This window comes from Pangasianodon hypophthalmus, chromosome 25, assembly GCF_027358585.1.
Source record: "Pangasianodon hypophthalmus isolate fPanHyp1 chromosome 25, fPanHyp1.pri, whole genome shotgun sequence".
NCBI classification, from domain to species: domain Eukaryota; kingdom Metazoa; phylum Chordata; class Actinopteri; order Siluriformes; family Pangasiidae; genus Pangasianodon; species Pangasianodon hypophthalmus.
The window spans coordinates 10,165,646-10,237,734 of record NC_069734.1 but is presented as its reverse complement, the minus strand read 5'-3'; the positions used below and the strand labels follow the sequence as shown (position 1 = coordinate 10,237,734).

Genomic DNA, 72,089 nt, shown 5'->3' with positions numbered 1-72,089 from the left:
ATGTTTTATTGGCGTAGATCTCTCCTCATGCTTTTTTCCCCCCTGTCTGATTCCAGATTTGCTTCAGCTTATGACACCACACGGTGATTAACTCTCGCCGCCTCTTTTGATCTGTAGAGAAAATGTCAGATAATTACACCCTTTTGAAATTTGCCAGAAAGTCTGAGGATGAGTAAATATTGAACTTCAGAGAAAATAAACACACACAGACAAACACACACACACACATACAAGCTCAAATCATCTGGGAGTCTTTGGCTATGTTATAAAAGCAGTCTGTAGTTGTGATTTATTTTACAGTATAGTATTCTAGCATGTAATATTTCAAAAATAGTTTGCTTGTGTGCATGTTGTTTACACAACCTCCATTTTGAATAAAATTGTTGCAGGTTCTTCTTTAGCACTGCACAACCCCTCAGACTCCCAGGACCCTTGCATTCCTCACTCTTACAAAAGGTAACTACATACCATTTTTTATTAGGTTCACTATAGTTACTGAATAATTCATAGTAGTTACTGAATAATATGCTTTCAGATGATTATTTAATCATAAGCCAGAAGTGTAATGGGTTAGCAGAGCTGCTTTTCATTTCAAACTGCACTGCGCTGACCTGTGGCATGGGTCATTTTAGAAATCTGTCAAGCACACACACACACAAACTGAGGATTTGCGCAGCAGAACATGAAGGCGCAAGGCGGAAAATGGCTTAATTATTCATGCAAGGCAGGTGCGTTGAAAGCTACTGCACTGTGATGATAAAACAGGGCTTATGGAGGGGTGCTAGTATTTGCCCGTGCATTATTAATGTACTTCACAACAACCTGTTAATGGCTGTGGTATGTCAAAGCCAGTCATCAGTGTGCTTGTAATTATATTTTCAGCCTGGTATTCAGAATCGCAGCATGCTATTTTAATTCTCCTTCCAAGTGAAAAATTTGCATTGTTGATTGATTATGTAATTTCTTGTTGCTGTAAGAATACCTGTTTGTTTTCTCATTCAACCCAGGTGTCCTCTGTTTGAAACTTTTTTTTGCTTTCACACCTGTTGAGTGGAGCGTTTCTTTCCATTGGGTGTCACTGTTGTCTCATCAGAATTCCCATCCAGCTCTTCACAAGCCTTCTGGTCCATGTGTTGCTATGACAAAGACCTTCAAATCAGCTGTGATGTATCATCTCCGTGAAGAAAAATAACAAAGTCTTGTCCAAACCTCTGCTCTCTGAGTTCACGTTAGCTTTGGTTATGCTGGACTGAACCTTATGACACAGAAACACGCCAAAGCACCATCTCTAGCCATGGATGATGTAGTCATAAAAATAGAAGAGTGCAGTGCTAGACTTTGATAATGGAGCCCTCTTGACATGCTGCCAAAATCTGCACAAAGCTTCACTCATATATGCCTTTCTGAGGCTAATCTGTGTCTAACATTGATGGATGGCTTTGATCACAGGCTCCAGTCCATTATGAGGCTGAGGAGGGAGGTTAATCTATTCATTATTATAGGTCACCCCCCACCCCCCCACCCTCACTGCCCGAACCTCCAACCTCTTTCCTCCATGCACAAGAATTATTATCAGAAGTATGCATACAGAAAACTAATGATAAATATATGCCACATACGGACTTGGCTTAAGGGTTCAGTTAATGGACAGGCAAAGACAGAAGGGATATGAATAACCAATGCATTCCTACTTTAATAACTGTAAAGCCTTACATTTAAATAGGTATCGAAAGGTATGAATATAAACAAGAATCCTAAAAATTATGTATCAGCAGTGTCTCTCTTAAATAAACAGTGAAAAAAACACTAAATACACCACATTCTTTAAAATGAACCATTCATAAATTCGATGTTTCAACTACAAGGATATATCTAAAGTCTTCAATTATGCTGCCTCTACGGCATGCATTTATTTAATCCATTAGCGCACACTCCTCTGTTGACCACGCATATCCTTGGGGGAGAATAAAAATGCTTCACAATACTAGCTCTCGTTTTCTTCTACGTTTTTTTTTTTCCTTTACAATTCACCTCGTCTAATCTGAGTCCTGAGCATATTGGCAGGGACATTTCAGAATAAATTGAGTGTGAAGATTGAAAGGAATTAATGTGTACTTGAATATGAGCAGAATACTCTCTGCTGTAGAGTGAAAAGGCTCGGTGACAAGGACAGGGCTTGTACGGTGATTTGTACATTAAAGGTTGACTTAGCAAAGTCAATAATTGCTCCCGACTCTAGGGACATCTCTGTCTCCAAGCAATCAACTGCCTTTGTTCGATAGAAAAGACCAGAAGACAATTTCCAAAACAAATAGTCTCCCAAAGGCCCTTTCTTGACCACCATCAAATTTCATAGAGTGTCGGGCATTAGCTGAAGTGATGCCCTATTTTCCTATTCAGGAGCCTTAGTTATGACTTAGCTGTCAAATCGACCAGAGAACTGACATGAGGGTATGTGAGCAGGTTACTGCTGTGGGTCTATGTAATAAGTTTTGAAGCCTGGGCAAGCAACATGTCTGCCTAAGTTCTTCGAAGCTCATTATTATAGCATAGTACCTGCATGTTATACATTATACATTATACATAATACATACCTACATATTATACAGTACTGACAATCAACTCTGGGATGATTGCCATTAGAGCAATGTTATATAATATGAATAAGTATAATGAATATTTAAAATATAGTTCATATAACGGATATATAAAATGAATAAAACATGTGATAAGTGATATGGGGCGGCACAGCGGTGAAGTGGGTTGCGTTGCTGCCTCACAGCTCTAGTTTGATTCTGAACTCTGGTTACTGCCTGTGTGGAGTTTTGCATGTTCTCCCCATGTACACTTAGACTTCTCCAAGGTTGTCCTGTTTAATTTCACCTCCCAAAAACATGCTGATAAGTGGATTGGCTATGCTAAATTGCCAATTCAAAGTGTGTGAATGTGTGTGTACGGTGCCCTGTGATGTACCGGCGTCCCATTCAGGCTGTATTCCTGCCTCGTGCCCAGACTCCGCATCCTGACCAGGATCATGCGCTTCCTGAAAAAATGAATGAAAGTATGTATGCATGAATAACGTTGGATATATAAAATAGATACTGTATAAAAAATATATTCCACATGACCGACAGTTGTAAGAAATAACACATAAAGTGTTAACACCCAAAGTGGATTATTTTTATTTAACAGCATGGCCCAATTTTTTTTTAAATTATTAATGAACAAAACTTTTTAACTGTTTATAGTTACATTTAAAATAATGAAACATCTGCAAAAAAAAAAAAGCGCTTGTTCCTGTTATCAGCTAAAAGCAGTTGTTCCCTCACCAGCTTCTCCTGTTCACTCTCTCTTGAAGTTAATGAGACTCAGCTTGTCATGTGGCTGAGAAACTTGAAAGCACAAACTCCTCTGTCCTGACTTTCATGTGTCAGGAAACTTACCGATTGTTACAAAGTGCTGACACTGGAGACTCCTTCCATAAATGCGACATTAACATAACAAATTAGATCATACTAACAAATATTATATCAATGATTAGATATTTTTCTAAACAACAACAACATCTTTTTTTAATCCAATTATTATTAACCTTAGATTATGTGGAGCCTCTGCCATACAAGTCACTGTACTGTAAATGAGTTGTTGCTATAGGAACAGCATTGTATTACAATGAGTGCATTAATATAAACATCATTAATGTTACAGCTGGAACTATTATCAGAGCTGCTGTTATAGACAATTAATTACTACCTTCTGATTCGAGAATTCAACTGCTCTGTGGAATAAAATTTATAAAACATGCAATGAGTGGCATTTTGAGCCTAAACATGTACAGACACATTATATTTTTTTTAACCATGTCTTTCAAACATATAGATTTTTTTTTTTTTTTAAATATGCAATTTCTGCAAATTTACCAGTTTCAAAATTATTAGCACCCCCACAATTAAGATTTGGTGACAAACAGCTCTGAATCTCTTTCTGTAATGTCTAACAAGGTTGGATACATACAAGGATCACAAATAGAAGGACACTGTGGCTTAGTGGTTAGCACTGTTGTCTCACACCTCCGAGTGAGTGTGTGTGTGATTGTGCCCTGGGATGGGTTGGCACCCTGTCCAGGGTGTCCCCTGCCTTGTGCACTGAGCTGCCTGGGATAGGCTCCACGCTGCCCCCCGACCCTGTGTAGGATAAGCGGTATGGAAAATGGATGGATGGATCACATATAGATATTTTGGACACTCCTCCATGCAGAACTATTCACGGTCTTTTATATTCTTAGGATTGTGCATGTGGACTTCCCTCTTCAATTCAGACCACAGGTTCAAATATGGAACCTGACTGCAAAACACAGATTTTGTGTATCTGCAACTCTGTGGTTTCTATTAGTCTCTAATTAATGTTATTTTTACTGATAAAAAAATGAAGTATTCTCTATAGCTGTTGCAGTGAAAAATTTCAATTATTGTATAATATCCAATTTCAGCCCATTCCTTTGAAAGGTGCCAATACTTCTATTTTTGACGGCATTGAAAACTAATGGAGGCATCTAGTACTAGTGTTTTGAGGTCGTATCACAGGTGATGAGCTACAGAGGCTTTCTGCTGATGGGCTTGTCACAAACGTTTAGCCATCAGTGCAGAAAGAACTTGGTTTCATCTTGTGAAATCAACACCCTGGACGGCTTCATGAATAAATACACATGCATAATGGGAAAACGAATCTCAAAGCAGTCCCCGTTCTCACACATCTTCAATCATATGCCGGTTAGGCTGCCAAATATCATGTCTTTGTATTTTAATATCAAGGAAATGTGTTTCTGTAGATTTTTCCCCCTTTTTTGTGCTCTTTTCATCTTGAGATTGCTGACAAAGGAAATCTACAGTATTGTTTGGATGGGAGATGAGATTCAATGGGATGAGTGATAAGGGACATTATGATCAGAGGTGTCAGAACTGAACAGGAAATTAGGCAGTGAAGCCTTTCAGATCTCTATCTTTGTCTTTCCCAAAATGATAGAACATTATCTGGGGGTAGGTAGGAGCTGGCGGGGGTGGGGTGGGGAGGGGGTGGGGGGGGTTGGGGGGGTACATGCTCAGCATTATTATGACACTCTATCTTAGAAAACAGCATAGCTATAGCATAGGAGCTGTAGCATGCGATATTTATTTAGAAATTAAATACCCAATTACATAAAGAATAAAACACAAAATGCTGTTACAAGAAAACAAAAATAATAACAGCACATCACAACGTGTTTTATTCCACTTATACCATAGCAATTTGCCAATGATTACATATTTTTGTCATGGTTTCCCCCTTCGCTGAATGGTTCTAGCTCTGTCTCCACCCCTGTACTGTCATTGGTTTTGATACCTGAGTGTGTTCACCTGTCCTGTGTTAGTCTTTGATTAATTTGTCAGTGTACTGTATATACTCTGTTGTGTCATGCGTTGTTGCAGAGTTTGTTGTTCAAAGTTTTCTGGGCTCCTGGTTTTGACCCTCGCCTGTCGCCCTTGCTCTTGAATATGGATTACGCTTATGATTAATGAGTTTTGAATCTGGCTATGGACAATAATTATGATTATTGGATGTGCCCTAATAAACCACATACAAAGTTTACGCATTGCATCCTGCCTCCCACAGCATGTGGCAATTTTTATTTTTACAGAACAACAATTCAAAACATTTATACAGATATAAAAATTATTGTTTATTATGAACTATAGTTAGATATGAACACTATAGCAGCTACATTTGGGTTCTTTGTATAGATAAAGCTTCTTATCTTCCTAAAAGGGTTTTCCTAGGCTAGAATGACAACCAAAGAACTCTAGATTTGACTTTTTTCCCACAAGTTATTCCCTCACGAGTCCCCAACCACTACCCCAAAACACACACACTAAAATGAAATTAATAAGGCAAAAAAAATAATAAAAGAAAATACAGCTTGCCATGTTACTGAGAAACCACAAAGTGAAAAGTCCTCAGTTTTGAAGACTTATAGAACAGCACTGTGGTATAACAGAGTTTAATTTTCATACTGTACTAAAATTTTAAGAAAAGATTCTTCTTCTTCAGATTATTCTTTCTCAGTCTGTAGGCTGTCAATTTTTCTTTTCTTATCGTGAATGTGGTATGCCTTTGGTCTACTCTGGCCATTTTTTTTTTATTTCCTCTCCGACTGTATTAGTGAAGAAAGCAATACAGCTCTTTGTTTCCGTGGTCATAAGCGGTGACCAAAAATTTCAAACACTGTAATATGAAATGTAAATGTGACATTCTCTGTTATTGAAAATACGCAGAAGGTTCATTGTTTGGTTCTTTCCAAAGTTCTTCTCTCCCATTGCAATGGTTCAACACAAGGGCACCCGCTCCACTTTTTCATTAGCTTCCTTTATTATGCATCGGGTTTGCCAGTTGACACGTTATTCCGTGTGTAATGAAATCACAAGACCTCTCATGATTAGTTTCCTCACACCCCTGGGGAAGTAGCAAAACAGGAAATACATTAATCTACATGCGTAAACACTGATGAAGTACCTCTCTTTACAAGTAGCAGAGCGCATTTCACACTGAGGTAATCTGAGCTCTAATCACCATTGGATGGCAAAAGCGTTTGTCTGCTTAGAATTCAGTGTGACTGCGGGGGTGCTTGTCAAGCTCCATCTCACCAAAATGCATACGGAAATAAATACACCGAGCTCTACTATTTCTTTGTGGATGCAACATTTCTTTTTCGCACTCTTCATAAGCATATATACCTCGCTTCAGGAAGCGTTACTGTACACAACTTTATCTCTGGGGTTGTGAGTAGAATATTAGTATGCGGAAATGATTGACAGGGAAAAGGTCTCACCATAGAGGTATCCTGGGTTATCCATCTTCAAATTACTGCCGTTAAGTTCAGATAATGTCATTTCACGTCTAATCAGCTAATGGAGCCCAAATCCATTTTTTTAGGAGTGTCTGTCTCTCTCTGTCTCACACAACACACAAACACAGACACAAATCACTCCTATTAACTTAATGGCAATATAGATAATTAATAATAAGATATAGTTTATAGCCACATCTCACCCAGCAAACCTGAAACAAAAATCTAGGCCAAATAGTGAAGCAGCAGAGATTCTTAGTGTTGCCCCAAAAACAAAACAAAAAAAAAACTATTTGTACATTGTATATCTTGGCAAGTGCATGTGTTTGCACTAAGGCATAAACCATGACAGGGTGTCTGAAATTGATTTTTTTCCTATAACACAACGATCCAAAGTGTTTTATTCCTCTCATACCTCAGTGCTTTGGCAGTGATTACATTTTGTAATTTATTAATGAACAACATGTCACACTTTAACCTTTTTTTTAAAGATACATTTAATGTTATAAATTGTCCATAAGACAAGCTAGTTCCTGTTATCACTTACACCGTATATCTGTTATATACAGTCATTCCCTCTCAGTCACCAGCCTCTCTTTTTCTCTCTCTTTCTTGAAATTAATGACACACACACACAAAAAAATCACAGTTTGTCATATTCTGGAAAGCTGAAAACTAGAAAATGCAAGCTCCTCTGTCCAAAAGACTTTCTCATGGTGGACAACTTACTGACCCCTACAAAGTGCTGACATTTTGTAAACAACTCCTTACAGAAAGCATGACCATATCAATGATGATGCATTTTTCTGTGTTAAATAACCAACACATTTGTACTCTGTTTATTATAAGTCTTATGTTATGTGCCATACAAGTCCCTGTGAATAAGCTGTTACTATAGAAACGATAACTCAGTATATGCACCTGTCATTTAAATTACAGCCAGCGCTAACGTCAGTACTGCTGTTATAGAAAATTAATCACCACCTGACCAAGATTTGAGAATTCAACAACGATAATAGTTATTTAGTGTCTGTTCCTTGTTTAGGAAACAGCAAACTGCTTCATGATTTAAATCAGATTACCTTCTGGAATCAAATGGAATATGATTATCTTCACTGTAGATCATTCCCAAAAGCACAAGATTCAGCCGATAGCACGTTGCACACTTTTTTAAAGTGTGCAGAACACAGTGACAGTTCTTGCCACAAGCCTGCAGAGCATAATTAACCTTATCAATGTTAACAAACATGAAGAGCCAAGAATAGGCTGGTGACTAAAGTGCTTAATAATAGCAGGAATGCAGGAGAATGCCAGCACAGGGAAGCTTTTGTCAGTCCAGATGCTTAATTCCCACTGGTTTTCCCCTCCTGTCAGATAGGGTTAGAAAATGAGAAAAATACATAACCAGTAAGCCTATTAAAATGATAGCTTTCATACACTTGTTTTCAAAATATCCTAAGATACACTTACTTTCCTCAGATTTCATGCTGTTTGATCAGATCAACCAGTGTGACTGGATATGACACAGTTTGGCTAAGGTTGCATTTGCATGTTCCACATGAACAGGAATATGACAGGAAGCTAATAAACAAAGCTAAAAGTCACTTTTGGCACCCAATTGTTCATGATGAAGCTGCTCCCTTCAGATAGCACTAATCATGCCCTTTAGGTGAAGATATCTTTTCCGGTATGTTCCTGCAGTTTGGCTGATTTGAATTGTAAATTGACAATCGCTGCTGCTTTGGGCAGCTCAAGTTTGAACTGTTTTGTAATTTCGGCTTCCTGTTTTGTAGGATATGTGAGACCATTTTCGGACATTTCAGCTCTGAACACTTCATCGAATGCCTGTGCTTTTTTTTTTTTGACATAAAATGCAATGCGTGTAGTTTTACTTGTGTATGCAAAGCATGCTAATACACCTTGTCAACAGTTTCCCAAAGATATCTACTGAGCTACAGGGATCTTTGACTAGGCCTTAACTAACATGCAGATCCAGCAACTCCAAACACAGGTAATACTTAGTGCAGTATCTATACAGAATTTAATAATATTCCGGTAAAAGGGCGTGTGTTTGGCACAGTGTGTGTTTTTTTCCCCTTCTCACTGCTTTAGCAATGGCTCAAATGTTCTGTCCTGAGGTGCCTCTGTGTCTGCTGGATTTGGTCCATGCATTTCTTTCATAGTCATCTCATTTAGCATAGCACGTGCCAAACACTTTTAGCTAATAGCTAAGCCCTGAAGAGGGTGTATTTCATAATCCACCTTATAAGTGAGCATATCTTTACAACAGTGCTTATCTCTTCTTATAACATTATAAATTATATATTTGACAAAAATGGATTCACAGGGACGAATGTGTAAAAATGAATTATTAAGACACAAGTGAACCGTTAAGATTAAGTTCTCTTATCTTATTCACCACTTTTGAGAGAGGGCTAAAAGAATTATACTTAGCAAGGATAATCTTCTTATAAAACCTGAAGAAAAGTGTCTCTGCTTCTGATCAAGACATTTTATTTGCTATAGGCAAACTGAATTTCATAATATCACTTTTAAGGCACTGCCGAAATGGGACAGCACATTATTTAAAGAGCGTTTAGTTGGATTAGCAGATATTCCTCCATGCCCTCCTTGCCTTTCTTGCTCCTCAAATTAAGTGTTAGGCCGTCTCCTTTTCTGCTAAGGCGACAAGATAATCAAATGCATAGCAGGTAAATTAGTGACCAAATGACCTTTCTCTGGCCCTGATAATTAGAGTGGCAGATAAGGAAAGTGAGAGAGCGTGCAAAGCTGAATAACATTACTATGCATGAAAATGGGCCACGTCACAACGGCCTGTGAAAGGTTCACTCCTGCCTGGAAATGACTAATCACGGCCCGGACTCCCTTCGCTTCTCTGTGGGCAATAAAGTTGACAGGAGTGGCCACAGGTTTGAGTGGTATCATACTGCCTCCAAAATTACTGACTCTGACAAGGATCCTGAAAGCTATTTGATATGCACGAGCAGACCTGAGCAATAACAGTGCTTTTTTTGTAGCTCCAACATTTCACAGTCTAAACCTCCCACTCCTTTTATAGAGAATATGAATCAGTAATGAATGGCCTCATATTGTAAAATACCATTCTCTCATATTTATGCAAATGAGGAGTAGCAAGTATCCTTATTTGCTAAGTTTGCTAGTTTATTACTTCATCTGCCTTCATATGTGCAGAATTTGTGGATAGTTTGTTGTTTGGAGAATGGAATCTAAATATTCTAGCAGAAATTAAAATCTGGATGTCACAAGTCTGTAGGAACGCAGGATAATTCGATCCAAAAGCAGGAAAAATAGATATGGATGCTTAAAATAGCATTACGCAAGCATCAGCTCATTACACTAGCGTTATATACCAAATTACTGTCAGTGTCAGTTATGTAATTAGGCTGTATCATGCACTCCTTAAAACAGCTCTATCTCTGCAATCATTTTAGTCTACTTTATAAGAGCATTCATGCCAAATCAGGATTTGCCTTCAGTGAATATTTATTTCACACTCCCTCACATGCATCCTGACAGCCCAGCAATTCACTGTTTATCAACTTAAAGTCACACCCCTAAGGTGAAAATCACATCTGACTCAAATTACCGAAAGCCTGACTGCGCGAGTCTTCAGCGCTTATTGATGCTGATGCTGAGCTGCTTTCAGCTTGAAAATAGGATGGGCTCTTTTCATGCAATCGCTATCAGAGCACGCTTTGCAGTTGTAAATTCTGTAGCTCGCTTGAAGAAATCTGCCTGTTGCAGTATTGATTCGACTTGTGTTTTAATTTAAAGCCTATTTGGCTCAGAACTAGATTGTGTTAAGGCTGTGGAGCATTACCAAGCTGAAAAAGCAGTTTCTGAAATGAAAAACATTAGTGTTGTTCATCCTTGAGGCACTGCACTTGTAGTCATTTTAATTCATTTCAATTTTGGAGTAATACAGTAAGCATCTGACTGATGTTGGCGTTCAAATGAATATAAAAGGATGCCATAATTAATTTAATGCTTGTCATTAAAAAAATGCATTGAATCTCTTTTTATGCGTGTTTGTTTTATCTTAAAATGGCACAAACCTCACTAGATACTTAGAAATGCCCTATAACATTTTTACAGCTCTATCTTAGCTACACTACCTTGCAAACTGTAAATCCCCTGGCCTGCTACAGATTAATGACTTGGCATAATAGACTACTGGATGCAAAGCCAGACCCCAAATGGATATTCTGCAATATGTTGTTATCACCCTGACAATGAATCAAGCTTTGTGTCATGTCAGATTACAACCCGAACACGCTGAATCTTTTTCTACATGTATCGTAGGCTAAAATGTTTTCATCCTATTAAGCGTCACTAGTAAAATCCTGAGAACAAGCTTGATCTGGATGAAACGCTCTGTGTGAAGCCTATAACCATCACAGCACTTCACAAGCATGACTGCAGATCTGACTCGAGTGCTTTCTAGTTTTGTTAACACGCCAAAAGCCGGGCCCACACACATACACACATCATGCTGGCACACACATGAACATGCATAGACACAAACACACACACACACTTGAGTGGATGCCAGCTCTTCAGCCACCCACCCATCTACTTTTACCCTAACATCTCGACTCCACTCTTGTTCTCAACTCCAGCCATATCTGATCTCTCTCTCTCTCTCTCTCTCTCTCTCTTTTACTCCTGATTCTTCTCTCTTCCTTGACTATTAGCCAGAAATCCTTTCACTCTTTAACATCACAGTTGTAATCCTTTTATATCCATTGCTGTGAGCGTAGCATTGCTCCTGAAGCTGTATATCATTTTTTTTGTGCGAGCGTGTGAGAGTGCGTTTGCTTTCTCTCAGTGAAGTTACATTGTACACCCTGCGAGCGAGATGAAAATTATGTTTCTATGGCAACAAGTGCAGAAATTTTTGGAGGTCAGAGACAAATACAAGGAGGACAGACATTAGGGTATTAAAAAAGAATGACAAAAAGGCAGGTTTGCTCATGAATAACACATGAGCCATTATGAAATCACTCAGTAGGTATTCTTTTAATTTGCTATAACTAATTTGAAATATCTAGTATATAAGCTAGAAGGCAGAAACATAGAAACAGCAGAGGGATTTCTGGTCATCTGTGGCTCCACGGAGAGATTTTCCTAACTGTAGTGTCTGGGATGATTGATGCCATGCTGTGCCTATAATCACACATTTTGCTATCAGACATATCTCTATCTCTGTATAAGTGTGTGTGCAGAGCAGTAGCTATTAGCCCCTCTCTGCTCAGCCTTATTCCTAGACCCAATGGAGGCTGCGCCAGCTACATCAATATCAATGCTGAGCAGTGGCAATAACAAAAGCTCTTTTGACACCGGCATTAGTCTTCCAAATCACCCGTCCTGCCCCTCAGCATAAGGGTGTAATGTTTGTGATTTCACGACAGCACAATTTAACACCCACAGTTCACACAAGGCCACCGCCCACAGGACCGAACACGGCCGAGCGACCATCCTGAGCCATTAACGCATCGAGAAAAGGAGTGAAAAATGAATTTGATTTAAAAAGAAATTAGGTACTCCACACAGGAAAAAAAAAAGAAAACAGCGAGTACAGGCCAGCACCTAATAATGACCTGATGTGATTGGAATACATTTTTTAAAGGTGGTACATAATTTATCTCATAGAAAAGCCAAAGCTGCTGTTAGAATCAGATTTTGTCTTGATGTCATTTTGAAGCAGTGTGTTTAAGAGGCAGGGAATTATCTGCCTAGTGTAATCTCACAGCTGCTGATTGCTACATATCAGCATTTGGAGGGAGCCTCCTACCTCCATCTGAGATGAATCAACATGTAACCATGAATCTCTCATCCTCTGCACGTCACACCAAATGCGCTGATTTGCGTTCAGTAACACCTGTTGTCGTCAGATCAGAGGCAGAGATAGCGCAGAACCTGACACACTGTTCGCTGTCATCCATTCTGCCGTAAATATGCAACACATGTAACACCCATGTCTAGTTACTGCAAAGTTCCTGGTTTGGGGTGCCATTTGTGTCCAACTGATATCACATTTACAAATATATATGTAAAGGTACAAGACACTTTAAACATAGGTAACACATCCTTCACAACAACCTATGTGCATGCTTCAAATAAATAACTTAAAATATTAATAAAACCTCTACAATGCTGAGAAAATAGCATTTTTGCTTGTCCTAGGCCCCTATAACTACACGTAACTTAAATATAATCATTAAAATAGTTCAACAAATTGTATTTTTGCATTAATGTGTGAAAATGAGATTCACTTAACCCTCTTGCCTGAACAAATTCACCCCTAGGAAATATTTAAAATATTCCACAAATCCCATGACTTCAACAGGAAGTTGCATAAAATAAATATCTTGAAGATCATGAGAAGAAGCAAAGTAAATACTTACTTTTCTTCTTACTTTATGTGCATTTGCTAAATCTGTGCTAAAAAAACTCAACCATGTGACTCATTTATGAGAAGAAATGCAGCATTGTCAGGAAAGAAACTTTGTAAAAAAACAAAACAAAACAATAAAGTCATCTGAAATGGGCTTACACACTTTTGAATGGTTCAATGAATGAATGGCTAAATGGCTCCCCAATTGTGAAATCACCCAGGAAATGTACAACTGTATCCTGTGTCCTGTATATTAAAGCTCTAATACCGCTGCTTTTACCACTTTAGATTACAAATTGAAATAGTTTCTTCCTATTGGGAGCCCAATAAAAAAAAAAATCAGCCATTGTAAAGGACAATGGATAAGGAGAATTCAACAGCACTGTGGTATAAAACGCTTTATCCAAAAATGTCTGCAATTGTTACCCCTTTAAGTCCCTGGACCTATCGGCAGGTCAGGACTGACATTCCTTATTTTCATTACTTTATACCTTTTGCTTTAATATTTACCATCATTTCTCGTCTACTGTACAGTATATCCATAGTTGTTGCTAAATAATATGCATCAAGATGTATAACTGAATAAGATTAAACTGTAAAGGATTAAAAAAGCATGAAGTCGATAAACATTTGTTGGCTTTCTCCATTTGTACAATAGCGGTCATTTAGATGTCAGTTTTCCGGTCAATATGTCTTTATGCAGTTGAGTGAAGCCAAGAATAACAGCTTATGGAAAGAAAAGAGAAGACATTTCACTGCCACTGTTGGCATGATAGGAAGGAGACCCATTTTTATTCTTGGCACTGCCCATGGACTATTTTAAGTAGGGCACTAAATACCATCATATGCTAAGTAGATATTTTACTTTTGTATATGTCTTGTGCTAATATAATAAATAAATTAGTAATACACTTAAAAATGCACTTTACATGAGTTCAGATTTTGCCATTTTGGCATTTATTTTTCCCAAATTACGTGAGACGCCACGCGCCCTGAGACGTGTATGGGTTCAATTTCCATGTCGGCTCTTTGCCTGGTCAGGATCTGTGTGTCCTCTCTGCCTGGCTTCATCACACTGGTAACAGGGTGGAGGGAGGCGGTTACTGTGATACCCCAGGGTTTGCTTTGCTCATCTCCGCTCACAATTGCTGTCCCTTCAGCATGTCACCTCACACCATTCTATTAAACTGTCACATCTTTCCAAATGACTTTCCTTCATCCTCTTTCCGTCCAGAAAGGAGCCTGAGCTGGAAACACGGTGGATTCAACATGCCAAGGGATTAGCACTATTGGGGTAGAAATGGGGTGAAGGCCCATTACTTTGTGAGGTAAAATAAGGGGATATGCAAATGGCCTGCACTTTGTGTTCCCTTTTTTGCATCACTTGCCGTGTTATAAATGGGCTCCTGCCAGCATTGTTTCAGCCTTTTATTAGAAACGCAGGGGCGTCCTTGTTGTAGCAGGTTGGAGTGCAGTCAAACCAGAGTGTAGAGCTTCAAAACAATGGAGGAGTGCTATCAGAAAGATGCCAGGGTGACGAGGCTGCAGGAATCCCATTCTTCCTTCTCTGCTTGTCCTTCAAGCCTAGCATAATTAGACCCTTTCATCTTAGTACTGGGTAATGCTCGTCACCCGCCTGAAAGCAGTTATTTTGAGAGGAACAATCAGATCATGGTCAGCTGTGTTGAACAAAAGGCATTGCTCATTCTTCAGCTTGCATTTTACACCTAGAGCTGTCACTCAAAATCCACCTCCGAGCAGGAACCTCATTGATAGTTATCACACTTGGAGATTATGGAAAAATAATCAACAATGAGGTAGTGTGATGGGGTCTGAAGTGAAACGGAGTTACTGTTACCACTCTTAAGCTGATTGTTTTCCAATAACAGCAGGTCATGAAGTGTTTTATTTCTCTTATACCACAGCAATTTATTTTATTTATTTCATTTTTTTAGTTGTTAATGAACATTTTAACTGTTTATAGTTACATTTAATGTTATGAAATGTATGCATGACAAGTTAGTTCCTGTTATCACTTACATTACAGCAATAAACAGTCGTTCTCTTACAATCCTCTCTTCTCTATTGACATCAACAGAATCATTAGTTAAACTGTGTTTAAGGTTCCTCATTTATTATGCAGAAGGTGAGGTCTATCATTGGCATGCCACCAACCAGCAGGGGTCACTATGGCATAGGGTACATAGGGCAGGAAAAGAGCGTGTCATGTGGTGTGTCCTGAGAACAAAGACATGCACATGAAGATTTTATGTCAGTAGAAGGTGATAGCGTTAAACACATTTCAGCTGATATGCACCATCCCGGCCTGAGTCCATTTCACCTGGAGACTAAAGCAGTCCAATTGCTGAATGGGTAATTTATTATAACATGGCTGGTTTGCTAACTGATAAAAAGTATGGAATTCCATTTATGGATGTCATTACCATGCTAAATGTGCGGACTAATCTGAAATAGACCATTGACTACTCACATAAAATACCTTATTACACATTTCGGCAGGAGGCCCGCAAGAATGTAAGCCACTGCAATATAATTTATATGCACTCTCAAGGCAAGGTTATTATAACTTTAAAAAACTTAAAAAGTGAAATAATAAAGAGCTTTCTTAGTTATTGCACCCTGGTGGGCATCCAATTTGTATTTATTTGTAGTGTATTATAATTTTCTGCTTCTGCTCTATATAGTCATTTTGTTGATCATTGAGATTAATTTTAGATACCTGTGTCAAAAATTCTTTCTTAAAAAAAGAAAAAAAAACCACATTCATGTAGTAATGATCTAAAAACATTTTAACGCAAATACATTTCTGAACTTTTGGAGTTTCTTCTCTAGGGGATTGTGGCATGAATGTATTAATATATCTTAAATAACAGACACGCTAAATGTCTTGTGGCTATATTTATAAATAACCCCAAAGACTATTTCCTCATGGGGATTTCCCCTGATCGTGTCTTTCCCCTCAGAGATTTCATCTTTTCCGGATAATGAAAATTCTCCGTTTTCCCTGTGCATTCCATGTGCACGGCATCGGAGGAGTGTATTCACAGAGACAGCCAAATAGTCAATTTGCCTGTGAGCTCAAATCACACAGTAATGTCATTTTATAGAGTTCAGGTCTCTTTTTGATGCTTTAAAGGCCTCCATTGAAATATTAAAGACTTTTCCTGCGGGTGTAACAGCCGTGGCTGTGCCCTGTATACCAAAGGTTCAGATGATTGTGTTAGAAATATTTTTTTTTTCCAGCTTGAATGCTGAGAGTGTAAAGTATAAACTAAATTCCTTTGCTGAAATATGATTTGTATTGATGACAATAGGTGACCTGGATTTTCTGCTGACACTGATAAACTAAACTAAAAAAAAAACAAAAAAAAAAACAAAAACGGAAGCCTCTTCTACTAGGCTTCAACTCTGAGATTATTCTATGATGGTGCTTTACCTATTTAATGTTGACATTAAGAGGAATCTTTATGCTCACAGAGATACAACATTTTCAAACTATCTTAAAACAAACAATAATGTTTGATTTTACAAAATTTATTTTGTCCAGTAATAGAGAGTCCATGAAAAGAGGATTGGGGGAAAAAAATCACACAAAACTAATGCATGTTGTATCTGCATTCCCTGTCAGACTGGAGCAGTAAATGAATTGAACTTATGCTGTGTTATTCATAACGTGATTATGAATCACCCAGCACCTTCTGAACACCGTCTTCGCTCGTTCATTTATTCTGATAGTACACAGTTCCTATAACCAGGGAGTGATGAGAATGCAGAAATTCAGAATTGGGGTATCCATTTCAAATGACAATATGGGATGCTCTGCAGGACACTTTAATTTCTCCCTTGCCTCTGAAAGCCAGTGGAGAGAGAAAATGATTAACATGCTTTTCTCAGCCAGTACTTTTGCACTCAGCTGCTGCACTTTTGTTCTTAGCTGTTGTATGGATGAACATTTCTTTAAATTTTTTCCCAATTTTCTCCTCCAATTTGGTCTTGCCAATTCCCACCCATTAGCTAACTCTCCCCTATCACATGATATCTACTAACCAGGGATGGTGGGGCAAACACGTGCTTCCTTATGGAGGAACATTTCCTTTTTATGGAGGATGAGCGGTCACACATGTACTGACGGATGTCATGTTCAGCTAGCCATCACACCTCTAATGATACTTGCCTCTAGATAATACTTCTAATGATGCTTTATGAGCTGAGGATAATAAACAAATGGAAGCTTGCATAGATGAAGCAAAAGTCTTGACAAAATTTGAAAATTATAAATATTTAAATGAATTTAAGATTTTTTAAATATTTGTTATGCGATAGCCTTTTGTTTAACTTTTTTAAACAAGTTTCTATAAAACCTGGTGCACTATGTTAGATCACATCCATCGGATGTATCATTGAGGATAAGACTCAATGAAAGTCTAATCTTTTCTACAAAGGAATTCACATAGTCAGTTCAGTTAGTTTAAATTTAAATAGTGACCTAGATATAGTGCAGAAGATATTGAACTTCCTTGTTTAAAATTGTTTCAAAATTCTAAAATCTCATGTTTATTTCCTGTCTTCCAAGCCCAGATATTCAATGTGGTCTCCCCACTGTATCTGAATAAATATATTGTGTATTATGACTGGATTTCTAAGAAATTATGAAGCTTCTAACTTCTGGTTCTTTTATAATCGCTTTGAACTTAGGGATTCTAGAGCCAGAAAAGTCCCATTGCTAATCTTTTTTTTTTTTTTTTTTTTTTTTTTTAAAAAAGAATTCACTGAGAGAAGAAAGACCGAAAGAATAAAAGAGCAGTTTTCAAATTTAATTGATGCCTTGAAATAGCAGATGATTCACTGCAAGCGCTAGTTATTAAGAGATTGAAAGTGCATAAATAAACAGCCGTTTATTTGTACATGCTGCTCCTGGCTCTCCTGGGCCTCATCATTCACATAAAATATTATAGACGTCACATTAATATTCCTTTTTAATAACGTTTTTCTCTTTCGCATTTCCTTCAAATGAAAATCAAAGAATCAGTGACATCTCTTGACATGTCAAGCATGACAGGCAGTGTGTGGCTCAGCAGGCTACCCACTGATTTCCCCTGTGTTGATGGTACTTTCTCTAACTCCATATGTCCAACAAGCTGCCTGCTTAACAAAGCCTCAGTAACTTGGCTATCTATGAGGATGTTTCTACATCAATGGCAGAAGCTTCAGAGAGGGGGTAGAGGCACCTGCTCAAAGGTGCAAAGGTGCTGCTGTGATTGAAATGCCTCTTTATCTATATAGAAGATGCCAGTTCTGAGCATTTTTATCATCCTGAATGCTTTGAAAGAGACTCTATCTAGGGCTTCATTTGGATGTCTAAACCAAACCACTGAAAGATTTACCCTTTACCATGTGTATGATAATTACAGCCAGTTTCACAGATAACAAACCATGCATTTCTACAATTTAATGCTCACAGAATGATATGGTACAGTCATTTGAACAGCATAAGTTGCATTATTTAACATTTCACCAACATTCACTTGAGCTGGTAGGAGTAATAGGCTCATAGTATTTTATTTTTTTATTTATTTATTTATTTATTTATTTATTTATGTATTTATTTATTTATTTTGTAATTTAGCACTATCTCTGGGATTTAAGTACACATAGCTGAACCTTAACTACAAATTACATGCAAGGCTTTCATCTTATAGGCTTTTGTTCAGGATCATGGTGGTTGTAGTTAACTAAGCTAGCTAATGTTCCGATCCAATCTTCTGGAAACTCATACACCCAATCACTGCATTGAGGAGGGTGGAGAATTTTGCTGGTTTGTTCCATGTATGTTAATCTGGTGTTAATCTGGCCATTAGAATCGAGTGTTTGTTTCAGTTCCTCCACTAGAATATTCTAAAATAATCCAGCATTTGGATCCATTTTGTTGCAGCAACATCACAAGATAGAACACAAAGCCATATGAAATTCTCAAATAAGAGGAGAGGCCTGAAGCACACAACTGAAAGAAAATGCACAAGTACTTTATTTATTCGTTTATGTTTTCAAGTTAAATGTGTGGTATAATTTGGTCCAATAAATACTTATGAAAGGCTAAAATTACATACCAATGACAGTTGGAAGATTACATACCTGGGGGGCCATTTGTGTCCCACTGATATTAAATTTTTTTAAACACTGTATGTATGTAAAGTAAAGGTATGAGAGCTTTAAAAAAATATGTAAGGTATCCTTCTCGACAATCTATTTGCATGTTTCTGATAAATAACAGCACTTAGAAAACAGCATTTTTTGCCAATCCCAGGCCACTATTAAGTCACTTTATTAAAATAATTTTTAAAAATGCTAGTTTTTGCATTAATGTGTGAATCCATTTAACATCTCGTGCATGAAACATCCTTTCCCATGACTTATCCCTAAAAATGTAACAAAATTTTAGTGTGTCATAACATTCAGTCATCACTGTTACCAGAAAACATTCATGTCTATGAAATATTTTGAAAAGATAATAAAATCATTATCATTAATAATGGATGCTAGTTAACCACAAATTTGTGTATTTGCTTATTCTATGCTACCACAATAGTGTTATTCATTTAAGAGCAAAATGTAATCATTATCAGCAATGAAAACCTGAGATAATGAGATATGCCTCAGATAAGTTAACACATTTTTGAACGGTTAAGTGCATGTCTTCGTACAGTTTATTCACATACAGTATACAGTATATGGACCTCATTTAAAAGGCTGTAAAATTACATACCAATGACAGTTGTCATTTCATATCAATATCTAATTTCTTATATAAACACAGTACCAGTGTTTATGTAAGACATTTGATATCGATATGAAAATCCTTTAAATTCAGAAAAAAACCTATTTGTGTACTACTCGTACTATTGAGTGTGTGTAAATTCTAACACACACTAAGTAATGTAAACCTCGACTTGATCGACTTCAAATCATATAAGATTACTGCACTTTTATATATGGAATATACTGTTGAGTTTAAATGAATTATTTTTATGTTTACAGCATTTAGCAGATGCCCTTATCCAGAGCGACTTATAGAAGTGCTTTGCAGTCTCTATCAAAAACACATCCTCATGCTAGTTCACTAAGTCAGGGACTAAGAGTACCATCAAGAACAATTTGTGAAAACCAGTCATTGTATATTAATTAAAAGATATAAAAAATAAAGAAAGCAAGCCAACACAAACCTTTAAATTAAGACAAATAAATCTTCATTCAATTATGGCAAAAGTAATAAAGTATAACGTATAAACGGATGACAGGCTGGTCTGTATGCCATAAACAAATGCCTCAGCTAAAGGAAGATTTAGTGCTCACTTATTATTACTAACATTATATACATGTATTCTAATAGTTTTATTGCTGTAGAAGTGAGTCAAAATAACTTCCACTTTTGTCTTTCAGCTTTGCACTTTACAGGTGATCAACATACACACACAAGTAAGAAGAAAATCAGTGTTTCTGAAACTTTTGTAAATCCTATTGAAATTTTTAGTTTCGCAAACATTTACACACACCCTTACTAAAAGAATAAATGAGGCCCAGCGGTGAAACATTAATGAAAAACCTCAAGTTTCGATGTGATGTGTCTTCCTGACAGCTTCACCTAGTCTGGACCTTCTCCTCTGACCCCTCCAATCAACAAGGCCTTTCCACCCACAGAACTGCCTCTCATTGGATGTTTCTTGTTTTTCGCACCATTCTGTGTAAACACTACAGATTGTTGTTTGTGACAACAAACCGTCCCATCAGGTACCAACAACCAATCACTGGTTCACCCAATGTCCTGTTTTTGATGTGAATATTAAGTGAAGTTTGATGTGAATATTATATGAAGCTCTTGACCTGTATCTGTGTGATTTTTTGCATTGTGATGCTGCCACATATTGGCTGATTGGATAATTGCATTAATGAGCAGATGTTCCTATTAAAGTGGCTGGTGGGTGTATTTTATTATGAAAATTTGTATTTTAAACACATACACAGTAAAACTGTTTTGTTTGATGTATTGAAATATTGTAATAATAATAAGAAATACTGCATACATTAAGTGTCATACTTAAAATATAATGCATAATAAATTAGATCAAATAAATCCATTAAATATATCAATGAAATATTGCAGTTGTTGTGAAAAATTAACTGGAAAATTATAATAGAGGAAATTAACTTCAAATTAATTTCAGTCTTTGCAGAAGTTCTTTTTATGGCAGAAAAATAAGCACACACTTGATTATGATGATGATGATGATGATTATCATTTACATTTTTTAATTTAATTTTTCTAAAAATAAGAGTAAAATTAACCTGTAGCTGGGCCATAATGAACCAATTTTGGATAATTAAAGCACACCAGCATGCTGAGTTCTACAAGTAACCCAACAATGTGTGCTCAAATTAACCCAGTGTGTGTCCTGTTGTATAGTGACCCAGTGCTGGGTAAAAAAAGGCTCAAATTACATTTAACTGAGCCATTTTAATGCAGAGAGAGACATAGGTCTATACACTGATATAACTGATATAACTGGCCATAACATTAAAACCACTTGCCTAATATTGCGTAGGTCCCCCTTGTGCCACCAAAACAGCTCTGACCCATTGAAGCATTCAGGACTCATACAGCTCTGACCTATTGAGGACTCCACAAGACCTCTGAAGGTGTGTTGTGGAATCTGGCACCAAGATGTTAGCAGCAGACCCTTTAAGTTCTGTAAGTTATAAGGTGGTTCTTGCATGGATTGGATTTGTTTGTCCAGCACATCCCACAGATGCTCGATCGGACTGAGACCTGGGGAATTTGGAGACCAAGTCAACAGCTTGAACTCTGAACAATTTCTGCAGTGTGCATTATCCTGTTGAAAGAGGCCACTGCCATTAGGGAATACTGTTGCCATGAAGGGGTGTACTTGGTCTGCAACAATGTTTAGGTAGGTGGTACGTGTCAATGTAACATAAACATGAATGCCAGGACCCAAGGTTTCTGAGCAGAACATTTCCTCCGCCAGCTTGCCTTCTTCCCATAGTGCATCCTGGTGCCATCTCTTCCCCAGGTATGTGACGCACATGCACCCGGCAGTCCACATGATGTAAAAGAAAAAATGATTCATCAGACCAAGCCACCTTTTTCCATTTCTCCATGGTCCAGTTCTGATGCTCCTGTGCCATTGTAAGCCCTTTCGGGAGTGGACAGGGGTCAGCATGGGCACTCTGACCGCTCTGTGGCTACGCAGCCCTATACGCAAGCTGCGATGCACTGTGTGTCCTGACACCTTTCTATCATAGCCAGCATTAACAATTTGTGCTACAGCAGCTCTTCTGTGGGATCAGATCAGATCAAGCACATGACCCTGTCACTGGTTCACCGGTTGTCCTTCCTTGGACCACTTTTGGTAAGTACTAACCACTGCATACAGGGAACACCCCACAAGACCTGCTGTTTTGGAGATGCTCTGACCCAGTCATCTCGCCATCCCAAATTGGCCCTTGTCAAAGTGGCTCAGAATCTTATGCTTGCCCATTTTTCCTGCTTCCATCACATCAACTTCAAGAACTGACTGTTCACTTGCTGCTTAATATATCCCACCCCTTGATAGGTGCCATTGTTACGAGATAATCAATGTTATTCACATCACCTGGTTTTAATGTTATGGCTGATCGGTGTATATTGTGCTTGAGAGACCATGTTAAATGTGTAAACACATTCTAACACTGGTTAGAATCTCTTTTTTCCCCCCAATAAGCCTGTTTTCTAGAGATGTATCAAAATGGTGTAATGAGACCTTTGAGGGAGGCAGAGCTTTCCCATTATCCCATGCTGCATCTGAGACACTGCATACCTCTAATGATCTACCAGCCCTCATTCCCCTCGATTTAATCATCAGAGTTCCACTACAGAAGGAAAAAAGCCAGCTTAAGCGATTGAGTGAGGCATAGCAGCCATGCCCAGGCTTTAAAGCTTTAAAGATTTGATAAGTGCGCTTCCCCCATTTAGAAATGCTGCTGCACCCTAATTTGTCAACACGCTCAGGTCGTATTTTGCTCAAGCTAGGAAGCTGAAACAAAACGAATTACCAGCGTTTGGAATCTCAGGAATTACCATACAATTGGTAATAAAAAATCTAATTTACCTATTGTTATTATCAGGAATTAAATCCATTTCATTTGCATGCTTCTGTTAAACTGTTGTATTGCACGGGAGCTGTGCATGTCATGAAACAGCAATCTGATTCAGTACAGGTGGCTAGGTTTCAAGGATTAATTTTACTGTGTGTGTGTGTGTGTGTGTGCCTATTCCCTGCTGTTAATCGCTGTATATACAGGTGGAGAGCTGGAGCAATTGATCTTCTCACTGTATGATAGAAATGTGAGTGAGTCATGAGTTTAAAGAAAATTGTGTTACTTATCCACCTATAGCCGTAGACCCTCTATAACCCACTGTGCTATTGTTTAAGGCTCTGGGCTGCTTATCAGAATGTCATGGATTCAAGCCTTGGCATAGTCAAGCTGCTGAAACTGGACTCTTGACCAAGGCTCTCATCCCTCTCTGCTCCAGGGGTGCTGTATTATGGCTGACCCTACACGCTGACCCCAGTTTCCTAACGAGCTAGGACATATGAAGAAAAGAATTTCACTGTACTGTACTTGTATATGTGACAATAGAGGTTTTTTCTTCCTCTTATCTAGTAAGGTCTCCTATCTTTTATTGATTTTTGTGCGGATTCTGTTTTGTTTCCCATTGTTTTTGCTTCCTAGTTATTCCATTGCTGTTATTGGATTTAATATTATTATTATCGGCTTGCTCAAATCATTCACTATATTCTTCAACTATACACTGCTATATGTACGCTGCTAGAACATCAAGTACCTGGATTCCTGTAGGATAGTGACATCTGAAGAGGTAAGCAGTCTCCCATATAGTTACTTTTACCTAAGTTACTTTTACCTAAGTAATATATTTCGTTTGTCTATTCTTTCTGATATATCATTTTATTGCTGAATTCCAAATAGCATTTTATGGGGCATATAATGCACTGAGTAGGTTCTAACATGCAAGTATTCTATTCTATTCTATTCTATTCTATTCTATTCTATTCTATTCTATTCTATTCTATGTATTTGAGGTTTTTTTTATTCTTACATGAAGATGTCAAAGATGGTTGATGTCTGTGTAAATATACAGTACGTGAATATGAAACAAATCCTTTTTTTTCAGAACTAACTAAATAATTAATACTCAAATTAAATTAAAACTCAGTTTTAAAGCAACTGGGTACTCCTAGCCTATCATAATGCCGTTACATGAGTTTTTATCTCAATTTATTTTCTTTGATTTTTTAAAAATTTCAATCAAGTTCTCACTGCTCAGGATCTCTGTGCTCAAGATCTCACTGCTTGCTCAGAAATGGAAATGAATCCTGTGTAACTAGTAATAACATGCTACTTGAATAGTTTAATTACCAGATATTCTCTCATCCTTACTCATATTGTTATGTGGATGACTTTTTTTTATGATTTATTTTTTTTTAAGTAATTGAGTAAGATTTTGCTCTACCCATATTTTGCAGTAAATAGAAGCCACACATTACCTCATTAATGAACAGTGTGAGAACAATTTACAATTTATATTATTATATATTATAATATAAAACATAAAATACTATTACAATATAATAATATTTAATATATAATAAAATTACTATTATAATAAAAACCTTCCAATATATGCCCTAAACCTTTTCTCTTAATTTGTAGTGTAGCATTCATGCTTTTCCAAAATTACTAACATTTTTACAGCAACTTCAGACAACATTGCTCCTTTTTCTCTTTAAAACTGGCAGTGACTGATGAGTGCGTTCAGTGCTTTATAAGGGTTTTTGTACATCATTTGGGTATGAATGGGTCACTGCATCCTATTGAATTTCCCAGTTTGAATACATTACGTGCACACAAATTGACTAGTGCATTGTGGTAGTACTCTGCCAGCTTTGAGTCCTAGTGCCCTGTGGATGGAGGCGGGGTCATCCTGGAAGAGACCACTCCCATCATAATAGAAAAGTTTCATCATAGTATAAACTTTGTATTGATTTGCAGTGATGCATCCATATAAGGGCCACTGGAATCTCCTATGCCATTTGTGAAGCTTTGGTCCAATTTAAAGCCTGTTTCCTTGGTTTCCTTAACCAAGTCATAAAACACACTGATCGCTGTGGATTGAATTTTTCGGCTGACACATTGAGAGAGATAATGGCTACACCATGGGAAACAAATTAAGAGCAAAATGTTTAGGGGAGACGTTTAGTCATTTTTGTAAAGTAAAAAAATGTTAGGATTTGGTTCCAGATAGTCCTGGAATCCATATTTGATCTTATGCCACAGTGCTGGTGAATTCTGAAATCTGATTGGTCAGAAGGTTTTGATTAATTTTCTAGAGCAGCACCTCTGACAGTAGTGCCAGATATAACTAAAATCCCAGTTTTATATTAATGTGCTTTTTCAGATATGTTTCTGTTTCTATAGTAACCACTCATTCAGAGGGACTTTTATGACAGATGCGCTGTGTAATCCATTAATGAATGGATTCAAATGTGTTGTTATTTATGGTTCATACCACTATCTTCAAGACAGTGAAAAAAAGAGAGGTTGGTCAAGGTGTGGTTGTTTTATAACTGTTTATAACCACCCTGTCATTGATTGTTTTGCTATAACAGCATGCCTTGTCATGTTTTATTCCTGACCTAACACATGGTTTATGATTTGACACTCATCCGTGGTTTCTCTAGTTACTAGTTCATTCTTTTTGAGGTGATCATAGTTTTCCATTTCTTAGTAACTAGTTTTGCTCGCTTTTGTGTTCACATTTTCTCACCATGTTTTCAATATTGTCTGATTCTAACAGCAGCTTGTCTTTCTGGTCCATGATAAATTTGACCGTGATTTCTGGATAAGCCAGAATAACGGCTGCACTTACAAGCGTCTCTGGCTCTCATTACATGACCTTAAACCTATTCTATTGTGCAAGCCTTCTTGCTCTCTACCAAACAGGAAATATAACTGACATTTTTTCTGTTGAGCTTGGCAATGTTATTTGTATTACACAGTAGGAAGCACTCTGATTATCCCACTTTTTGGCAGGTGTTGGGAGATTTTTTTTGATGAGACCTCAGTAAGAGGTGTTTGCTGGATCCAATGCATAATTCACTTATTATCATTGCCGATTGGTGTCTGTCCACTGGGAACATGAACATTTCAGCATGCAATATTTAGTAATAGAAAGGCCCGGCCCATGTGTCTTATTTAAAAGCTACCTTGTGAAGCTGTTCAAATTGCTCTCAATTTTACCAAATTGTTCATGCTGTTTCGAAGTGCTATTTGGTTTAAAAGGCTGCAATAAATGGACATTGTCTGAACAAAAATGTAACATGTAGATGGCTCCATTGTACTATATTCTCTATTCCTCTGGGTCCTATATTATTCTACTATATTTGCAACAAAATATTTAATACTGGAAGCATAATTGTATGATTAGGCAATCTGCACCACTGTGGATGTAAGGATGGCTTAGATATTTCAGGAGTTCAGTATTATCAGTGATTCATCATGACGCTCAACATAAATCTAAATACCAGAAGCAGGTGCCAGTGTCTTGGTGCCGCTGAAAATGTGTGCTTTGTTGTTTTTACAGAGATTAATGACATGCAGTGTGTGATATCCTCCGCAATCTGTTAGCTCGCATACTGCATGGACAAGCACAGGTGACAAATGCTGCAGATGCAGCCCTCCATTACTCACTCCCATATCACATATCCATCTCTTGTAGCATGGACTCTCACCCGGAGAAATGTCAGCGTGACAGCACCCTCATTGTATTCGTGTCCGACACGTCCCTTTGAACTGAGCCAGAGTGCTAAGGTGGACCTGTCCCACACGTCTTGGGCTCAAATTGGATTTTTCCCATCCCCCAACTTCTGTCCTATTATAGCTATGTGGGTTGTCAGACATTAGGATTGCAGGCAAAATGATGTCTGTGCCACAGTAGGTCTTTCTGCTTGTCATCTGTGATATGAACTTATTGTGAAATTGGATGCTAATTTGGTGTCGTTGCTAGAACCGCCCTGTTTCTTATCAGCCACTGTTTCTGCTCGGCTCCTCAAAGGCTGTTGTGCTAGGCTACGGGCTTGTGGAGTATTTGATGTGGCATATTATTTCAGTCCCTTATTTGCAAAGCTCTTATGCAAAATGCATTTTAAAAGGATGAATGCATAAATAAGTGACAATAAATGAAAACAGAATTACCATGCCAAACCATCACAATGCTCACTCAGTTTTTTGTATAAACCAATTAAAATTCAAAGCACCATCATTATGTTTTTGTTGCAGTGATGAGCTCTGAAAATATGTTACAATGCTGGATTGGTGGGAAGGTGACTTTATAATTACATCAGATGCTCTAAACAAACATCTATGCTTAAAATGATGCAGTCATTACAAAATATACTTAATATGAATTTGTGCAAATGAATTTCAGTTCTAGTTTTAGACACTTAGGCTGAAAGTGACCTTCTGGATGTGGAGATTGGCTTCATGTATCTCAGAGGAAGAATATGCTAGCCTTCATTCCCCCTGGCAGTTAGCTGTCATGTGATGGAGAGAGTTAACTAGTGGGTTTGAATTAGCAGAAAATGGGGGAAAAAATTACATGCTTTCATTATATGGTCACCAATACCCAAAGTGTGCACCACAGAGCCACGATTTTATCAACAGAAACAATTTTCATGGCGACAAGCATCAGCTGGATTGAGATTTTTCTCAATATTTCTTTCTTTCAATATTGTTAGAACAGGAAAAGACTCTAATGCAAATGACTGACACTATATTGTAAAAAATGACTCTGTAAATATATGGTATCTTAATAGCACTTGAAAGGCAATGAATATTTATAGCTCTTTACTCTAATGTCTGTTTGGCAAGTTATACTGTAGTTTTGAAACAAGTGCATAGTTGTATTTGTACAGGACTACATACTGGTAAGAGTAGGTCCCTGGAGGACTAGTGGTTAGGCCTCGGCGCTCTCACCACCATGGCCCGGGTTCGAATCCTGGCCAAGGAACCGACTCCAGCCACTGGGGCTGCAATGACAGTGCACTCCCAGTGCCGGTCACAAGCCCAGATAAAACTGGGGAGGGCTGTGTTAGGAAGGGCATCCGATGTAAAAACTGTGCCAAATCAAATATGCGGACCAATGATCCACTGTGGCGACCCCTAACGGCAGCAGCTGCAAGAAGAAGAAGAAGAAGAAAAACAACAACATACTGGTTAGAGTATTAGCCTAAAAATGATTGCTGTAGTTTTATACTTTTATTACTACTAATTATTTATTTAATTGTTATTGAAAAATATACATCTTAAATTTGAAATTTTGAGTAATTTTGAAAATTTGAGTAATTATTCAATTACTTTATTTAACTGTTATTGAAAAATATACATCTTAAATTTGAAAGAGCCAAAAAAAAAAAAAACATCTAAAAATGTATCTAAAAAAATGTGTACAACAAAGAAATCATTTCATTTCAGTAGCTTTCCAAGTAATGGAAAGTAATTTCCTAATTTTGCTAGCTAAGTATTAGAATGTTTTAATTCAGCAGGGGCTGAAACACTATATAAATATAGCATAACTCATTAGCAGTTAGAAGAGCTAGTCTTAGATTGGAAGTTCTTTATAATTGTATATGGAATTTATATTTATATACCTACAGTTGTTAGAAGCATTATCTATTTACACCAACGGGCTAATAGTTAGCTAGACTAGAGAACATTAGCTGTATTGCTAGACTAATGGTTCTCCTGTATTAGTTCTGGTTTAAACTTATTGCACACACCTTGGTTCACTGACATTCACTGTTTTTGTCATCTAGTTTTCAATAATTAATTATACAGTAAAGATACAGAAATGTTACAGTAGCTAGACAGTAAGGTACATTACATTTGATAGACATGATGATAGACATGCTGACGAAGGCTTATGGTTGGAGTCTGTTTCTTATTAGTTTCTAAATAGTCAAGCTAATGCCTATGTATTTCTGAACTTAATTTCTGATCAGTACAAATTTTTAAAAAGTTTTTACTTCAAGTTAAATGGTTTCCGTAAGCAAATTTTAAGCTTCATTTTTAGCTTAGGAGAAGCAGCAAGGACAAGCCTATCTGGGAATTTTAAGAAAAGCCTCCTAGTAGAGAAGCACGTGAAAAGCTTCATCAGGAATACTGTAAGTAATTTAAAATATAAAATAGTTTTGATGTGTTAAAATCTATAATAGCTAGAGCATGTTTCTTTGCTACTGCGTGATTCAATATGTGTTATTTCATAGTGTTAATGCCACTATTATTATTCTAAAAATAGTAAAAAAAAAAAAAAGGTAAAGATTAAGAAAACCCTTCTATGAGCGTATGTGTCCAAACTTTTGACTGATAGTGAACTTTGATACAATATAATCTCCCAGCAGTAGTAACTATTTTCCCAGAATGCCATATAGGCTGCTGCAGAAAACTGTAAAACTATTAGACAGGTTTATATACAGTTGTTTACTGAAATAATTTACAATGCAGTAAATTCTGGACACCAGTCCTATGATGCAGGATATCTGATGTGCTCTAGAATCTCTACTCTCACAACTTTCACAACCAGTGGTTAATTATTTTTTTTAGCTGTGTTTGGTGGGAGAAAAATGGTTTAGTGTTTTCATCTTGTTCTGAGTTTTATTGAATTGTGTTGTACTGATGGGTGTGGCTGAGTTATTAATGTGTCTAATGATCAATGAAAACTACAATAGTGACTGGTTCAAATTACATTGTGATTAAAAAAATAAATAAATAACTAAAGCATAACTAAATGCAGAATTGTAGTGTGAGGTTTTCTACATTACAGGCAGAAAAAATGATGTAATTTCCATGGGTGTGATTAAATTATGGGTAGTGGATTTTACAATGTTCATCAGCAAATTTGTAGCAGCGGTCTGAATATGAGAGAAGACTTTTGTTGACTACTACATTTGAAAATTTTATGATCATTTATTTGAAAGAACACAGCGTGGGCGTGCTGCAAAAATGTTTTGATGGAAAAATTTCAATAGAGGCAATTATACTTTATGTCATTACATTCAGCAACATTAATTTTTAACTACAGCATGCTATGTATTTCTGACTCTTCTTCGTCCATAATTATCTCTCTACTCTTGTACGCAGCTAGTACTCAGTATAGTAGCACTATTCAGACCTTTTTCTTTAAATTCCTGGTATAACTTTGATTTTAATGAATGACTGACTCATTATATTATTTGGTGCAGGAAGTGGTACATGCTGTGCAATTTAATAAAAAAAAAAGAGTTTTGCAGGCATGGCCATGATGCATATAACTCTGAATATGTTGCATGGTAATTTCCTAACAATGATGACAAAGCAAGCACAAGAAAAATGTTGTGTTCACTGACTTTACAAATAGATATAATGCAAAGACTTCTTCTATATTATACAGAGCAGGTGTTTCTACTCTACAGATGGCAAACACCCACCTGTTTCTCTTTCCTTGGCAAGAATAATAAAAGAAAAACTCTGTGAGCATACCAATTTAGGTGCCAGCTCATCATCAGGAACTAAAAACCACCTCTCACTGTGTGGCATTAACTCAAAGGAACATCGTTGCATCACCCTCATTTCAGCTAGCTGCCCTGAAGTTCCAGAGCAAATTTGTTGCAAAATTATTTGCATCAATCCTACCCGACTGCTAGGTAGCCGATCCGTTCACGGGGGGATTCACACACACAAACTGAACTGTGGCTTGATGCGGTTGTTTGCCATCTGTGACAGGGGAAAAGTAATTAAAATGTGATTAGAGTAGTGAAACAAACAAGGACACAAAGGTCTGTGCAGAATGTGCAGCTGGAAAATAGCAGAACTGCCAAATCAAACATCGGCAGAGAGAGAGAGAACCACGGTGCTCAAATGGCATCCGTAGAATAAATACAAAAGCTCTCTTGGCCCAGCTCATAGGAAAGCAGCTATGGCCATATGCAGCACCAGGATGCTTAGTTCAAATTGGGTGATCTGACTTGGCAGGAGAGGAGATTCAAATGGAAGGAGCTTTGTGAACTGAGTTGAGGGAGGATGAATAGCACATTGGATCTGCATGAACACATTTAATGAGAAGTGCAAAGGCCTCTCTCGGTATGGACAACTTGACAGTCTGTGTGGTGAAAACAGCATACAAGTGGATGTCCTGTTCAAACTCCAATCTTGACATAGGAACCAGGAATGTGGACATTTTGCAGTATTTCTTAAATCTCTACAGCATAAGTTTGTTTCTGGATGAGCTTAATGGCTTCCCTTGAGGACTGAGTAGTGCTGTTGTTTTCGGGGGTTGATTTTAACACACGTGTCCCTGAGGGTTTTCAGTAAATTAGCAAGCGGAGAAAGGACAACTCTGGAGGATATCTAGCCAGGAAGGTCTGAAGGATATTACATAAGTGGGTCTAGATATAATAGTACTAATACTGTTGCAAGCTGACACCCTCATCCTGAAACGACGGATTCACGTATGGCCAAGAGGATAAATATATTTTAGTTCTGGTTCATTTCCCCAAATGGCTTAAAAGCCTTAAGATCTTCAAAAATGCTTCATAAAAGTATTCCAAGTGGTTCTCTTTCTACCGTCTTGATGATCATTTCAGTGCTTTGACGCTTTTATGCATAATGCAGCTCGATATGACTCTTCATTTCCATGAATAGGGGCGGTACTGGCAATTACTTCAATTTGTACCCAAACTGGTAAACCTGAAAGGAAAGTTGAATGTTTAGTAGAATATTTTTATTGGGAGTTCTTGAGAACACTATAGTATCAAAACTGAACAAACTGCTCTCATCGTACTTTTTCAGACGGCTGAGTGAGGAATGCTAATTGCTCTGAACGCCCCCTTGGAGTAATGGGACTTGTAATTACAGTTTAGCAGCAGACAGACTCCTCATGTTCGCTGTTAATTATTCTTTGCCAAAGATGAAGAGACTTAAGATAAGCATTACAATCACAGCTGCCATTTGCAGGGGGATGCGACGACTTCAGAGTGCACGGAACATCAGTTCCCCAAAATGGCTACCCCCTGGGTGGAAGAGCAATCTCTGTGGATGTTTCAGGGTGACCCCTGCCTTCAAAGCACAAACACCCGAGCAGACGAACTCGGCATGGGGCCTGCACAAATTAGCCATATCAAATTGCGGTCGCAAATTGCCAGCCACTTACTCAAAGGCAGGATAAGCAGGTCTTTGATTTCACACAACCACAATGCTAAAAGCTGTTTTTTTGTTGTTTTGGAGCTGATTTTTTTGGACTGGTTAAATTGCAAAATATGCATGTTTATGTGGGAAGTAAATAATCATTTAAAACTGGGGCAACTAGAGCTATCAGGTTATAAGATGAGATAGTTAGAAAGGAAAAATCTTTTGACTAAGCAGCCCCTTACAGATGTATGCAAATGAAGAAAGATGAAGTAAATGGAATATATGAATACTGATCTCGACTTTGAGATGCACATTTATTTTTACATTGATAACCAAATGCATTTATTTGATGTTGGTAACCAGCAGTGCAGGCTGCACTTGGCAGGCTTCTTCTCTCTCAGAGGAGGATGAGGATTAATTAATTTGACACCTAAATGCTTCAGCTGGGAGTGAAGTGTACGCACTTACTGGCAGCATCGGCTCGCTGTATTTCATCTTCCCCGATGCCAAAACGTAATGTACAATCATAACTGGAAGCTGTTTGGAAAATAAATACGTTACCAAAACAATGAGATTCTATCCTAACTGATCCTTCTCATTTCCATTCGTTTCAGTGACGGATAGATAGATAGATAGATAACGCTACTTCTAAATGTGATGGGTGCCAGTGCCAGCTTGTGCCAACTGCTGATTACATTCATTATATCTGGTGAGTGTGAGAGCTGGGATAGGCAGACAATCTGATGGCACATGCCTGCAATCCCACACCTCCTCTCGGTGCCTGGTGTGGCTAATGGCATTGTCCAGGCAAAATTAATTAACTGATGTACTTCCGTCTGTCAGCGCCCCCGCACAATTAATCACACAGGGAATGAGACAATGTGGGGTGCCTATAAATTCTATTCACAAGTGTCGGGTTTCACCGAGACTTCAGCTTAAGCCCTATGGATTAGATGTCAAGCATCTCATAACTCAACAGGAGGTGCTGTAAAATCAAGTCCATCTTAAGCCAAGACGTGTCTGCTCATGTCTAGAGGTCACTCGTCTCTCAGTTCGCTTTGGTGCAGTGGGGTGCCAAAATGAACGATGAGGCTATGTATGTGCGAGAAGAACATTTTTCCTCCATCTAGGTGAAATAAAGCCTTGTGATGACTTGTTTTTGTCATCGAAAGAGAAGCTGACTCATGGAATTGATGATGTAGTTGAAGCCGTACCAATTCTTTATTACACACAAGGACTACAGCTATTCTTCCCATATATTTCCACTAACACACCTGTATTGACTCGTACTCTTTACTCAACAGATGCATTAGCTGTATGTAATAAAAGCAGGCCACATATGTCAAGTTTATAATTAATTGATGCACTTTGATGCCCTTCCCAAAGCCATTTCCGACTTGTCAAGGTCTTCTGGGGGTTTTAATTCACTCTAGCTGCCATTTTTCAAGACATGCAGGCTAAATTAAGCCCACACGGACAATCAGGGAACAGATGCTGAATTGCTTGTATGCGTGGGATTAACTGCTTTCTGGAATTACTGCTGAATCACATAGTCATGAGTCATGTTGCTATTTGCTTCATAAGGCATATAATGTGTATCTCTTTGTGAACTCTCTCTTGCTCTGATTACACCAGTTAATTGGTTTAAATGAATCATTGAATCAGCATGAACGATGAATAAATCTAATCAATCAGTCATGATTATACATCAGCGATTATACATCTTGTTTTGGATAGAATATTTTTGTAAGATATCAGAGCAAAATTTGGGCACCGTGATTTTACATACGTAGCTTTGCATAATAGGCAAACTGATCTCATGAGAAGTTTGTACAAGGGCAATTGCAGTTAATATAAATTTTATATATATGACTTTGTATAATTAAGTTGCAAGAAAATGTAGTAACGCTAACCCCACCCCTAAAGCTAATGTTACCCTTCATATCTTTTAATATAACTTGAATTATGTAAATTGTTAAGAATTTGGAAGTGTGAGACCATCCAGGAAGGATGAAACCTAACGCATGTTTTTTCCACTTTTTTCAAATACAGGGCAGCGTAACACACTCTGAGAAAAGCACTATCTGCCCTCTTCTGTATACATGAACTCACAGAGGCCTGTGATTAGCTTGTGTCACTGTGATTCACAGGGGAGTGAGAGTATGTCATCCATCCCACCCAGAGACCATAGGATGAATGGTTTTCTGGCATTTCTACAGTACATTGCTTTGATATATTAACATAGGCTATGAGGCTATGAGGCTATGCGTTTCTTACCAAGTTCATCTACAAAACTATCCAGCAGTAATAAGCCAAATAATTGAGTATTTGCACTGTTACTGCAATATTATATCACATTTAATGTCATCCTTTCAAAAAATGTTGAGTAAATACTATGACGTAGAGAAAACCATACATTTCTTAAAAAAATATATAATGTTCCACTTCAGTGTAAGAAATAAATGAATGACTTTGGGTTTTTACATGTAGTGCTCCAGCACTGATCATCCCTTCGGGGATTCCCTGGGAGTTTATACAAAATATTATTGTGTCTCTGGAGGAGTTTATTACAGGCAGTGTACAGTTCAAGGTGGGGTGAGTTAAGCACCCAGCCCTGCTCAGATGAGCTAATATACAAGATTCACAGCAGCTACAGCCTTTTTTTTTAAAGCTGAAAGTTGTGTGCAGTTTGTACATATTCATATCTAAACATTATATGAAACTATACAAGACATTTATCTTACTGAATACCAAAAAGTCAGACATAGTTTAATAAACATTTTCTCTCAACGTCGACACAAAAATTTTCCCAAGATTAATAATTCAAAGACCCAACACTTAAAAAAACATTTTATTTACATTTACAGCATGTACTGTATGAACTACAATCTCTGGTATTAATAAATGTGTTTTTTTTTTTATTATGGTTAACCCTCAAATAAGCGTATCCCAATAATATCATTGACTGATCCGCATATGTAATGTTGGATTTAGAGATGTTGCTGTTAATGCTTAAACAGTCTGTGTAGAAATCTTCTTCTGGAGAAGCACATATTCTCTCACTCAAAAAGAGATAAAATACCAGGATTCTTCACTTCAATTCATCATAGAAATCTAAAATGAGTTACCAATAACAAACAAATCACAACAAGAAAACAGAACAAAAAAGAATTCTGCTTAATGCCATAGATACACGGTGAGAGTCACGTATGCCAGGGTGGTTTCGACTCAGTAGTTGACACTGCTGTTCATGTAAGCACTGGAGCAGATTGAGAAAAGTCATTTTTGTCACTCAAGAACACACAGTCACTCTTTTTAATGGCCAAAGTATAGTTCTTTTCTGTACACACTGACTGTAAGTCCTATTTGGGTTTATCTGGAAAAAAGATTTGACTGGAAGATAAGCAATGGGTTCTCTTTTGTTTCCACATATCAACATATATGAATTCTTATAAGCCCTGCAAAGAATTTAGACTCCAATGGAACTAAGAATAAAAGCCATGAACAAACAGGTACAGTATATACTGTAAATAAGTATAGGACTCAATATATAGTACACATGAGAAATTCAGGAAATCTTTATCTCTTTTCTGCCTCTCGATCTCATTTCTGAATCTTTATGTTTTTTTTCTGAAGCTTTTCTGAACAGCTGATACACCAGTGGCAGTAAATGGTTTAAAACAAAATGTCAAATATTTAATACAAAACAGTACTAATAAAATAAAATCAAGAATAAAAATCTTTTTTTACCCTCATCTGTTATTGGCCTGCTTACATGTTTGTTATGGTAAACTCTTGAAAACCTTAGAAAAACTGTTTTATTGTTGGATTGATGTTTTTATTGTTAAATCAATGATTTAACATTTAAATTTCCTGAAAATCCTCAAAAGCTCAAGCTGGCAAACTGAAGACTTTCTCTTTAATCTCTAAATCAGCATTCTTAGTCGCATTTTGAAGTTACTTAATGTGTATGACAATGAGGTGGATATTTATCATTTCAGCATTACATTGAGACTAACATCTCATTTTCACAATTGTAAAAGTTTTAAAATAGTGAAACCAAATTTTTAAACATACAAACGCTCACATTATCACTCTATTCAATCATTCAGGCAAAAGGAAAAGATGATGAGCAGCAGAGCATATGAATAAGATAGTGCTTGATAATTGAAAGTGCTGTTAATTGGATGGTAATTAATATTTTTAAATGATAGTTATTACACTGCACACACACACACATACACATCAAACACAAACCACAATAAAATCCTTCCTTATGCCGTGTAACAGCACTAATAATATAGCGTAAGATCCTTACCAGCACTGGGCAGTAACCCAATATTCTACCTGCAAGGTAAGGAGTTTCCACAGAAATGGAAATGAGCTACATGCAAGATTAAACAAAGAATTGTGCTTTCCCTTGCAAAGTATGACACTGCTGTTTATCATGGCAGCTAAACTTTTTTGTGAGTCAGTGTTTAAATGTGGGGGGGATTCCTTTGTCAGTTGATCTGACCTCTCACAGGATTCATAACAACTTGACCAACTTGATTTATAACAATTTGACCAAGGGCAAATGAGGAAAAGCAAGTTTAGGATGAGATGTAGTGGTTAAAGGCTTCAATCTGATTTCCAAATGAGGGTCATTAAATGGATTTGAATGTTAAAGCCTTACCTGTACGCCCTCTGAAAGGGCAGTATTTAATGCACATAATTACACATCTTTATACCTTTGTCCAGTTATTACACTCATATGTCGTATGCTCAGGGAATTCAGTACCTCAGAAATGAACAGAGACCATCATCTGCATCACATTATCTAGACCATTATATTGAAGGCTTTTCTTTTTTGCTGCTGCACAATATATGATCATATTGTGGGAAATAGAAACAATTGATTTTCTTCTCTGAATTTTCTGCATCCATCAGATAGGTTTATCACATCTACTTACACTATATTATTTACAGTCTTAAGTCCTTAGTGGCCATCTTTTGCACTCATTTCACTAAAATGTGAAAAGATGAAGTGAAATGCTGCAGCATGCCCACAGATACAACAAATATGTCATTATTATGAATGTAATACCTCGTGGTTTGTTCACAGGAGGCTGCCAAAAGCATGTCATTTTACCTTGAATTCACAAGTGCGTTGTTTTTCAGCAGACCACTCATCCATTAAATCCCAAATTCAAACGAAAATTAGGAGGAGGAAAATGATATGAACTCTTTTTTTTTGATTCAGCCACTAGACATATCATTAAATAAATAATCTTTGCTTGTAAACACATTTGTTGAAATAATACATACATCCTCAGTGACATGTCTTCATCCCCATCTTCATCATCATGACATGTCTACCACCAAAGCCAATAATACTGTCAGTAAAGATCAACTTTTCCTGTTCAAAGTGAGGAAATTCAAATTTGTGTCTCTTGCACGTTATCTTTTGAGCTGGCTTGGATTAGTAAAGGTTCATGCACAGAGCTATGCAGCGAGCCGAGCGTCGAGGCGTGGTTGTAAGCGCTCTTGTATGAGTTGTAGTGGTTGTAGTGCTCGTGCTCCAGTGGAGGAAGAGTGAGGTGGCTCTCCATCGCAGGAACCCCTGACAGTTCGTCATCTACACTGATGATCTCGACTGTGCGAGTCGGCCCATTGTGATCTTGCTGGTGGTGCTGCTTTCTCATCTTGTAGAATATGATGAGCATGACGGCAGCCATGAGTGTAATGGCCACGAAGCAGCCGATGATGATCTTGGTGGTCTTCATTACCTCCTCCAAACCATTGAGAGCTCCCTCATTGTCTACGTCCGTCACAGGAATGGTATAGGCTTTCTCTGTGGATATTGGGGTCGCTCTTGTAGTAGATGATGCCACCCAGCCAAAGGAAGGCTGCTCAGGGGTCCTAATCAGCCCATCAATTGGGGACTCGATGGTCTCAACAGTGACAGTGGTGAAGTAACTGAAACCACTGTTGTCTATGGAGGTCACATTGAGGACTGCAGAAGCTGAAATGTTTCCCAGCATGTTGCTGACCATGCAGGTGTAGTTCCCCGTGTCGTGCATTGTAACACTGGTGAAGTTCAGTGTTCCATCATTTTGCACCATCACACGTGCCTGGGATACCCCATGTGTCATAATGGAGCCATTTGGTGTTAGCCAACTGACTGAGGTCAGAGAATTTGTCCGACATTTGAGCTCCACTGCTATTCCCTCAGTAACATTGAGGTCTGCAGGAGGCTCAACAATGACAGGGGCATAACACTGAAAGTAGCTCTGGTCCAGCTCACCAATGTAGCGCCCCTTGAGGCTTGGAGGAGAGTTACAGCGAGCACAGCAGCTGGTGTTAGTTGGTACGGTTTCCCTTAGCCACCAGCTTAACCACAGAATGTCACAGTTGCAATTCCATGGATTGTGGTGTAGGTGTACTCTCTGCAAATGGCGCAAAGGAGTGAAAAGGTCATGGGGCACAAATGTGAGGTTATTATGAGCCAGGTTCAGCTCACTTAATGACTGAAGGTCATCAAAAGAGTTCCTTTCAATGGTTTGGATCTGGGAATGCATCATCCACAGCTTCTGGAGGTGGATAAGACCCTTGAACGAACCAGGCTGGATCACCGTCAGCTGGTTCCCTGACATCTCAAGCTCGTCCAAGCGAACTAAGGGCCTAATGTTGGGGACCTCCTTGAGGTTACACATTCCCATATTCAGGTAGCGCAAGTTGCTCAAGCCCTCAAATGCTCCATCTGAGATATAGGAGAGACGCTTGAGCTCCCCCAAGTCCAGCCGCCTTAAGGATGGTAAACGGTTGAAAGCATAGGCTGGTATGCTCTCAATTGGGTTATTCCTAAGCCATAGCTCTTTGAGCTTAGAGAGATATTCAAAAGCTCCATTTGGGATGGTTGTGAGGCGATTGTCAAAGAGCTCCAGGGTGTTAAGGCTGGTTAGCCCATTGAAGGCGCCAATCTCAATGCTGCGGATATGATTTTTGCTAAGTTGGAGGATCTCTAAATGCCGTAGATGCTTGAAACTGTCCACTTTGATGACCTGGATAAGATTGTCCTGAAGATTCAGGTAGCGGGTGTTGGTGGAGATGCCATCAGGGACTTCCCTGAGTCCTCTACGTGTGCAGATGACCTTGCTAAATTGGTTGCTGCAGGAACACACAGAGGGACACGTCTGGGCCCTTACTAATCCTGCCACTGCAAGCAACTGCAGAGCCAAAAGCAGGAGGAATAAGGGGTCGAACCAAGCCCCTTTCCATCTAGGACCTCTCATCATCTGGTGCTGATGGTAAGAGGTCATCTTGTTCAACATTCATAATTTATCGTCTGCTGGTTCCATCTCCCCAAATGAAGCAGCCTGAAAGAGAGGAAAATAGTTACTTTTTAGTGATGCTGTGATTGAGGTTGTGATGATTTGCTATCTTTTGAAACAGTATAGTCCACTGATAATTAGTACCCCCCCTGGGACAACCCTTAGAATGCCACAACAGTGGGTTTCCCTTTAGATAAAGGGTTCCATATTATATTATATATTTATGAACCCTTGAGGAATATTTTTTCAAAGAGTGCATCCTATGTTATGATTATGGACCTAATATGTAATGTACTATAAGGACTTCCTAGTACTCAAAAATAAAGAGAATCATAGTCCACATTCACAGATGCTTAACTAAATTACATATTTAAATATGACACTTTAGATCTTGTATGTGTAATTCTTCAATCTGTGTATGTGCAATGTGAAGTATTTAGTAAGATGACCTCCAAAATGATTATTATACATCTTTATTACATTATTACATCTTCTCCAGTACATGAGACACACACACACACACACACACACACACACACACATATATATGTATATATATATATATATATATATATATATATATATATATATATATATATATATATATATATACACACTATTTTAGCCAATGGAAAAGTATTTGAATACAGTCTTTCAGTCTGCAAGGAAAAATAATCAACATACGGAAATGTTGAAACAACAGACTGCCAGATAGATGGAAGAAGCATACAGGCCCCTGAGGACTGTGATCCACTTCTGGCTTTCTCTATACAGGATGCTACTGGCCTAAAGCACCATTCAAACCTACTAGAAATATGCCAGTAGTGGAGTACAGAAAAAATTAATTTCTATGAGTGTTCTCGTGAAAAAATCTGATTATTACCTGTCATGTTTATAAGTATGTGCTAACATCACTCAAAATTATATTGATAGAGTGTGTTTGAGTGTGTATATGAGAGAGAACAAGAGACAGAGACAAACAGACAGGAGGAAAATGAGAGCGAGCTGGATGAAAACATTATGAGATCTGGCACATCGGTCAGTAACCCAAACTCGCTTGGCGGAGTTAAACATAACCTCTGTGCGAGTAGAGTGTGCTGTTAATTACAGGTTTAAATCAAATACCAAAAAATGTTGTTATTTGCACCGCATGCCACAATTCACTGAATTTACACCTATTAAATCAAGTGGGCTCTCTCATTATTGCAACATTTCAACATGAAGATAAACCAAACTTGTGACAACGTTTATTACATTCATGCCTGTTTTAATATAACAAATATTATTAGAAACAGGTTTAGTCAATTTAGGTTAGAGGCTTCGTCATGCTTTCTTCCAGCTGCAATGGAGAAACACACTCAGGGCAGATGTGTATATCATCTCAGGAACTGCAAAAATGCGTAAATGTGATTGAATTAACTGTGTGGAGACATAGATGATTAATGTCTGCATTCAGCAGCGAGTGTTAGTTAGCAGCAGCATAATTGACACAGCACTGTGAGATGATGAGAGGTCTTCCAGGGGACATACTCTTAATGGGATGCACGATGTAATCAGGCCACATCCTAGCAGGAGCTCACGTATTTAAACCAAAAATAACCAATGAATATCGGAGAGAACTTCAATGTTCTCAGACGTATTGACTGACTGCGAAATCAGAGCCCATATCCAAAAACAATTATTCCATCAAAAATTAAATATCTGTATTCAATTCTCACATTTGTTATATACTGAAAACAAAACTGGACTAATAGTCCATAAATAGAGATTAGTGCACACCAAGTTCCCGACAACCCACACAAGCCTAATATAGACTGTGTGAGACATCTCCTGCTGTTCATACTTATATGTATCTCAAGGAAATCTAACAAATATTGATCTAAGAAACACCACTGCATTGCTTATGTAACGTAACAACTAGTTTTAAAAGAACTAGATCACATTTTTATGTGGTATACCAACACCAGGGCTTTCAACTATGTGGCATGTATATAAATGCAATTTTAATTTTGAGAACAATATAATAATTATTCATGTAAAATCACAAGCAGCGTTTATTCCAGCTGTCAGCCTTTGTCATGTATTACATAGCAATGCAACCATTATCCATTATAAACACCATTCAACACCATTATAACATAATTTAGAATATTGCATATTTAAGCTCATTTTTTTTCATTTCTCAGTTGGTTCATAGTACAGGTGATAAAAACAAAACATCTCCCCACAGCTTCATCAACATTTGCAGGAAAAAAAAAGTAATTAAAGGAAGAGAGGTGAATGCCAGTTCGAGCTGATAAGAAATTAAGCAGGGCCTGGAGTATTTTGAAGCAATAAAACCAACCTTCTAATCAAATGCTTTTGATATATACAAAGCTTTTGATCCATAAAATATAAATTATATATTCATTATATAATTTCATGCATATTTCAATAAAAGAAATTTGGGAATGGTACAACATAATGGTTGCATACAACCATTATTCATGTTTATATAAATATAAATATGATAAATAATAAGATACATGTATTTAATACATTATTATTATTATTAGTAGTAGTAGGAGTAGTAGTAGTAGTATTACTGTTATTATTATTTATAATACATAATTTTTAAAGATATATTATTTTTCTGTGCACTGAACAAGGCATGCCATCATGCCATGTCTCTCTCCAAGGACCTGCTGTCTGCTTCCGAAGTCAGACTGGTTCATTCATTCATTCAATTACCCAAGAATGTCTGACAGTAAAAAGCCCTATTGATCTGCAAGAGTGGCTGCAGAGGACAGCATCTCTGATAGAACGACTATAACACTATATCAATCATCCACCACATTTTACTTCACAATCGATGCCTGACATGGTCTTTCCAATGCACTCTTGGACATTAGAAAAAGTGTCATTTTGATTGGAAGGAAAAAGTCCACAAGAGGATGGTGGCAGAAACCTTTATCGTATGAACCTTTGGATTGCTATTAAATGTCAATTGTCTTTTCAGGCATTATATAGTTAATTTGTAGAACTATTAATGCCTTCACAAATTATTCTTATGGTTAAGTGAGACCACCTCCATTGCAAAAATATATCCACTGATATTTATGTTGCGTTTAATATTCGCTATCACACTTTTTATTTTCTATCATATTTTCTGCCATGGTTTAATTTCTGGTAATTTGATGCTCCATTCTTGAGCAACTTGGAATTAAACAGGTGATTTTCTTTTTCACTGGTTTCTGTAGAGGACAAAAAGACCAATTTGCAACCACTACATGCAATATATTTACAAATTAATAAGTCATTGAATTCAAGGTCATACTGTAACTAATGTCACACTCTGTGAATATATTACTCGAAATGTCGAGAACAATTAGCCTTCAATGACAATCTTATATCTAACTGATTGATTGATTGATTGATTGATTGATTACTGGAGACAGTGATTTAATGTCAAATAATCTACTTCTCACAATAATGTATTATTTTGTGGTCATTTATTTATCCTCCTTTCATGCAAACGCTTCAAAAATCAGGTGTTCAGACGCACAGCACATAATCTCATAAGCTGAACTATTACCTCAACTAAATCAGTCAGTCACAATTTTGGAAGGCACTCAGCTTTGTTTGCCCTACAACTATAAAAGGACAAACACCACACAAAAGCAAGTTCTCAGGAGACATTGTTTTTTTGGATGGAACCGATGGCTTACACAGAGGTTTGGCTGACAGGCTGACTGCCAAGGTCTTTACTGAAAGTGGGAGAGTGTGCAGCAGTCAAAAGAGACGCTTTACAAGTTCTCAATAGAATTTACAAAGACTGAAATGTAAGTGTAAGTGCATTCGGTTTGCCTTGAGTAGAAGATACGTTAATAAGCGTAAAAGATAGATTTGTACTGAATCATATACCTATGTACACATGAATAACCATTATAGTCACTGTTTCAAGTGTTTAGCCTGATTCCCTTTCCTAATGTGTCATTATCCAAAATAAGCTTTTATCCCAATGAAAGGAATTTGTGAATGGTGTTTAATTACATTTGTTTCGAATCTAGTTTGATGGTCAGGTCAATCCATTCTATCCAATTTAATTTAAATAGAGAATTATGCACCAAATACAAGGATGAACATTACATAACCCTGCCATTCAACGCTGAGGACTGAGGACCTCTTTGCAGATGTGCTGAAACATGTAAAAATCAATACTTTACTTGCCTTTCAGAAGAGCTCTTCAAGCTGTTTATTTAGAGAAAATAGGTACAACTCTTGGAAGTAATGCACATTCCCAATCCTCTGGAGCCCTGATCTTGCACGTCCACAGTAGGACTACTGCGCCGCAGACTAGTTCAGCACGAAGCCCAATCCCTCTGAGCCCGGAGCCAGGTATAATCCGTATAATCATCAGATTGTGCTAAACTAACTTGTGCTACCTCCATTATCATAATGACACATAAATAATCAGACAAAATGGCCACAATCAGGCTTTTTTCCCCTTGCAGGCTTTGGTCGTGTCAGGTGGCGTGGGTGGATTAGTCTGCGGGGAACGCCAGTCACACGCTCCTAATGTTCCTGCTGATTACCTCCTAATGCCTGGTCTTCTCAACATGCTGGAGCCATACAGAGCTCCGCAGAGCCTCAGGTGAGCGTGTAACCCAAACGCAGGACACACTCATTATGGTAGGTGTCAACACAAATGGGAGACAGTCCCAATCCATGGGCTCACAGGAATATGGCTGGGATTTGATAACAGCAGGAATATGAATATGAAGCACAAATAGATCACCTTGGTCAGTTGAATCTGTTGCTTTTTTTGTAAATAGATTACGATGGCCCGTGAGTGCAAAACACATTAACCAACCAAAAAAGCGACAGCAAATTCAGAAGCACATCAACAGAACTAAAGGCACAAACAAAAGGTCGTTATTGAACATCACATACTCATTGCTGATTGGCAATAGTGTGCATCAGTCTGAAAGGGCATGCATATGATGTAATTTTAGATATGCTGCCAATGTCATTAAAATAAGCATGTGAACGCTGAAAACGTGTCTAAAGGAACCTGCGTTATTCAGAAAAAAGAATTGCTCTTTAATATAACAACATAAGCAACTGTGCATTAAATTATTTCGCGAGACTAACGAGATAACAGACTGAAAAGCTTCCTTATAATAAACATATGCCGTATCCAATCAGCCACTAGCATGTGATGTTAGATAAGGACCTGCCCTTTTCCCTTCTGAGTTAATATTGTATAATAACGTAACGTTTTTCCTGAATTCGCTGTTGTGTTTTTGGTTTTGTTGTTGCGTTTTCTGATTTGCTTTTGAGATTTTGGTTTGTTTTGCACTTGGACCGCTGTACTGGATTCCAGATTTTCTTTCTCTGGTTCCCGAATCACTCTGATAACTGAATGCACCATTTTAAAATTAGCCAGCATGCCCTTCACAACACAAGCTTACAAATTAGCATGTTAGACACAATTAGGTAAAAAAGAGTGCTTTAATAATCCAATATTTCTGCTCATCATGTTATACTTGACCAAGTGTAAGATTTATTATTTACTGTTAGCTGCAGCTACCAAGATAATAATACTTAATATTTATTTGTGCTAGTATCCACTGTAATTTAGCTCTTAATCATATTCTGACTGCATGTTTATTGAATCTCTGTCTCAACTTCATTAGCTCAGCTTCTGTGCTTATTCCATCGCAGAGTGGCTTTCGGCATGGAAATAAAACACAAAGCTTGTACATCTTTATAATGAATTGATTCTTTAGTTTATTAAATTAAGCAAATAAAGTTAGTAGCGCTCACAGAACCTACAGCTAATGAATACAGTCGACTATGTTTAACAATCAGAACAGGCCAAAAAAGCCAAGCTTTCAGAACACAATTTATTACATTACACGCATGTATTTTATGACACCACGAAATACACAAGACCCCAGTACTGATTGGGTGCGACCATTTAGTTGGCATACTCCAGTTCAAGCAAAACAAATGATCTTTGATGAAATCTTTTATGCACAGTGAATAAATCATCAGAAGGACTTGCTGAGTGGCAGGTTTACAGACTGAGAATGGCTTTAGATATAGACATCAGTCACTGAGTCATGACACTGTGCAACATGCAGAGATCTTCTGCAGGAGCTGCTCAGTCAAGCGCGGGTGTAGGATGTGGAGCAAGCAGCTGTGCCACTGCATTCACCATGTGCCTGACTCAGACTCAGGCACACACCGCTGGGAGAAATACAGGAGCTATGCATGAGGGTAATTTATTGCCCATGGGCTGGTGTGCCCCCATGTTTTGGAACTGTGTGAAACCCTTGTTAGTGAAAATACTGGTTCACTTTTAAACTGTCAGGATCAGTGCCAAAACTGCAGCCCACAGCACTGCAGGTGAGGATAAAAAGTGGATTAGTGAGCAATCAATCACGGTCTCGCCTCTCTGTCCTGTACATCCCGAGCTGCAGCTGTAATGCCATTGGGAACAAAATTAAACGTGTGCATGTATGGCAATATGAAGCTGGTAAACACAGCCGCTGAAAGCCTCGCTCCTACAAATTAATGTCGGCCCTGTAGACGTGCATTGGAATTTCCATCAGGTTATTCTGAGCACAGAGTTGAGCACAAGACCCCATCAGATTTGCGGCTTGTGTAATGCTATTAGTCATCTTCGCAACAATGGACCTTAACACCATTGTAGCAGATAATCTGTCCATGGGGAAGTGTTCGTGTGCTGCTCTTCTACCACATCCCACAGAGAAAATCTATAACATAATGGGGAAAGAGCTTGAGGAGGAATACAATTACTAGACAAAAGCTCTTCAGTCACTACTTTGGCAGCCGCTCTTCCTGCTGGAAATACACAGCTCGTGAGAAGGCAATCTTGCATGTTCTTATTGTTGACTGGCGGAATTTTTAGCAAGGCGTTCTCACCCTCTGTTATTTTGCTGTGCGAGCCGACACAAAAGAGCTGAAAAACATTATTCCGCACCACAACAAATCACTTCGCCCGAGCAAAGTGGCAACAACCAGACACATATTGTAAAAACACTTTCTCTTCTTTTTCTCTCCCTCCGGAAACAGTCACAAAGCCGAAACACATCTAATCTATGGGAGCATCCAGGCGAGACAGGCTCTTCATCAAGATGATCTGAGTAAAGAGTGATCTCACTGGCCTAGACCCTTCAGTTCACTCCGCCATTCAGATGGAGAATGAGAGCGGCAACATGCTGACTGGGCGAAAACTCAACAGACAGCACGGTCATCCTAAAACTCACCACCGATTTACTAGAGCACTCTGTGGGATCCAAACCGTGTCATGTACATCTAATCTGACATCAAAGGATTAAAAGCAGAACATCTTATTCAAAATTAAATGATATTTTGAACAATCTGAAGGCTACGTAATCTTGTAGCAAAGCGTAACGATTCTCTGCATGCTTCATACGGCATGCAGGGAATCCTTACAGTTTATGAATGCTTTATCTCCGCAGGCTTCTTACAGCATGCAGAGACAAACCATTCATAAATGTTTATCAAATCTGAACCGAGGACATTTATATTCTAAGGCTGATGTCTGAATTCTATACTAGACCTGCTTTGTTGCTGACAAGGAATGGATCACTGACCATCACTTTCATAACATCCATTTGGTTCTCAGTCCTTTCAGAACTACAGCAAGAAGGCTAGGATAAAATTGTCCAAATGTGTACTCTTAATGACAGAACTGCACATATGTTTTATCAGTTTCTAAGCCCAGCACCTTCTTGGTACCCTCTGGATAAGATGGCGAGGGATGTCTCAGAGTAAATCCAGCCTAAATATTATGGTCCTTTTGAAAACCGTGTTGCGAGCTGCTGCTGGGAGGCCTTTGCCTTTCAGGTTGCTGTGTTTCTAATTCAGAGAACGGACCTCACATTGTGTCCAGACTGTTGCACAGCGGTGGTGACTCAGTGCTCTATATACATGTGTTACACCCCTACCATTTCTCTCTCTCTCACACACACACACGCGCACACACTGCCTGTTTAGGAATAATTCATGCTTTTGCATTAGAGTCACTTTTAAACAGTTTCAGTGGCAAATGGATACAGCATTTATGGTGTCAGTGCAAAATTGTACCCATTTTAAGAATAGCAACGAACCCCCAAGCCTAATTCCTCTTTAAATTACTAGATGGTGCCTCTTTTAGAAACTCCACAGACAGCCAATCATAGGTTGCTCTAGCAACTGCACTATAGCATTATAGTGCACACGGAACAAGAACCCTTTCTCTGTACGCTGAGAAGAGTGAGAACGTTTCATCGTGCAAAGCTCACAAAGCTGCATTCTCTAATATCCTCACTCCCAGAGCCGCTTGTATCCATGTGACAGCTTTCTCCTCTCACACATTCACGCACACACACACACACACACGCACACGCGCTACAGATATAACCCATTTGGCCATCTGACCTCCTATTGCTTGGCAATTGCTTCTCGAGGTCAAACTCAGCTGAGCTCTTGTTCCTGAGCTTCTCTTTGCACTCTGTCTAAGGTTTTTAACCATTATCCCCCTCTGACAATATGAAAACAGTGACTTGGTTATACCTAGGAGGTATATTTAACTCAGGATGCTGTGGAAAGTGCACAGTGTAGAGATGAAATGAAGAGTCGGAGCACTGCATTAAAAGTCAGAGCACATCGAGCATAGAGTCACATTCATTATTCATTAACTAAGTCACCGTGCATTGTAATTAAACACAAAATCTAAAACAGAGATTGCTTTTGTCGACAACTCCTTGTTGAACTCCAGTCGGAAATAGGTTCCCTCATTATTCACAAACAAGACACAAAATTTTGCACAGACTGTTGACTTCCACAATGTCTGCATAGAGAGACAAAAATACCCACAATGAAAAAATCTAATTCTAAAAAAAATCAGTCAGGCTGTCCATAAGCAGCTCAGGGCAAGTTAAGGGTTGCTATGAAAACTTCATATTGTGACATGCGGTTTTGTCTGAGATAATGAAGAGCGCACTGCTAGCAGGCAGGAGGAGAATAGGGAGGAAAAGGGGGGAAGAGACGGATGGAGTGACCCTCCTGCATGGGCACAAATGAGGGAGCTACAGCTTGCATGGCACTCATCCCCTGCATACAGATTGCATTACACAGCCAATCCTCTGAAAGAGCCTTTGCTGCTGAAACGCACTGACATGCTTCAGTGTGTGGAGGTAGCCAGCCTCATATTCAGCTAAGTAACCTCTTAAGGGCAATTAATACAAGGGACATTACTTTGTTCATCAGCCACCATGCTCGATATAATACACAACATGTTAGCAAGACTATTTGCTGTCATTATCACACTTACTAATGGGTCATGTTTTGAGATGTCCTGTGGAGAGGACGATACCAGATCCGACGTTCTGCATACTGAATCTTCAACGCCTCCATTCATTATTTTAAACGAGAAGGATCCCTGGTGAAGGCAATCCATCTGACTGAGTGATGCACCCAATCAAGCGACGTATACAATGCCCTCCTGCTGGCCCATGGATTATCTGACTGGACGTTTAGCTCCCATTTCTTGACTTTCAGATTATATGGTTCTATCTTGAGATATCAGGCATCAAGTTTTGACATAGCAGCTGGAAGTGTAATACATTTATAGGTCCTGCACCTCACTTGTGCTTTAAAATGCTGAGACATTTAGAAAGTCAATTTATGACCAGGTGTCAAATAAGACTTTATCATTCTGTAGGGCTGAATAGTGGCTGGTTTTATAAGGCTCTGTCTGCGTGTTTTTGATTAAAAGTCCCTCAGTGTCAATAGATAAGAGTTAAAATTTTGCAGTCCCTAAGACTACATATCATTTTACTTTGTAGATTAAACCTTACTCCTTAACCATCATAAGGTGTGCTAGTTAGCTAGCTAGTTAGTCATTACTTTGGTAGCTGCTGCAGATAAAAAATAAACACATAATGGAGGCTGGTAAATAATTAATACTAGAATTATTTGGCAAATTTGGCTGCCAAATGTGCTAAGAGCTTCTTAATGGTTCTGAAAGCTAAAACTTTTTAAGGCCTGTGATTGCTTCTTGTTTTGTACTACACATCTAGTAAATTTAAATGCTTAAATGCTTTTTCTCCATCTGTGTTCCATAACCACAACATAGGTCTCAAATCTCAACTACAATATCAATATCAATACAATATCTAGTACCTGAATTTTGGTTGGAAAATTGTTTTGGGTGAAATAACTCACTTTTAGTACTTGTAAATATAGCCAAGAGAGTTAAACATGAAAAACAACAAAGTGTACAGCTGGGACAAACAGTAGTGATCAGTGATTGGTCACTGGGAAAACTGGTGTTTGGTGATTGCTGGGAACAATGGTGATCAGTGATTGGTCATTGGTAACAACAGTGATAAGTGATTGGTCATTGGCAAACAATAGTGATCAGTGATTAGTCACTGGGAACATATGGTGGTGAGTTAACCAAACTTGCTATCTCAGCTCGTATAACCAGCAGCTGTGGTGTGAATTGGAGGTGCAGGACAGTTGCTAGATCACTACAAATAAGTCACTAGATTTGTCACTAGGCTCTTTTTTGAATTAAAGTTGCTAAAGGGGTCTAAAAAATCACAAGTCTAGTGACAAATTTGCTAAATTGGCAACAGTGAAGCACTGTTGTAACTTGGTGCTTCTGCAATCTGTTAGCTCCTCCCGTTCTGCCATGTAGAGCAAATACTGTCCAGGATTCCACACTTTATTTTTCAGCAATTATGATATATCATTTGGGTATTAATATGTGATCACTATAATTTCACTAAAAATTAGCTGGTGTATTATGAAAGTATGTAATTTGAGATGGAACAAATTACTGCTTTTCTGTCACGGGGTGGATTTTGAGTAGCTTTCTCTGCATCCATCACCTAGTCATACTGGATCCTGATTGTTTGGCTGCGAAAGAGCCCTCCTTTTTAACCCAAACAAAAATAACACCAAATGCGAATGAAATATGTTCCAATGAAGTTTATGTGCTGAATCTATTTTCCAGTAAAATGCCATACAGAACCTCATAACACTAAGATCACGATGCGTGGAGATGAGGTGCTGCTGAAGTGCTGTCTCAGCTGGTCTATCCATCACGCCTGGTGTCCAACATGCAAAAAAAAAAAAAAAAAAACCTGCATGAATTATAACGCAAGCCTCAGCGACCAGGGCGTTCTACTAAGCACCGAGCATTTACATTCATGCACAAGTGATGCACTAAAGGAGCCGGATATCATCTTGCTTCACTGGTTTGGTGAACAAAACGGCGTACACGCATTCTGCTCGGTTTCCCTTGTCACACCGGCGTTGCATCTATTCATCCTGTAGCCGATATTTTCCACACCTACATGTTGCTACGGGCTGCGTGTATTTTTCACAATTCAAAACAAATACATCTGAGTAGTCATTAGCCTTAATGACTGTATAATACAGACAATGCAGCAAGGAGATGAAAAGGGGCAGACCATGGTAACCATTACTTTCCTTGCCTGAGATGACAATAGAAGGGGTTGGGGCCTCAGAGCTATAATCTTACTGTGGCCATATAGTCTCCTTAGTCATTAGTATTGACTTGGTATGAGGCCAGGCCAATTGAAGCACTCAGCTGCTTGCATGTTGCACATATAAATTTTGTGTGTTCGAGGCCTCGACGGGGTTTTCTGTGTATCACATCCATTCAACCTGCTCACTTACACTCTATATGTGCTAAAATCCTGGAGTTTTTTGCTCTGCCACCAGCTTACAAGCCTAAGTGGTACAGAAATAGTCATTCTAATTGCAGAGCAAAAGACAAAAACAAGTCAATAATAATTTCAGTGAATAAACACAAACACACGAGACACTAACTGCTTAAAACACTTGCCATATTAGCTGAAGATTGGCAAAGCTTAAGCTTGTTTCAGACCGTATGATTTCAGCAGTCTTTTAAGATTATTACTTGTCACACTAGATGTTCCTAATAAAATCTTGGCTGAATTCTATAACAGACTGTGCAATAACGCGTTCTCCTTGTTAGATTGTACGATGAAGATCCTCTATCAATAGACCTGTGATTAAAGAAAATTACTATGCTCTGCTTACGTCATCAATCAGCGTGCTCCGGGCTTGTGCAGAAAATTGGTTTGCATAAACAGAAACATTCTTCATTGTGGGTTGAGGTAATGAGAATTTATTTTTCTGTCCTTTTGCATGTTTTATGTTTCAACATTCCCACTACTTGTAGCTGTCCTGTGAGTTCACACTCAGAGATTTTAATTAAAAATTCCCATGTCAACTGTCTTTGGTTGTACTGGCACATTATACATTCTAAGACCGTCAATCACAATTTACGTCCAAAGATGATTTTTTTTACTATGTGCAGTTTTTGTCTGTGATGGCAAAATTTAGCCAAAAGTTTTACAAACACAGCTTTAATCTGTTTCGTAAGATAAGACATGTTTCACATCTTTGCTTGCACTTTTCAGATACTGAATGGCACATATCTGCCTCCATCCTTTGTTGTGGAACAAATTCAACTCTGATTGTCTGCACCAGCATGGACTCTAAGCACCCTGTGGTATATGGGCTTCTAAAACACGGTTCCCTTTGACACCCTTCTGTTTCAGAATCCATGCCAACTGACCTGAGAAGCTTGAAAAAGCCACCTGCCCTCCAGTTTCTCTCCAATCTCAGAAATGTGCTGAGGGAGAAGAAAAAGACGTCCATGGGGGAAGATGTGACAGAGGTGTTTCCAAAATAATGAACAACCCAGATTTGTTAGGGAATCACTAAGCCTACAAAAATCTACTGTGCGCACATGGCAAAATGATACTCCACAAGCAGCTCCCAGTCTGCTTTCGATATCTAATCTTTGTGCATATTACAATTTACACAGTTGGAGCATTAATGGAATATAAGTGTTTATTGAAGCTTCCTATATTAACATTCAACATCCAGTCTGTCATTTCACTCATGAGATGATATCGACTGGAGCTCTGATTAAATTGCAAAGGCAGTGTTTCCAAAAACCACTGATATATTTATTACAGTCAGAGCGGCTGGAGGCAGCAAAGCATCCAATGTCCATTTATTGTTTAAATGAGTCATTTGCTTAATAAGCTTCTCTGAGGGTGTGCGTCTAAATTCAGAAGCCTTTTAAACAGATGAACTTTCACCTCTGTGTGCCTGTATGTCTATGTGTCTGCAGAATGCTCTGGACCTCCTCCGGAGTGCCATATGCCCCTCAGACAGGGTTTTCCAAAGCATCCACGCATGGAATCAGACATCTGCTGTGGGATTTATACTACTGCGGCCTGTTCAGCCTCTCACTCATCTGCCATAATTCGGATGACATCTGATTACACCAAAGTCACTATTTGATTTGTGTAGGTCACCGATTGGTTAACGTACTTTACATGAGGTGAAATGACACCCAAAATTTGGAGCTTTGTATCATTAATCATTAATACTGAATAATCCAGGAAGAGGTACAGTGAAGCACCAGACAATGATGTAGAGTATTAAGGCTGATTCCATGATTGAGGTGTCATTTATTTGTGGCAACTCTTAAAATTTAAACTTTTATTCATCATTTTCCATCGAATCTAACCAATTTAACCATTTGAAAAATGTATTAACGCATGTCAGGCAACAATATCAAATTTTACAAGGTTTATTTGCTGAAAATGGCTGCATTTTGCTCTTAAATGAGTAATACGGTTGAAATTTCTAGCATAGAATTAGCAAATACACAAAATGTGATTAACTAGCATCCATGCTAATGAAATGATGGTATTAATTACATTCTAATGATTTACCTACTTCTTTAAACTAATAAATAAATTCCTCAAACTAAAATATGGAAACAGAATGTGCTTTTCTTTTTCCCATGATCGTCAGGAATGCAAAAATAAAAAGAATTTGAAGTATTTTAATGATAATATTTGAATGTAATATTGAGGTATAGTGGGCTGAGTCGGGCAAAAATGCTTTAGTACATAATCTAGATACAAACATAACAAAATATTACTTAGTGTTTAGAGTAAAAGCATGCGTTTTTACACTGACATGTGACAGAAACATGTAAATAGTGTCATGGCAGTCACAACAACGAGTAACAACTACTACCATTTAGACAATTAACACCAAACAAACCTATATGCTGCCTTAATCCTGTGGAGTTTCGTCAGTAAAGCATCCTGGCAAATATCAGCTATTAGTGCGACACATTTGGCTAAACAACCCTTTTTATGTGTAGAGGGTGATTTTATATATAGCCAGATATTTTCTGAAGGCTTTTCCACGCAATGCTCTTATTAAAATAGACTACAGTAACAACTAATTCCACACTGGTGATTTTTTCTTTGGTGTTCATAATCTGTGTAGTATATTTCACTACCAATTAGTGTACAGTAGTACAGTATAGATTTTTATACACATACACATAATTCTTTACATGTTGCTCATGACAACATTGTTATTAACTGCCAGAAATATAAAAGTGCAGTAAAGCAAAATGGAAGCATGCCAAATGGATCAATAGGTACAATAGGACAGAATAAAAATCCATTTACACTTCACAAAGGCTGCCGTAAGCATGTCAGTGTCCAAGATGGTTTTGATCCTACAGTCATGGCCCACATAAATCAAGCATTTTTACCTAAACAGGAACACAGGTGTTTTCAATTCAGTTCAGTTCAATTTTAGTTGTATAGTGTGTTTGACAATCAAATTTGTCACAAAGGATGTAGATTTAGATCTTTAACGAGCAACATGAGGAAGAAACCTTGAGAGGAACCAGACTATAAAAAAGCACCAGCACAACAACATCGCACATTCTCGTCTGGGTGACAAAAGACAGATAAAGTACACTATAAGGTAAACAGCACTATGTGTGTTGAAAGGATGTTCAGTATGAGCATTATAGTCTTGACGATTATAGCAGCAGTTCTTAAGTTTACAGTCTCCAGATGAGATTATTCACTGAAGAAAGAGTGGGGCTTGGGGATAAAGTGCTTTGGGAAGTGCAATCTTTAGGGTATTCATGTGGGACCAGCCACAATAGCACAAAGTGATGCACAAGTGCACCTCAATTGTGGCAATTAAAATTCCACTGGCGTGCTGTTGTTGTTTTATATTCTGGGGGGACAGATGAATATGGAAACTAACTACATGATTAATAAAAGACCATGAGTTGTTTTAATGACTAGAACAGAGAGCACAGCTGGGTGACTGGCAGGGCCTTGTCTCTATTACCTTAGCTGAATTGAGGATTCAGCTGAATGTGAGAAAATTTTTTACATGAATGGATCTGCATTAGTGGATTTAAAACGGAAACCGCTTTAATGAATTTGTTCACTATTCCTCTGACCTCTTTTTGAATTTTAAAAGAAGCCACTACACATGATAACTTCCCTCTCTGTTATTAAACTTTTTAATGTCTTTTCATGGTATGAGGTGAAATTCCTACCTGACCCACACTAGAGAGGGCTTTTATATAGCTCTGAAAAAGAACAGAACGGCTTCGCTGTTTCATTTTCATTTAAATGGCATGGATTATCAAGATAAATGTGTGCTATTTTGCCTAAACGTTCTTATTTCAAGACATGCCCGCCTTACTATGGGGAAGCAACTGGTATTTGGCATTGTTTTTCCATTAGTTGACACATTCAACACATTAACACTCATCCTTGCTGTGGACTTTCAGTCCCAGGACTGCACACTAAACCTTGTTTCTCTGAGCCGGCTGTGAGGATACACCATCAATCAAAGCTGCACTTTAGGGGTTTGTAATGTGCGGCCCATGAGTCAGGGCTAAATTCAGGTCATCACCCTGAGAAAAAGAGCAGTGATCTCTGTCTCTAGCTTGTGTAAATTAACCAAATCTCAGTAACTTCTCACATTAAATTTTAGGAGCAGTTTTGCAGCTATCTCATATATTAAGTCTATAGTGTTGAACACAAAGACACTCTAAATGAAGAAAAAGTATGAATGGTGATTTGGTTTTATTTGATCCATGTCTAAGGTCTAAGTATGATGGCTGTATATTGATTGGAGATGTCACCATTAAACTATGACTTTCAAAGATTTGGTAATTCAGTACAAGAATCATTTATGGAGACCATAGGACATATATATGAATTACAAAAGATTTTAAATGACTGAGGCTGACGGGTTATTTTATTTGATGCGTAGCTTTATGTACACACCACAACTGCGATGACAGCTAACATGGGCCTCATCGTACAGCACAACAAACATGACTCTCAAGAAAATTTGTACAGCACAACAAACATGGCTCTAAGGAAAATACAGAGCTGAAAATTAACACCCACACCTCAATCTGTTCCATAGCATTTTATACTAGAGTTTAATTTAAATCAGTGAAGCCCATGGCAAAGTGGCAAGCACCAAACTGATCTGAGTCAGTAACATTATCATCTAAATGTGATTATGCTTTTAATTTTTAGCAGATTGATTTGGTCTCATCTGCGTTGGGATTTTGCTCCATTTATTTAAGCTGGATAAGATGATTATGGAGCAGAATGCACTGAACTAAATAGAGCAGCTGTCAAGCATGTTCCATGAAAGCCATTATGATTTTTTTTGCAGCATTTGCAGTTGAAAATGGATAATAATAGGCAATTCTTGTCTGCAATCTTGATAATTAAAATGCTTAGTCTCTGAAGTGTTTCTGCGCATGCAGAAATATATCATATATCACATACCACATATCCACTCTTTGTCATGTAGATACCCAACATTGGTTTGTTCATTTTTTTCACCAGTCATTGGTTTTTGATCCAGCAATCACATTTGCATTCCTGCTTGGTCTCAAGAATCATGAGAACAAATATAAGGTCATAACCGAAACATAAACATGGACCCTTTTTTTAAATATTTTCAAGCAGTGAATAAAGCATTCAGTGTTTAATTCATCAAAGGCGTGCCACTTGAAATAAAGTGCAGACAGCCTTCTCAACTTGTTTTAAGTGTACATGAACTGCACTGTAGCTTCCAGATCATGAAAAGAACAGATCTTCCTGGCAGACTGTGGGAGATGACATTTATAATTAGTGCATCATTTCAGGAACTGAAATAGATAGAGCAGTGCCAGTTAAAAGCAATTATCTCAGATGACTGCCTTTGCTTGATGTCCTTACAAGCAGGCACTGAAACGAGGAGCCGTAGCTGTTGTCTTCCTGAATCCAGAATGCACAAATGTAGAGATTTATTCTGCTACTTTAGAATATTTACCTTCCCAACTGTCTTAACCACCTTGTTGGATTAAAATGCAGAAGCATCCCTGCTTTTCAGTGTTTTTTTCTTCTCTTTTTTTAAAATCATGTTTACCAGGGAAGACGGAAGCTCCTGTCAAACAGTTCATGCGCAAAAAAAGTATCAAGGAAGCAACAACCCACGACCATGAATCATACACAGAAAATACGCAATCTTCCGGTACAACCCAGAATCTCGCCCAGGATGTCAGGAATGTAATGCCTACCTTCACCTGGCTGTGGTGTAACCAAGAGGGTTAACTGTTGAAGACACACGGTACAGCCCTGCATGTGAGCTGCCACCCTCGTCTGTTCTTTTCACAATTACCATCCAAAAACTGTAGGAGACGGCATAACGCATCCTAGGATGTGACCCAGCATGCAGTTAGATGAGTAACAAGCTGAACACAGGATGTACTCAGGATGCCTTTCACCTCATTTACTTATCAAATGCAGCAAAGTGAAGATGGGAACAATCGCAGACACACGGCGTCTCTTTTCCTCCTGCGTCTTTGCAAAAGCCTGCACATGTGAACGGAATATGAATGACCCAACGCCATATTCTAGCAAAAGTAACGCTAAGTGGAGCAACAGAAGGGGGGATGGTGGGGGAGGGAGGTGGTGGGATCCAAATTCTACCAGCTTATTCTGGCACCAGCCTTCAATCATGCAGCCAATGACAAGATAGAGAGATTTAAAGATGGGAAGATAGACAGACTGTCTATCCATCTGTCTATCCATCTGAATAGATAGATAGACAGACAGACAGACAGACAGATAGATAGATAGATAGATAGATAGATAGATAGATAGATAAAAATGTAATAGGTAGATGGATCAAATTTAGAATGCAAATGCATAGAATACATGCACTGGCATGAAACTTAGAAGTAAATCTAGAACAGTTTCCCATCACCTACTTACACATTTTCCTTCTCTTTTGCAAATATGTGCTTGTGGCAAGGATAGCAGTATGGACGGATGATCCTCTGCAGCCTCAGCCTCAAGTTAATGTGAAATCCATGCAGGTCTTTTTTTTTTTTTTTTTTTTTTTTTTTTTTTTTTTAGTGAGATGTGAGCGCACGAGCCGGAGAGCCTCTAGCAAGCAATGCAGAAAAAATTAAGACGAGAAAAAAGAAAAGAATAAATCTATCACCTTCTTGGTGCAAACGCAGGGCAGCTCTGATAAATTCCACATCCACAGTGGGTGCTCTCAGCAGGCTCTCTCAGGCTTTATTCCGATGTAGGGGAAAAAAAAAATCCCAAATCCAGCAATTATTAGAAGGGTCCCGGTGTATCAGAGCCGGAGATAACGAGCCGCGCGCGATCCATTGCTTAAACACGTAACATGCTGACTTGGCTGATGCTTTAATGTCTCACAGCATCTCTCTCTCTCTCTCTCTCCCTCACACACACACACACACACACACTTCTTTCCTATCCTGCGTTATACTCGCTGTATACCAATCTGCAGCCTGTGCACAGGTTTGCATGCGGTTAATGCGGATTATTGGCTTCAGATTGCGGATGATTGGCTTCGGATTAATGAATCTCTCGCTTCCTCTCGCTTCCGAACATCGCGCGCGCTTCTTCCTTGAGACAGAACGTAGACTCGACTTGAACTTCCTCCTGAATCTTATTCACTCATCTTCAGTCCTCAGCGAGGGTGCACTGCCTCTGCCTCTGCCTCTCCCTCATCTCCCGAGCAAAAAAAATTAAATATATATTTATATGGTATATTATGGATGCTTTTTTCTTTCTCAAAGCCGTGAAAGAGAAATGAAGATGAAATCAGGCAAAAGCACACTGCAGCCGCCTACTGTCATGAGCATTAAGAGCTGCAGAAGCTCCTCACTGCTCCTGCAGGGTTGCCAGATTGGTGGTTTTAAGACAAAATCATGTCCTTAGCATAAAGTCATCAAAATAATTTTAAAAAAATTACATTTGATTTCTCATCTTTTTATAAGAAGTTATATTATATCCAGCACAGGGAAGCATGGTGGCACAGCAGGTAGCATTGCTGCCTCACAGCTCCAAGGTCCAGGGTTCGATCCTGTGCTGTCCGCGTGGAGTTCTGTGTGTCCTGACCATGTACTGATCATGTTCACATGGGTTTTCTCTAGGTTCTCCAGTTTCCTCCCATTGTCCAAAAACAAGCAGGTATGCTGACTAGCTATGCTAGCTATCACCCGTAGGAGTGAATGTGTGTGAGCATAGTGCCGTGTGATGAACTGCCACTGCACCCAGGGTGAATTTACCCACCTTGCACTCAGTGTTCCCAGGATCACCTCCTGACCCACTGTGACCCTGACCACGATTAACCAGTTACTGAATAAATACCCTTCATGAAAATTATCTTGACACTTGTTCTGGGATTACAATACCTATATTTGGCAACCCGGGTATGAGTAGCCTCTCAATCAGACTGTAGAGATGTTTTGTGCCTTGGCTGAATCTATTACAGAAGGCCAAAGAACTTCTGTCTGTGTACAGAGAGCCTTTTGTGAGCTGTATGAATTGCATACATTTAATCTACTTCATTAATGACTCTCTCTCTCTCTCTCTCTCTCTCTCTCTCTCTGTGTGTGTGTGTGTGTGTGTGTGAGTGTGTGTGTTGTTGGGAGGTGGGGGACTTCATGGGGAAATTTGAGTGGCCCCCACAAAGAAACTGTGTATTCTTTTTTTCTTTTTCTTTTTTGTTTTTTTCCGGGGGAAAAAAAAAGCCCTGAAACTGAAACTTTTGTTAAAAAAAATCTAAAAGGGCCCAAAGGTTTCTTTGTGATAAATTGAGCTTGAGATTAGGTTTAGATTTAAATGCAGGCACAGCATTAATTTGCTGCAGTAATAATTATATCAATGAAAAGTCCTCACAAGGATAATAAGACAAACGTGTGTGTGTGTGTGTGTGTGTGTGTGTGTGTTTTGATAAGACTGACACAATGATGTAGGATTGCCACCTACCGACATTGCCTCAGTTATTCTGCTTTCTGCTCAGTGAAAACCTGAATCATCACTGTATGTGGTTTCTTTTGACTTACAAGCACTGCAGACATTGAGTTTTTTTTTTTTTATTATCACATTTCATGTACTCGTTTCCACAACAAAAGAAAACATCAGCAAGGTGTGATTTTTTTCATGATTTTTTTTTCTCTTTGTTGCTAGGTTGTCTTCATATTACTCAAAGATGTGCACATATGAAACCAAAGCTAAGTGTGAGCTAAATTAGTTGCTAGGCTAACTTAGCAAAGATAGGTTATAATGAATTTTAGTGGATGTTATTGTTAGCACTAGTTGGCAGTACCTGGCTGACTCTTTGAGGAAATATTCCAGATGTACACCAATGGATTTTACTGAATGCTTTTTTAAATGCAAGCGTCTAAGACAGTGTTCAGTGGGATTCCTACTCTACCACAGAGTCCTTCATTGTGCAGCCTAAAGCCACTAGCGACTATTTTCACCACTTGAGTGAAATCCTCTGTCATGCTCTAGACAAATTTTGTGGTCTATGGCAGCGCAATTCTTCATGAAATAGGAATTTTTTGGGCTTAATATTGAGATCACGGGTCTCAGTCCTGATTCTTTGACCAAAATTTTGTAAGAAACAATACGTACATTTATTAAATTCTTACACTACCATAGCAGACCCTGGTAGCTCCATTTTCCTCATGGATGTTTGTGAATGAAGGCTCATCTGCATTTTGAATTACTGATTGATTGGATTAATGTGCATTGTATAAGCCTAAATCCTGAGGAAATATAACTGCTATTTAGTATAAATCTTTAATCTTATTAAACCAATAATATTAACAGATGGTTAAATAATTAGTCATGGCAATGTTTCTGTTCTTCTGCTGATAACAACTTGTGCCTCATGAAGCTACTTGTGGATGAATAAACATGCTCTATGGGCAATGCGTCAGTGGCACAGTGTTGAGTGAGACAGCGTGTGCAGCTATGACTCACTGACCCTATTCATGCGTTTCATATATTTAGTCATTTCTGTTGTTTAGGAATAAGTAATTTAATATTCAGTATATAATATTTAAACAGATGTTTAGGTCAATTAAAAATTCACCCACAACCTTTTTTTTTTTACTCTTTTTCTTCTGTAGATTCGTCATGCTTGAGGTGCACTCATAAGGTTATGTGGTACAATGGGTATGGTTCGTGGTCACAGCAAATAAGGTGGAACAGTGGTGCTTGGTTTTATGCAATGGTTACCTGAGTGCAAATGCATATTCAGTGCTGTACTTAAATTGAATTGCTTTGAGAAATTACCTAGCCCTAATTGGCACTAGTACATTTTAATAATAAAAATAAAATCTCTCTCTCTCTTTCTCTCTCTCTCTCTGGAACAAGTCATAATACAAATAAGTACATTTTTAAACTGCAGCATAGAAGCGACCTTGCGAACAAACTGTGAGAAAAAAGATTGCATTTTTTGTTAGTACCTACAATTGTGAAGCCACATTTTTAACAATACATATTGTAAAAATAAAAGCTGGTTGCACCACTTGCTCATAACTTCCTGAGTATAAATTTAAAACTATTGCTCTAGTCATAAACTGAATTTTTTCACTAAGACCAAACAGACAAAAAGTTTACGTCTCAGGGGCTATTTCTGTGGTAACATTTTAAACATTAGTTATTTCATCACAATGGCATGTCTGCTTTGTCATATTTATACAGAGCGGACTTTTAGACAGTGATGATATCACCATAAATATATAATGTAGAAGGAGGACTCATGTTGACGTATCCTTCTCACCACACTCAAATAGTCCCTTTTTTCTCTATCTGTACTTTATCCTTTATAGTATGCACATTAGATTATTTATGTTAAATTTCCCATGTTGATCTTTTTTTGTTATTGTGATGTAGGTTTTTATCACTTGCAGTATTTACAGTAAGTAATTCATTTTATTTAATAGCATAAATGGGCAAGTGGTCAGATATGATGCTTAAGGGACAAAGAAAGACCATATTCCTGAATGTGAACATGAAATCACTGTGCGATGCATTTACAAAGCTCAATCAATTATCTTTAGCCTTAGTAACTGCCTGGTCGAGGTTGCGGTGGTTTAAATGAGGCTACTAGTTTGTTTATATTTTGGGAAAAAGAACGTTTGCCTCGCACCTCCAGGTTTGGGGGTTTGATTCCCACCTCCGTCCTGTGGAGTTTGCGAAGTTTGCATGTTCTCCCTGTGCTTTGGGGGTTTCCTCCAGGTACTCCAGTTTCCTCCCCCTGTCCAAAGACATGTATTTTAGGCTGATTGGCATGTCTAAATTGTCCGTAGTGTGTGAATGGGTGTGTGAGTGTGTGCTATTGTGCCCAGCGATGAGTTGGCACCCTATTAAAAAAATAGTTCCACACAAATCTCTATTTGCCAGTGTTTTCAGGAGGCAGGGTTCATAGAGTTTGTAGAGCTCATATTTAATTGACAGCCACTTCTAGTTTAAATCCGAATTCTAAAAATCAGATACAGACATAAATCGTTGAACCATTAAACAGATCCAGATAGCGCCATTGTGTTAAAGCAGACTGTTCACATTGTGTGGTTTACCTCACAGGTGCTGAAAAATGGCAATACCAAATGCATTAAGTGAAAAACATCAGCTTTTAAGCTCTGTAATTCTCCAATTAAATTTACTCCAGAAAACGGTTCTAGCATCATACTGTGATTGATGTGCCTTTTCAAAACTATATCATGTACAGTTAACATAGCACAGTAGAAATGTTGAGGTAAACAAGACATTATGTGCTTTAGTCCATATAATCCCTATAAATACTGCTTTCCAGCCTGTTCTTTTCCTCCTTCTTGTCTTTTAAAAAGGTGTCATGTACTGTGTAGTTCCTGCAGTTTGTCAAGAGAGCTCCTAAGAGGCAGATTTTCTCAACCTATTCAATGAAAATGAATGTCTTCTCTTAGTAATAGAGTGGAGTTGTATACTGCCGAGTGTGTTTCTTTTGTGTCCGTTTGTCTCTGTTGCTCTGCTTGCCTGAAAGCAGCCATACATGAAGTATTTACATAACAACAAAGTAACCCTGTTATGTCACTTCAAACCTTTTCTCCCTAATATTTCAAATTAGGGGCTCAGGGCTCACCTCCTTCTCTCTTCCTTACTCCTTCTGTTTTAAGACTGCAGGTGAAGTCATACACAAATTGCACATTTCATTACACTGTGTTCATTTCAGCTATATTAAGACTGAAGATCAAGGCTCCCTTTGGTCTTAAACTAGACTAAAAAAAATCTTGATTCTCCTACCTAATGTGATCTGATGAAACACAGTGCTGTTAGAACACAGCTGTACAAGTGCTCATGTTAGAGATGATCTTATGTTACACAGATGCAGGTGTTACACAGTTACATGTATTGCAAGGCTGCAGATGTTACGTAGGTGCAGGTATTAGACAGGTGTTGGTGTTACACAGGCATACGTATTACAAGTATTACAAAGGTGTTACACAGATACAGATGTGTCAAAGGTGCAGGTGCAAGAGAGGCAGGTGTTACACAAGTGTGGGTGTTATAAAGGTGCAGTCCTACAAGGTGCTGGTGTTACACAGGCACAGGTGTTACAAAGCTGAAGGCATTACACAAGTGCAGGTTTTACAAAGCTGCAAGTGTTATATAGATTCAGGTGGTACACAAAAGCTGCTGGTTGTTACACAGACGCTGACACAGGCTGGTGTTAGATAGGTGCTGGTTTATACAGGTGCTAGTGTTACACAGGTGCTGTTGAAATGCACGCACAGTTAGTACACGGGTAGTACTCATGTTCTTGTACATGTACACATGTTAAAGCTGTGCTCATGTTACACAAGTGTTACACAACTGCAAGTGTTATACATGGGCTGGTGTTACACAGGTGCAGTTGTTAACACAGTTGCTGATGAAATGCAGGTGCAGTTAGTACACAGGTACTCGTTTTAGAGACATGCTCATGTTATACAGATGCAAGTGTTACAGAGGCGCTGGTTTATACAGGTGCTAGTGTTACACAGGTGCTGTTGAAACGCAGATGCAGTTAGTACACAGGTAGTACTCATGTTCTTGTACATGTGCACATGTTAAAGCTGTGCTCATGTTACACAACTGCAAGTGTTACACAACTGCAAGTGTTATACATGGGCTGGTGTTACACAGGTGCAGTTGTTAACACAGTTGCTGATGAAATGCAGGTGCAGTTAGTACACAGGTACTCGTTTTAGAGGCATGCTCATGTTATACAGATGCAAGTGTTACATAGGCGCTGGTTTATACAGGTGCTAGTGTTACACAGGTGCTGTTGAAATGCAGATGCAGTTAGTACACAGGTAGTACTCATGTTCTTGTACATGTGCACATGTTAAAGCTGTGCTCATGTTACACAACTGCAAGTGTTACACAACTGCAAGTGTTATACATGGGCTGGTGTTACACAGGTGCAGTTGTTAACACAGTTGCTGATGAAATGCAGGTGCAGTTAGTACACAGGTACTCGTTTTAGAGACATGCTCATGTTATACAGATGCAAGTGTTACATAGGCGCTGGTTTATACAGGTGCTAGTGTTACACAGGTGCTGTTGAAACGCAGATGCAGTTAGTACACAGGTAGTACTCATGTTCTTGTACATGTGCACATGTTAAAGCTGTGCTCATGTTATACAGATGCAAGTGTTACATAGGCACTGGTTTAGACAGGTGCCAGTGTTACACAGGTGCTGTTGAAATGCAGGCGCAGTTAGTACATGGGATAGTTAGTTAGTTGAAGCTGTGCTCATGTTACACAGCTGCAAGTGTTACACAACTGCAAGTGTTATACATGGGCTGGTGTTACACAGGTGCAGGTGTTACACAGTTGCTGATGAAATGCAGGTGCAGTTAGTACACAGGTACTCGTGCTGTACATGTTCTTGTTTTAGAGATATGCTCATGTTATACAGATGCAAGTGTTACTCAGGTGCAGGTGTAACACAGATACACATGTTACACGTGCAGGTGTTACTCAGGTGCTACTTGTTTGTTGCTGTATGTTTAAAATTTTAGATCGTATTGCGCTTGCATGAAACTTGTAAGAATTTATACAAAGCTTCTCCTATGAAAAACTGAACAGTTTGAATTAGGGTGAGGGGTGGTAAGGTTATAGCTTTTCTAACTACTTCATTCATATGAAATCCAACAAAATCACTCTTGCTTTTTTAGAATCCCTGTACATTTTCAGTGATGCCAAGTTTATTGCTACCTCACTATGTGGGATGGAAGCAATCAGATTTCATTTCTCTCACTATCAGAGGAAAACTGCAGTTGATCTGTAGTGCACCTCTGAGGATTTCTGGAGACATGACTAGATATTCAGCAGCATTAATGGTTTCAATTTCAAACATAAGTAGAGCAGAGACCAATAAAAAGTTTCTCACAAAGAGGGAAATTATCAGTGTGGGTAATGGTTATATAACTCTTAAGTGAAAACACTTTTTTTTATCTTTAAGCTCTGGTGATGTATTTTGACAAATTTGCTACACTCAGCAGTTAGCATATGCTTTGACAAATGAGTGAATAAATGTAAAGTACATTTTGTTTCTTTGAATTGAAAATAAAGTGAATGACAAATAAAAAGTGGCCATGCTGAATAGATTGGTTTAGTGCATAACTGGCTTGATGGATGTATGGATGGATGTATGGATGGATGGATGGGTACTGAAGGCACTCAGCTGTGTCTGGATTTGTTAGAAGGACTAACTGTGTGGGATGTTATGTGGTCTGCTTGTGTGAGTTTTATGTGAATGTGGTGCTACACTTTTTCAGATGTATTCTAATTCATAACACGAGTCACCTTTTGCATGCATCTGAGCTAGCTGACTTTGGTAGAAAAAAAAAATCTATGAAGTTTCTTGGACAAACTTCAAGAGGTGATAAGGCAAAGCAAGAACCAAGTCTTTCTAAAGACTAGCTGCAAAGACTGACATTGAATTATTATCACAGCTGTCACACTGCTCTTGTCTTTTCCCTGTATACTTAATTATTAAATGCCTCTTCATAAAGAAGAAAGTCCATATGATAAGACCCATGCAGAGAGAAACGGATAAGTTGCCTTCTCTGAACTCTTCGAGACCAAACCCATGGAGAATATCATGCTTTTCAACTCCACTTAAAGTGCGAGGAAACACTTGTATATATGGTAAGTCACATGGGTCCTACGGCAGTCTGCTTAATCAGCCATGGAATGAACCAAGAAATGCCTGGATTATGAAACATACTCTTCTTTAATCTTTTGCATTCATATCACATATACGGTTGAGCGTATGTAGAGAATGTTCCTTTAGGAAATAGGAGAGAAAGCATGGTCAGCGTTTCATATTTCAGGGAACATCTTTGCTAGCTGTTCAACAGCATGTCCTACTTTTTGCTGAATGAACCGGTGCACATTCAACATAATGTGGTTTTTGCTGAATATTGGTTCAGTTGTGTAAGAACCCTGAGATACTTTGTGCATTTGCTGCTGTCTGCTTCCCACGCTGTGATTTGTCAAACATGTGCTTGGGAAAAAAAAGGTAAATGCCACTGTGGTGTATGTTGCATTCATTTATTTTTCATTTCGGAATGAAAATGGGAAAACAGCTTTATAATTTATTTTTGTTTTTCTTGACACACACTAAAATAGGAAATGCATTCATTTGTCATAAAAATTGATTTTTTAAAAATAAAATACTGGCTAATTGTTAATTGTTTCTACTTGTTTCACCATACAAAATCAAATTTGAAATATTTGAGTATGTTTGAAAATCAAATATTCAAGTATCCAAATATGAAAAAAAAGAAAAAAAGATGTGTACTGTAAAGAATTTGTAACATTTATTAAATGTTTATATATATATAATTTTCATTTCAAAACAAAAACAAAACAAAAAACTAATGATTACAATGTACCTGGTCCCATTGTGCCTTTCTACATCCTTCAGAAGAACTAAAGACAAATCTAAACAGGTTTAAATACTGCAGTTTATTCCTTATTATTATCTCTGGTGAAGATAAGTAATCAAGTGTCCAGAGGGAACAGGATCATAACTTACATAAGGAGAAAATCAGAGAGCTTTAGCCGGGGATTGTCGGTCTTATGCATATATCTTGGAAAAGGAGTCTCTGTCATGCTAAGTGCCTGTCTGTAGTTATTTCCATCTGAAGTGGAAATGCTTAGAATTAATTACATTCTCTCAATTTCATTCTCAAATCACAAGAACCGAATGAATTTTCAGGGTAAGGGAAACCTTCTTTTTGATCCTGCTTCATGTTCTTCTTGCTTATGATCATTTTCATTTATGATTGCTATTTGTACATGCATTCGATAACTTGTTCTGTAAAATTTGTGAATACTAGGGAACAACCTTCAACTAGGAAATGTATAACAAAATCAGTGATGTGATGAACATAACATGAAGTGCTGTATGCAATACATTCAATATATATATAAAACGAGCATAATTGAAACAACCAAATTTTATACGATTCTATACCTTAAATCACAGCCAGAAATGTTTAGTTAGTTTGCGGCGTGCATGTGCTAGATAGCTAGCCCAATAACTAGCTAATTATTGTGATACTTTTTTGCAGTAATTAACGGATTAATTATAAACAATAATGAGTATTTATGTGCAATTTAAGTACAATAATAATTTTAGTCTTAACTAAATTTCACAACTGAAGACTTGACTCAAAATGACTTGTGAATATCTCTGTTCAATAGACTGATGCAGTTCAAGCCCAGAGTTAAGGCCCACCCCACTTACACGTCTCAGCACTTCCTAACACTCAGTTCCCCACGTAAGGGAGAGGAGGTGAAGAAAGCAAACACTGAAACACATTAAAACAGTGCCTGCATCCAGCAGATTAGCACTGAGGCGTGCAGTAAATCAGAAGAGCCAAACAATTCATCTATAATTCATTTTAAGGGAGAACATAACATCCTCAGGAAGTTCAGGAAAAACTTTGACGCTAAGGGGGAAATATGATGCCTTGTGGATCTGGTGGAACATTGCAAATATTTAGCAGGCTGATTAAACAGCAAAAGAGCAGTCAAAGCGAAATCAGTATGGAATATTAAATAGAAAGCAACTTCCTATAAACACATACTCATGGTATAGAAGATGAAAAAAAAACCAACTGTGGACCCTAGAGGGCCTTCCTCTGAAAGTTGCGCAATTTGCTGAACTGATGTCTTTAAACTTTTGCATATTTGTTTCATGTGCTGCATAAACAATGCTGTAGTCTTGTGATGTTTTATATAATTCCCTTCACAATTTGTGAGAGAATTTTTATGTAGATAAGTAATTTACACTACAGGGTGTCCCCAAAGTCTCTATACATAGGGGAAATTAACACTTTTTTAGCTAAATGTCTTCCAAAATTTTTCGTACTTAGTTTATTAAGCCTTTAAGAATGTCTTTGACAAAAGAAAAATGTATTGAAATCATTCTCATGGCTGGATTGAGAAGCTGTCACAAAGTTGTGATGGAATTCGACAGGAAACATGACAAGCACATCACACACAACACTGTTGCCAAATTATTAACAAATTCAAAAATACTGGAAGTGTTGCTGGCATATATAGTCCCCTACGTATGGAGACTTTCGGGACACCCTGTATAATGTGAGTATGAATTAATTTGCCATATGAACTTTAGTGGAATGTGCTTAAATACTGAGCAATAGCTCTTAATTACAACTAATATTTATTATGAGATATAATCACTGATGCTACTAACTGACACTGTAATAGACTATAATTATATTATACCAGTAAAAGCTATGTAAAGTTTACCAGTTACCTAAAGCTAGCTGTTTTGCAACTGAAATTTAAACAAATACTCTATTCAGTGTTTCCTCCAAAGCCCCAAAACACACAGGCATGCACTGGCTAGACGAGAACATCTGAATGCTAGCTCAAAAGGAAGAGATTTTTTTCTGTAAAGCTTCTTTGTGTCAATGTTCAATGTTAAAAGCACTATACAAATAAAATTGAATTGAATTGAAATGAATTTCCAAACTAAGTACTGACAGGCACCATGGCTGATAACAAGCAGAGATGCCTTTTTCTCTGTCCCTATTGATTAGATGATGGTGGGCTGCATAATTTTTCTTTTTTCCAGTTTACATAGCCTGGAGCAGCACATGGACCATTTCTGCTGCAATGTGGGAAAAAATGTTATATCCTAAGCAAGGTTACCCTCACCTCTCACCATCATTTAAATAAAAACTGTCCTGATTTTTTCCAATTAAGTTGTTGCCAATTCCCACACAGCATACATTTGTTCACACAAGTAGTCAGAGAGCAACTGAACAAGCTTGGAGGAGAGCACTAACTGCCCTATTCTGTTTATGGTAACCAACACAAATGGCCCTTAGGGTATGTTTCCCTTAGGGTACGTTTCCATTATCAGGTTGAAGTAACACAAATCCAATTTTCTGTCTTAATCAGATTTTTTTCAGACACAAATCTGACACAAATCTGATTTTTTTTCATGACTTTGTGGATCCAATTCTTTCAAATCCAATCTTTTCAAATCAGACCTGAGCCACTTTTGTATGTGGTCCTAGATTGGATCCATATCCAATATGTGACCATGAGCTCAGAATTCATGTGGGTTTTCCCCAAAGTGCATATGCATATAATTGTCCTCGTCATCATACAGCATGACAAAACCACCATGAAGAACTGAGTAGTGTAGTGAAACAATTGCCCAAGATATTGATGTGCACATGCGTGACATTTTGGTTAGCAGGTGCACACACGGCAGCTATCACCTGCGGTTATGATTCTGAACCGTCGAAATAGACAGATCCAATCTAAAAAAAATCAAAATTTTCCAAAGAAGCTTGTAATATGAATGTTGTATTACTGGCTAGCATCACAGTAATTGACAGGAAAAGAGGAAAAAAGGCAGTCATTCCCACCCAGAGAACAAGACCAATAATGTTCCAACAACTGTTCTGTACCACTGTTCTTCCCTACCATGGCTTGAGTAAGACCCTCAACCCCCAATTACTCTAGTTGCATCCATGAAGCTAAAAGAATGTATTATATTCTATGCAGAATGTAGCTTTGAAGGTCCTTGATTTGATAGTGAACTACATACCATAGAGAACTGTGATATGGTCTAACAACTGAGAGGCCACTGAACAAAAGACAAATGATGAGAAGTAGGCAGCGGAGGGGTAAACTTTGGCCCCACTGTTGGTTTTGTGCTGAGATGGGCAACATGTAGACAGGTTTCAATCATACCTGACACTTCCAGAGGCTTCATCCCTCAATGGCCTCTTGAGATCTTTCTTTGGTTGGTGTTATCTGTCAGTTTTCATTACAGCAGCCCGGCCCTCTGACCTTTCCCATGTAGCATGAGGGACGCCAAGATAGAGGCCAAATGAAATCAATGTGTTCATTCACTTAGTGGACCTTCTTTTCCCCTGAGATTGCATATTTCTTTTTCAGCATTGCTTTATTTTTCATCAGAGAGTGAGATCTTGAAAATGGAAAGTGAAACCAACCCCCATGTTAAACACTGTGAATATTAGAGTTGTTTTGTTTGGTTAGAAGTCTGGGGTATGACACGCACAATAGCTTCACTGCTATGTCATGTATGAAGAATCTAGACCTGATGAGCTAAGCTTTGTAAAGCTGTGGTCTTGCTCAGATGAGTAAATAAAACAATGTGGCTACATCCTGTTTCACAGCATGCTTATCATCCGCTGAAATGCACTTAATATATTCCCCATAATTTGGCATTTTCTTATTAAACCTCAACACAAAAATGGTTTAGCCTCCAGCTGTACACACTTTTTGATCCCCCTCATGTTAGATCAAGTGCTGGTGCTGTTAGTGGCCCACTCTAATTACCAACCAGCTTAGAAGCTGATGAGTTGATTAGCTTGATTATGGCATTCATTCTGTATTGAGTCATTCTGATGAAGGTGAATGCCCCTGAAGATTGGATTTTCAGGCGCTTAGACAGACCTCATTATGTCAACCAGAAGAACTATTTCATCAGTTTGCAATTAGCAGTTATTTCAAGCATCTGAATGATGATCTGTATCTTCTGCTAATGTCTATATCCCTTAATATCAATCAGATGGAAATTAAAGATAGCAAACAGGAGCAAGAGACGCTACAATCCGCTTCCCAAGTCACATGCACTAATTATCATTTACATGCAAATATATGTGCATACATTTGCATAAACACATTTGTGTGTGCATTTCCTTCACTTGTCACAATACGCCATTTAAGATATCATCTGAGAAAAGTATATTAAGACTAAATGCCTGTGTAGTTACAAGAATAAAAAAAGGTCTGGTTGGGGCTTACCCGAGATAAGTTTCATTCATCCATTCATTCATTCTTTCATTCACTCATCCTCAGTAATCATCTCTCACACACATACACACACTCATTCACATCTGGGGGCAATTTAGAGCAGCCAGTCCAAGTGCCACCATGTTTCTGGGACATGGAGCTGGAGGAACCCAGAGGAAATGGTCACAGATACAGGAAGAAAGCACAAAGCTCCACACAGAGAGTAACTGGATTTCAGCATCAAAGTCCAGGCCCTGGGGCTATGAAGCTAAGGAACACTACCTGCGGTGCTCCAGGCCACCTTTGGTTGCAATTTTCTGGCCGTAAATTTAAGACCATTGCAACAGGCCGTAATTTATATGTCTGCTTATCATATATTGAATATGCTATCATAAAAGTTGCTTTTGCTTATGTAGGCTTTTGCTTACATTGGTTCTATTGCTAGTAATATGCATTAGCAAGTTATTAGCAAGATATAGTAACCCAGGCTGCTTAGCTATGACCTACTGTAAGTAGCAGTTAACA

The 72,089-nt window shown here is 38.2% G+C and overlaps 1 protein-coding gene across 3 annotated transcripts; it reads right to left on the bottom strand.

The window, feature by feature from the left end:
• Positions 1-32,877: 32,877 nt before the first annotated feature.
• lrrc4cb (leucine rich repeat containing 4C, genome duplicate b) lies at positions 32,878-59,085 on the bottom strand. Of its 3 annotated transcripts, none has more exons than XM_034299479.2 (2): positions 58,159-59,085; positions 32,878-39,991 (listed from the first exon to the last, which is right to left on the bottom strand). In XM_034299479.2, exon 2 carries the CDS (start codon positions 39,944-39,946, stop codon positions 38,051-38,053), a length of 1,896 nt encoding a protein of 631 aa, XP_034155370.1. In that variant the 5' UTR covers positions 39,947-39,991; positions 58,159-59,085; the 3' UTR covers positions 32,878-38,050. The 3 variants fall into 3 exon arrangements, with proteins under 3 accessions (XP_034155370.1, XP_034155371.1, XP_026793166.1); XM_034299480.2 differs by having other exon boundaries at positions 58,391-59,085; XM_026937365.3 differs by lacking the exon at positions 58,159-59,085 and adding an exon at positions 57,462-57,783.
• Positions 59,086-72,089: the final 13,004 nt, after the last annotated feature.

Excerpts from the sequence above, each read along its gene's own strand:
- lrrc4cb (XM_034299479.2), bottom strand. The coding sequence starts at position 39,946 with ATGTTGAACAAGATGACCTCTTACCATCAGCACCAGATGATGAGAGGT.